Source organism: Gigantopelta aegis, chromosome 8, assembly GCF_016097555.1.
Source record: "Gigantopelta aegis isolate Gae_Host chromosome 8, Gae_host_genome, whole genome shotgun sequence".
In the NCBI taxonomy this organism is placed as follows: Eukaryota; Metazoa; Mollusca; class Gastropoda; order Neomphalida; family Peltospiridae; genus Gigantopelta; species Gigantopelta aegis.
In genome coordinates, this window is record NC_054706.1 from 26120606 (window position 1) to 26192694 (window position 72089).

Genomic DNA, 72089 nt, shown 5'->3' on the forward strand with positions numbered 1-72089 from the left:
GCGCGAGGTTAACACACTCTGCGTTCAGGGAAGCGAGATACGCTAACGTTTGCGAACTATTTGTTTGTTTCCCAGTGTGTTCGTTTGGTTTAGGCTCTGTTGAACCATTTATATAATGCCTATAATGTTCTAAAACAAAAGGTAGCGTATCAAAACACTCAGGCATTCACTTATAAAAAGAGTGGCACCTTAATTGGAAGAAAATTGGGATGTCCAAAACCTTCAAACCATCCCCACTCCCATAAAATAAATAAATAATTTTTTAAAAACCCCACAAACCAAACAAAAACATATAAAAACAACAAACAACTTAAAATAAACAAATAATAAAAGCCAAAAAACAACCTTCGCCACCCCCCACCCCCCCAAAAAAAAAACCTTCGCCAACACCCCCCACCAAAAAAAAAAAAACAACACACAAAAAAACCCACAAAAAAAACCCAACAAACAAAACCAAAAAACAAAAACAAAAACAAAACAAACAAACCCAAAACAAAACTAACAAACAAACAAAGACAAAGAAATAATAATAAAAAGCAGACAAGCGACGTTTTTATGCCCTGTCAGTCTGAACTCAGCCCTGGGTTTCCTGGTGATTTATGGCGCGCACACACACACTGCAACACACTTGACGAAACAAGCATCCCTTTTTTCCCCCAGGCCTTGTCACAACGTCATAGACGTCAACGTCGGGTTATTGTGACAAAGACAAAGGGAAGACGGTAAAAATAGAACAGATTCAAAACATGGGCGGATTGAGGCAACTATGTCCGAAAACAGCTACGTGAGAAATCGTGGTGTCGATCGTATAATATATACTATGTCAATTTGTACTCCCACAAATGGTTTCAGAGTGCAGTATTGTATTTACAAATTCTGTATTTCGCTGTTTGTATATTTGTCTTTATTAATCAGTCTCACACATAATCTTTGCATGAATAACTCAAAACTGTAATGTGCTCCCGTTAAGTAGGACTGATTCCAATCATTTGAAATTCTCACATCATCATAATGTGACAAGTTGACTGTTGGCAGCCAGATAGGACCGTCTGAGACAGATACATTGAACAAACACAGAAAACCTGTCGCTAACATCTTCCTGGCATAACCTTATGGAGTGTTTGCCTCAACAAACGCCACCAAATTACATCGGCCGTCATCTAAATATGTTCCAGTATTAGTTTTTTTCTGCCAAAAAGTTAAATTAGTTGGCTGTAATATGTATGAGCATATTGCTAGTTCATACAGGCTTTCGCCTCCTCCCCCCCCCCCCCTCCCCCCGCCACGCACTCTCCCCCTGTCTCGTACGCTTATGCTAGTTCACATTTCAAAGCAAAAGTTGATAATAAATTTCGGCGGGAAGCCGTCATTGTGCAATTGTGAAACAGCACCTTTAATTATATCTATTTTTATACGCAGGGCCTGTTTAATAATTTCCGATCGTTCTGACAGCTTCTCTTCTTTTGAGTTGTACTGCCGACAGCCTTCTTTGTATTTACCGATGCCTGTATTGCGCAAGGATATGTTTTTCACTCAAGTCCAAATGACTACCGTACACACATCGTGCTAATTATTGTGTAAAAAAAAAAAGTTCCATGAATACAACCGTAATGGAGGCAGCCATCTTTGTTACTTAATTCGGCGGCCGTGTATATAGCCTCTGATAATATGGGCTGGCTATCTACAGAAACGTATAATTAATGTTATGTAAAATATAAATGGTATCATCATTTTTGTTCTCCACAGTATAGTATCGTCTGTTCTTTGTTCCAGGTGATTTCATGGCGCCAGAATATGACGCACGTCAAAGCGCACTGATAGTGTTTACCACCACGTCAATACAATAAATGAATGTGTCAAATATGTATGACTGAGGTAGACGTCATATACAAGACAATCTCGCCCTTCTTGCATTGCCTGTAGGAGAGGGAGGACCGCCACTCTGACAAGAATGACGTAGCAGAAAGTTAAAATCAAAGATAAAGTTTGTTTAACGACACCACTAGAGCACACTGATTTGATTAATCATTAGCTATTGCTTGTCAAACATTTTGTAATTATAACACATCGTCTGAAAGGAAATCCGCTGCATGTTTTTTTTTTCATTAGCAGCAAGGGATATTTTATATGCACTTTCCCACAGACAGAACAGCCTGTACCACGACCTTTGATATAGTCGTCTTGGGCCTCTGTTTGGAACGGGAAAAAACAAGTGCTGCCGCTGACGAGGCTCGACCTTACGACCCAAGCACTTCAGGCGAACGCTCTATTGAACACCCCAAGAAAACCCAACACTCCCCCCCCCCCCCCCAAAAAAAAAAAAAAAAACCCATCCCCACCAAAAAAAAAAGTATAAGAAAATGAAGACTATAAAGTGTCCAGTTAGCTTAGATGGGCTCTGTTTGGCTAGCTGGAGAAAATCTTATATTATTCTTTATTTTTTTTTTCTTCTTCTTCTTGCAGAACCACTCCTTATTGCATGCTAGGTGCGACCCTGACTTGACCCCACTGCTGATGTTCTACCAGCCAATACACTCTCCACCCAGTCAATCTGTCATAGCGTACAAGTTAGGATGGCACACAGTACTAAACGTGTTCAGGACGGCGAGTGCTCGCGGTCTTCACTGCATCATGGGTCGATCACAAGGCTCTGCGAGCGCTCAACTTCCTGAACACACTAGAGGTCATACGTTTGTTCTCTATCTTTGTCAGTACAGATTAATTGACACGTCTTTTGTTAATGCTACGGAAACAAGTTTCCGATTTATCAAAGATAATGTCATTAACAGCTTGGTTTGGGGGTTCTATTTAAGTATAAATATGCTATAAATAAATACATGTACACGGTAAGTTTTTTGATATTGTAACAAATATAGCACTGCGATTACATGGGTACAATGCGGTCTGTTTCTTTGTGTATGGTTACCCCCACCTTCAACTGATTATAGTGAATACACAGAACTCAAATAGCACAAGAAATACTTCAACGATACATTTCATTATTGTACTATCAAACGAGAATCAAAACTACAAAAACAGTACGTTCTAAATCGGATATCCGTATAAAAGAAAAGAAAGGGGTATTTCTTCAAAGACAGATTTTCACATTTTACACTTCGATTATTTGATGACTAAACATGGTTATTTTTACCCTTGGTGTAGACATTAAGAGAGGAAACCACATAGGCTACTCCTTCCGAATAGCAACAAAGGATGTTTTACATACACATCCCCATAGATAGGCCTCTGATGTTTCAGAGACGTAGCCCAGTGGTAAAGCGCTCGCTTGATGTTCGGTCGGTTTGGGATCGATCCCCGTCGGTGGGCCCATTGGGCTATTTCTCGTTACAGTCAGTGCACCACGACTGTTATATCAAATGTCGTGGTATGTGCTATCCTGCCTGTGGGATGGTGCATATAAAATATCCCTTGCTACTAATGGAAAAATGTAGCGGGTTTCCTCTTTAAGACTATATGTAAAAATTGCCATATATTTGATATCCAATAGCCGATTATTAATAAATCAATGTGCTCTAGTGGTGTCGTTAAACAAAACAAATAAACCTTTTCTTACAATGGCACCAAACTCGGGATAGTCCCTTTAAAAAATTGCTTCTTTTTTCTTCATGATGGACCAGTACTATAAAAACGTAAAGGGTCAAGCGATTACTAAGCACGTACTCTAATAAGGAGTCGGACAAAAGAATACCGGCTCCGAGTACACAATTGCACTGCACCCAGGGAAAGCCGGACAAAAGAATACCGGCCTACCCTATCCCACCCCGAAATACTTGCTGGTGGTGGTCTACTTGGTACTTGGTGACACTGAAAAGGAGGACGTCGTTGACTGCAACAACAAGAAGGGGAAAAATCCCGGAACAACAGCGCCTTGCCTACCGGTGTGTACACAAGTGCACGAGCCTCCCCTGGGTTGCCATGCCACGACCAGAAGCGGTTAGGCCCTTTTAAGGGCCATATGGGCAACCTAGGGAGACACCACAGCACCATAGAGGTCTAATTAACGAGCTACTCTCGATTCACTAATGTCAAAACCTATATTAGCTCTGGAACTTTCTTTTTGGCCAACCGTTCAAAATTGCGCCCAATTTCCTCAACCCAAATTGCGCATCTTTTCTCTTTGGCATAATACTTTGCTCCATTCCAACTTCAATAGCACCATCAACACACGCCTCCGCCTGCTACCGACCACGGTCGGGCTGCTGGTGCTCCCTTGCACCTGCCAGTGCAGGCGGTCCCTCCTCTCCCCCTCCCCCACCTTTCCTGCCGGCTCTTGTGCCCAGGACAGGCGTGCGCTACAACAGCTTGCTGTGAATGTGCACGTAAAGCCCTATGACCTGACCTGACCTGACCGATGACTATCGATCCTACACCTACAGCACCATAGCCGACATTTCAATACAGGACATATCCTAATATATACTGATTGAAAGAAACAAGCGACCATACCAACAGTAAGATCACAATACTGACTTCAAGCAAATCCCTCATCTAGAGTATCAGGGATTCAACGGTGTTATTGGCTGTCAGTCCCACATTACTGACATTCAGTCCCACATAATCTTTTTGTATTGTATACAGACGGTACGGTGATAATACTGAATTAAATTTATTATACAATACCACAATACACCAGGGAGAAACTTAGCGGAAGACAGGGGGCAGTTGTCCCCGCAATTTGTTTTACTGAGTGTTGGTTTTTCTAATTTTTTCAAAGTATTATTTTAAAGTCCCTTATTAATTTAAAGGCACCCTTTTTGTCTAACTGGAGAAGACTTTATGTTACCCCCCCCCCCCCCCACCCCCCCCCCCCCCCCCCCCCCCCCCCCCCCCCCCCCCCCCCCCCCCCCCCCCCCCCCCCCCCCCCCCCCCCCCCACCCCCCCCCCCCCCCCCCCCCCCCCCCCCCCCCCCCCACCCCCCCCCCCCACCCCCCCCCCCCCCCCCCCCCCCCCCCCCCCCCCCCCCCCCCCCCCCCCCCCCCCCCCCCCCAATTTTTCAGCTTCTACCCAGTACGCCGATTTTAAGATGAGTGCAGGTATATACGTCCTTTCTAAAGCCACGGAAAGAAAACATACGTTCGCAACCTAAGAATATAACTTACCACATACACCACGCGGATTACACTACGAAATACTCAAAAACGTTGTCGTAGAACCGACTTGAAAAGTCCACCCAAATTACCATCATAGTGCTACATATAAACATGGACCAGTAGACTGACATTATAAGAGAACTGACTCACAGGAATGGAAGTTTTCGGTTCAGCTGATGGGCATAATGTCCACAGACCCAGAGAAGACACGTGTGAAAGAACATAAGGTAGGTTATAATTGATAGCGACATTTTATTCTTTTAAATCATGTGATATGTGTTATCTTTATTACAAAATATTGTAACCTAATGTAACTCTATTGTGTTTGGACACCTTTGCTGCTAAGAATTATATATATCACGATATCACGTGCCACCCCACCCCCCACCAAAAGATAACCCATATATATATATATATATATATATATATATATATATATATATATATATATATATATATATATATACCCCCCTAGCCCAAAAAAAACCCAAACCCCCCCCCCCCCCAACCCTGCCACTTGTATATTGTATATTATTTGTCAATATAAACTCAAAATTAAATTGCTTCTGGTAATGTCAAACATTTTCATTTTGCTTTCCATATTAATCATTTAGCTACTTTAAGAATAAATTAGTGAAATGTTACATAGCAGCTGATCAGCAAAAGAAAATGCCAACAAAGCAACTCTTCCACACACACACAAAAATCCTATGTCCTCAAAAAAAGAAGAAGAAACCCACAGAAAACCACAAAAAAACTCCACAAAACAAAAACCCAAACCCACCGCCAAAACAACAAAACAACACAACCCCCCAAAAAACAGACACAAAGAAAAGAAATGGAAAAAAAGAAAAAGAAAATCAAACAAAAAACCCCAACTAAACAACCAGCAAACCTATTTTCAAAAGTTTAGCCATCATGACAATATAATTTAAAACAAATTGAATCAAGTAAATGGCCATTATAGTTCCTTACCTTTCTTCGCCAGAATACTGTGATTGTAAGGTGGGTTTTAATTAACGGACCGTTTTTGTATGGGACGCGTTTCGCAAATGCTCATGGGAAACAAACATTTTCCGTTCAAGATAATCACTAAGGATTTAACGTTACTGTTTTGGAATACGTAAGCTAGGCTTAATGTTTCGAAATACGTATGTTGATATGAATAGTTTCTTGATGTCACTTGATAAAACAAATGAAATACTTCTCCTTCCCTGTTTCTTAAGTATTTATAAAATGTACAGGTTATTGAAACAGTATCTAATAAACAATTTTAAAAATCCCAGGTATTTATAAAAACATCTAAAATCGATGTGTTAGTATATATATATATATATATATATATATATATATATATATATATATATATACTGATTGGGGTTTTTTCTCATTCAAACCAGTGCACCACAACTGGACAAAGGCCGTGGTATGTGCTTTCCTGTCTGTGGGGAAGTGCATATAAAAGATCCCTAGCTGCATTAGGCAAAATGTAGCGGATTTTCTCTGATGACTACGTGTTAGGGTTACCAAATGTTTGACATCCAATAGCCGATGATTAAATAATCAATGTGCTCAAGTGGTGTCGTTAAACAAAACAAACTCTCTCTCTCTCTCTCTCTCTCTCTCTCTCTCTCTCTCTCTCTCTCTCTCTCTCTCTCTCTCTATATATATATATATATATATATATATATATATATATATATATATATATATATATATATATGTCTGTCTGTCTGTCTATATCAATATATAGGTGTGTATTTATCTGTCTGTTTGGCTGCCTTTTTGTCCATCTGTCTGTTCGTCTGTCTGTCTGTCTGTCTGGAGTCTGGAGTAGCAGATATGGCGGTAGCGAGTTTCTTCTTTAATACTCTAGACTAAATATTACACGAAAGAAAGAAATGTTTTGTTTACGATCATATGACGTCGGATATCCGGTTAAGGATCACATAAATAACGAACAAGAAAACCCGTACATCACTTTTTAATTAGCATCAAGTTATATTTTATATGCACCATCCCATAGACAGGATAATACATACCATGATCTTTATTACACCAGTTGTTGAACACTGACTGGAACGAAAAAGGAAAACCCGCTGCTGATATGCACAACTCTTTTAGCTTAGGATCAAGGCATATTTTATATATCCATTTCAAAGAGGGGATAGTACTTACCATAGCCTTTATTACACCACCTGGGCCCACCGATAGGAACTTATTATTCTCGATCGATCGCGCATCAGGCGAGGGCTGTACCATTGGGCTACGTCCCGCCCCTAATATTACACACATTAACGATTATAATGCCGCTGAAGATGTCCAGTCCACCGTCGTTGTGCTTCACGATTGCGTATGTTGTTAGTCGAATAAGAGAAAACGACAGAGGCCGATTAATCGAAGTGATTTGTGGGTTGGATTGTGATCATGTTTTATAAACACTAATGATCTGCTAATTTTAGCTTCTTTAATTTTATCACTAGTCTCTTGACACCAAGACGGTATTAGTAATCCAGTCAAACGAAGAAATAAGATGTCCCCCTGTGAAAAACGACTTTAATTAAAGGTGCAATGTCGCACTTTTGGCCATTGAGATATATAGCATGGGGAAAACACTCAACTTTTGTTTTCCAAAAGAAATTTTATCAGCACGTTTTCACAAACAGAACATCACATACCACGGCCTTTGATATACTAGTAATCGGGCACTGATTGGGACGGGATTTAAGCTCAATAAGAATAGGTCCACCGAGAGGATTCGATCCTTCTACCAATGAACCCCAGCGAGCACTCTATCGACTGAGCTATATCCCGCTCCTTGTAGCTTTAAAGAAGAATCTCATTCCTCTGGTTAGCAGCAAGAGCTATTTTTTATACCCTTTATACACAGCCTTTGAAATACCAGTCGCAGTGTAGTGTTTGGAATGGTACTGATTCAGAATTAAAGGTAGCACACATGGGACTTAGTATGCCCAATGTAGAGATATTTACGACAAGTGTATAGGATAGATGGGCTAAATATTAAAAAGATATATTGGTTATTACATTGTTTTATTATCCAAATTTGTACGTCTTGTTATGCAGACGGCGATGCCAGTCGATGTTATAATTATACATCTCATGTGTTTTTCACATCTGTATACATTATGTGATGCCATCAGGGGCGGATCCAGGAAATAGTTGGGGGGGGGGGGGGGGGCAAAGGGAAAAGGTGCACATAGACCAACTCCTGAAAAGGGCAACCAATGGAAATATATATAAAAACAGCCTGGAATAAAGGCACTTGATATATTTAGGCGTGGGACGGGTCTTCTGGCCCCATCCCCTTGGAACCGTCTCTGGTCTTCAGTCAGTTACCAAGTCACTGACAGTACTCATGGCTAAACTTGTATTGTTATGTTGATTTTGTATTGCTGCAAGCGTCACATAATGCTTTATGCAGTAAACTTGCAACTTGTATTCAAAGCAACACAGGGGGCGGGACGTAGCCCAGTGGTTAAGCGATCGCCTGCTGCGCGGTCAGTCTGGGATCGATCCTCGTCGGTTGGCCCATTTGACTCTTTCTTGTACCAGCCAGTGCACTACGACTGGTATATCAAATGCCGTGGTATGTGCTATCCTGTCTGTAGGATGGTGCATATAAAAGATGTCTTGCTACTAATGGGACCGGCCTCGGTGGCGTCGTGGTTAGGCCATCGATCTACAGGCTGGTAGGTACAGGGTTCGGATCCCAGTTGAGGCATGATATTTTTAATCCAGATACCGACTCCAAACCCTGAGTGAGTGTTCCGCAAGGCGCAATGGGTAGGTGTAAACCACTTGCACCGACCAGTGATCCATAATTGGTTCAACAAAGGCCATGGTTTGTGCTATCCTGCCTGTGGGAAGCGCAAATAAAAAATCCCTTTACTGCCTGTCGTAAAAGAGTAGCCTATGTGGCGACAGAGGGTTTCCTCTAAAAACAGTGTCAGAATGATCATATGTTTGTTAAATAAAACAAACTTTACTTTACTTTTGCTACTAATGGGAAAATGTGGCGGGTTTTTTCTCTAAGATTGTATGTCAGAATTACCAAATGTTTGACATCCGCAAGCCGATGATTAATAAATGTGCTCTTATGGTGTCATTGAACAAAACAAACTATTCATTGTTGAACCTTTATTGTTTTTTTTTAGTTTTTGTGACACGTAATACTTTATGCAGCTTAAACTTGTAACTTGTATCCGAGATCACGGCATTGTGATTCATGCAGCATAGGCCTACCTTTTTGCAATTATCTTTATTGAACTAAGTTGAAGCGGAAAGTTTTTGCGACTACCAAGTACATTGTTTGACCGATCGCACGCTACCAATTCATTAGTTTTTAATCTGGAATGTTATAAAGGATACAACAGAGATAATGCTATTGAAGTTAGCTTTGTTTTTAACCGATAAAATATTCCTACGTATGAAATACTGATAAGCCTAAGAACGCATCCAGGTATTTTGTTCCTGGTTACGGTCACATATTATTTATATTATCATAACAGGATCTTCGAGTTTATCAGTTTCTTTTGTGCATAGTTTTATCCCTACTTCTCTGTTAAAGTAGCAGACCCTAGTTTGGTTGATATATATAAAAACCTCAGTCATAGGCGTACGGGCTCCCATTTTTGTAGGGAGACAGGCTGGCTTTTGCCCGAATTAAACGAAAATGCCCGAATCTGCATAACATTTATTCATATTAGCATTACTACCACACAGGGTTTCAGATGAATCATTACGCATTTTAAAATGGATTACAGCTAATTTTGAGGGTATAATTATGGGAATATATGGTAAAAAGGTCTCAGGTTAGCATATTTTCGCCCGCATATCTGTATCAGTTTTGCCCGAATTTGAGGTTTTGCTTGAGCACTAGGGGGCAGTTATCCCCCCTCCCCGCCCCTGTCTCTAACGCGTATGAAAACTTGTAACACATCAGGATAAAGTTACAACAGAGTGAAACAATAGAGTGTGACGTGTGAAATACCCTCTAACAATAGAATAGAGCTCGTCTCCATATGGCATAACCGTTACTTCTCAGAGGTACGTGCCTTTATAGAATTTTGAAAAGAGCATTTTATGGCATTTTAAATACCAGGATGACCATATACACTACTGATGTACGGAAATGGTTAATCTAAACAATACAATCTAAGTAGTGTATGATTTCAGTTATCGAAAACGGCTCTGATAGTGAAAAATACGCCGTGGTGTTTAAAAACTTGAGTCTGTCATTTTAAGGTGCGGTTTCACTACAAAATATGTATTGTGCAATTTCATCTGTCTCGTCGTAAAGGAAAAGAATATTACATTTGTTTACCGACACTTCAGCACATTATAAAAAATCTAGGGTCTACCTGGGGCGGATCCAGCTTTCTGGGGGGGGGGGGGGGGGGTCCAAGATAAAAAGGGCACCATAACATTATGAAAAGGCACTATTGAAAAATTACACACGGTTCATATGGATTTTCTTTGGTATAATTAGAGTTTTTTAAAATAATAATAATTTTAAAAAACTAAATAAATTTGTAAAAAACCTAAAAATCCTAAATAAAGGGGGCACTTCTCAAATTTGAGGGGGGGGGGGGGGGGGTCCGGACACCTTGGACCCCCCTCTAGATCCGCCCCAGCTAACTTAATGGCCGTTTGGATATTTTTATCAATAAACTTAATGGCCGTTTGGATATTTTCATCAATAAAGTTAAAACAGAAAATCTTCTTTTATATACACTTTCCCATAGACAGGACAGTACATACCACGGTGATAAATGTACATGTTTTTGGGCAAGTAAATCTATTAATAAAATAAATGAATAAATAAATAAATAAATATATATATATATATATATATATATATACTCTTCAAAAGAAGAAACGCAAAACCACATTGTCGTAACATTTGGAGAATTGATTTAATTATTGAATGGTGAGTCCGATAATTACCAAATGTTGCAGGATTGTTCACAATTCACTCTAGTCCATTGTGAGTAAGTGATAGGACACACCACCAAGGTCAAGGTCATCTGGAGTCAATACCGGGTGTGGCCTCCGCGTGTGTTGACAACTGCCTGGCACCGCCTGCCCATTGAAGCAACCAGAGTACGGATGACGTCCCGGGGGATGGTGGCCCACTCGGCCTGCAAGGCTGCTGCCAGCTCGGGCAGGGTCTGGGGCTGTGGTTGTCGCTGTCGGAGGCGTCGGTCCAACTCGTCCCATAGATGCTCAATTGGGTTCAAATCCGGTGATATCGATGGCCAAGGAAGGACATTAATGTTGTTGTTCTGTAGGAAAGCCGTTGTGAGACGTGCTGTGTGAGGCCTGGCGTTGTCATGTTTGAACACTGCGTTGGCGTTGGCCATAACTGGAACGATGTGTGGCCGGAGGATCTGGTCAATGTAGCCCTGTGCATTCAGGTTGCCCTGCACGTGGACCAGGTCAGTTCTGCCAGTGTGTGAGATGGCTGCCCACACCATGACACTACCCCCGCCGAATCTGTCCACTTCCTGCACGCAGTTTGCCGCATAACGTTCACCACGACGCCTATACACGCGACATCTTCCATCATGACGTCGGAGCAGAAATCGGGACTCGTCACTGAACCACACCTGTCTCCATCGCACTTGAGGCCATTGTCGATGAATCTGGCACCACTGCATTGTGGTGTTAAGATGACACCTCGAACTGGACGTCTGGCACGAATTCCTACCTCACGTAGGCGGTTCCGTACGGTCTGGTCGGATATCCTGCGCAAACCTGGTATTGCTGCGGCTGTGGAGGTGGCAGTAGTCAATCGTTCCCGAAGGTGGCGTACCCGGATGTAGCGGTCCTGCCCGGGGGTAGTGACCCGTGGTCGACCGGATCTAGGGAGGTCACGTGTTGATCCATGTTGCTGGTAACGGTCCCACAGTCTGGAGATGGTGCTTGGGGACACATGGAATGCCCTGGCAACGGCCGTTCTGGATTCGCCTGCGTCTAGTCGGCCGATGGCATTGTTTCTCTGCGGTTCACTGAGACGTGGCATGTCCTGGATTGTCAACTGTCGGCCAGATACAGAGGCCAGGCAAGCGAACACCCTGCACTTTTATACTGTCGGTGTTCATGTTGCACGTGCAGACAACGCACGTGCAGTGGTGACATGGTTTGCACGTGGCTGCGTTTTTGCGAATATTCACATTTTGGAACTTTATTGTACAGTAGCTGCGTTTTATCGAATGTAACCGTGGGAATGTGTTTGGGACATGCAATGACCTTATATTCACAAAGCATGAACCGGTAGGAAACATAAAATCGGAGTTATAACCCATTTGTACCCTTTTGCGTTTCTTTTTTTGAAGAGTATATATATATATATATATATATATATATATATATATATATATATATATATATATACTGAACCGCAAAAGAAACGCGACACATGTGTGGCTGAGAAAATATGTTTCAATTTATTAATATCAAAGATAAATTTTGAAAAATCTGATAAAGTCAATTTATTGGATGCACTTTGACCACAGTCTCTGGGTCGTTTGCCTGTGTTCAGGTAGTGGGGGGATCCAGCACATCGAGATTGTAGGGCGTGACATGTTCAATACCGTGTATGTCCTCCCTGGGTGTTCAAAACGGCCATACACCGTCGGTACATGGAGTGCACGAGGCGGTTCACAAAAGCCATTGGCACCTGTGCCCACACCCTCAGGAAAGCTGCCTCCAGTTTCACACGAGTTGTCGGCCGTGGGACCACCTGGTTAAGCCGTCTCTGGATTTCATCCCACAGGTGTTCAATCGGGTTCAAATCAGGGCTGAGAGCCGGCCACGGCATGGTTCTGATGTTGTGCTGACGCAGGAAGTCCATGGTGATCCTGGCCGTGTGGGGGCGAGCATTATCCTGCTGGAACACGTGGTTATGGTGACGCGTGAAGAAGGGCACTATGTGAGGTGTTAGAATCTGGTCAACGTAGCGCTGCGCTGTGATGCCATTCCCTCTGCCTGCACCAACATTTTGGAACAAATGGGGCCCAATTCTCTGATTCAGGCCTATAGCACCCCAAACCATGATGCTTTGGCCACCCGACGGGTCTCTCTCCAGGACACATGCGTCTCTGTAGCGTTCACCCCTCCTACGCCACACCCTCACTCTGCCATCCGAGTTGGAAACGCAGTACCGGCTCTCGTCAGAGAAGACTATCAACCTCCATTGTTGATGCCGCCAATGTTGGTGCTGTGTAGCCCACTGTAGTCGTGTCTGACGGTGGCGGGCGGTGAGGACAGGTCCTCGAGCGGGACGTCGGCAAAACAGGTTGTTGGCGGCCAGTCGACGTCGTACCGTGTCGTCACTGATGGGTCGCTGTCCAGTGCCAATGGTCGCGCGAGCTGTCATGCTGGCCGTTCTGAAGCGATCATGGAGGTGTTGCCGGTTGATGTAGCGGTCCTGCCTGGGCGTGGTCACCCGGGGGCGCCCGCTGCGGTGACTGTCTGCAGTGCTGTTGGTGTTGATGTACCGCTGCTGTAGACGATGGATGGTGCTGACATGGACATTGTAAGCGTTAGCAACAACCAGGGCACGCTGCCCGGCTTGCAATCGGCCGATAGCTTGTTCTCTCTGCGCTGCTGACAATCGGGTCATACCTGATGCGTGCAAATTACGAATGCCAGGAACGCGGTTCAAGTTGGTTTTTATACCCATAACCTCCACGAGATGCACGTGCATTTCGGTTTTCATGACAATTGTTTGCGACTGCCACCCACGGCCTTCGAGACAGGTGCGTTTTGGCGTGTCGTTTCATGGAAAGTTGAAAGGGTACCTGCAATTTGGGTCTCAGTCATAAACCAGCATGTCTTGTAATATTGACAGTTACATCCCCGAAATAAATTGTTATAATTTACCATATAGAAATGACATTTAAAAATCTCGCGTTTCTTTTGCGGTTCAGTATATATATAAAACAAAAAAAAGTAAAGTTTGTTTTATTTAACGACGCCACTAGAGCACATTGATTTATAAAAAACAAAACAAAACCCAAACAAACAACCCAACAACAACACCATTCCCTGAGACAGTCCTAATCGAACCATCAGGGGATTCTCGTTTGTTAGGTTTTGTTTCGCGGATTAAAGCAATTAATGCTACTCGCTCCTTAAATGACAGGGGCGTGACGTACCCAGTGGTAAATCGTTCACTTGATTCGCGGTCTGTTTAGGATCGACCCCCGTCGGTGCCCCATTGGACTATTTCTCGTTCCAGCCAGTGCACCACGACTGGTGTAACAAAGGCCGTGGTATGTACTATCTTGTCTATGGGATGGTGCATATAAAACAACCCTTGCTGCTACTCGAAAAGAGTAGCCCATAAAGTGGCGACAGTGGGTTTCCTCTCTATAAATATCTGTGTGGTACTTAACCATATGTCTGACGCCATATAACCGTAAATAAAATGTGTTGAGTGCGTCGTTAAATAAAACATTTCTTTCCGTTTTTCCTTAACTGACAAATCGTTAGCAGAAGTTGCATTGCGAGATCGCGTCTCCACGCTCAAGACATGGCATTGCCTTTCATTACTTAGTAAATAGACAGGGTATATTCGGAATGCGTTTATTAATCTTGTACGGTCATGTTATAGTATATCGGCCTCTAGTTAATTCCTTGTAGTCAGGTAGTTGGTTCCTCATAATCAGGTAGTTAGTTCCTCATAGTCAGGTAGTCAGACAGACAGAACAGACCGATGTTCAGTGCAGGGGCGTAGGCTGTGGTGGGGGTGTCAGGGGTTCGAACGACACTCATGTTGCAAAATATCGGCCTTTAGTTAGTTCCTCATAGTCAGGTAGTCGGATATACAAAACAGTGCGTAGTTTAGTGCAGGGGCGTAATCTGGGGTGGGGGTGGGGCATTGTTTTATTTTTACACTTGCAATATTAGGCTATTCATATATAGGTGTCCTGGGAAAATATAGACTAAGGGGCCACCTAGGCAAGCACGGCGGAAGCAAGTAGACATTGGGGGAGGGTGGGGTGGGGTGGGGGTTGACTGAGATCGAGGGTGCAAACCAAAGTCTTTAGGGGGTTGGGGTATGCTCTCCCCTAAACGTTTGAAAACTAGATGTCCTGAAATGCAATTTTCTGCATTCTACAAGTAAAATTCATATCTGTCTTAAGATATACTACGCTAGAACTCCCCCCCCCCCCCCACACACACACACAGCCCCCTCCCTGCTCCGCCATGCCTGCTAGGTTCATATTCGAATCGCTCCAGGTCCAGGCAACGCCATACCCCTGCAGTGGATAGCGTGCTCACTTTATGTTTAATGGTCTACGGGCTTTCTCTGTTCACGGACGGGACGTAGCCTGAACTGAACTTTATTTACACTCTGGCCGTAATTCAACGGCATATGAGGTACATTGTAAAAATATAATTAAATACATAAATGACAAGATGGCACATTCATCATAATAATGTACATCAGATAAAACAAGGGCCTAATTCACTAAACTCTCCGCAACTTTGCGATCTCGCAGTGCAATGCTAAAAGACTGGTAAAGAGGATGCTTTGTTGTCTAGCAGAGCCTAAGAGAGCTTTGTGAATTAGGCCCCGAGTGTATATCTATGGGTTTCATACTTGCATTTGAAGACATACATTGCATATACAAATAAAACGAAATTGTAAAAACATAGATTTCAGCCATGGGACTTAAGAATATGCATAATTTGTTTACAGAAACTCTTCTAGCTTTCTGGGAACACAATTTTTTTTTACTGTCAAATAACATTCTAAATTCTAGACTGGCAAATTTTGGCAGAAGTCTTGTTCTTTCATCTTTAAAAAAACACATATAATGAAATTCATCACCAATTTCGCTATTTGTATACAGAAAGCATGTTCTATTTGTTAAAGTTATTTTTTTCCCAGGTGACTTTTTCAAAGGGAAGATAATGATTTGAGAGTCGAAAATGTAATAATGGTAACCAATATTTTTCTCTAAATTGATTACATATGTCTCGAACACAATATTTGATTTAAACAGTCTGTAACGAGATGCTTTAGATGAGTTGACAATGTCATTGTGCCATGTTTGTAAGAACTGATCCTGTAATCTTAAAACAATTCTTTATTTTAATAGATTTACATCTGGTAGCTGGTTACACTGTGCAGTCCATACATTACTGTATCCAACGTCATCCAAAACAGATTTGATAAACTTTAAACCATTTATGATCACATATTCCATTTTTATAATCATTCAGCAATAATTCACATATCAAGAATGATAACTTTGTGTGTTTTCCAGTTATTAGTTTAAACCAAAAAGTGATCATTCTTAATTTGACATCAAGGGAGACTGGGTAACGCCCCAGTTCTCCATATAACATATTCACAGGAGTTGACTGACAACAGAAACCAGTGGTAAAGCGCTCGCCTGATGCGCAGTTCATCTAGGATCGATCCTCGTTTGTAGGCCCATTGGGCTATTTCTCGTTCCAGCCAGAGCACCACGATTGGTGCATCAAAGGCCGCGGATGGTGAATATAAATGATCCCTTGCTACTAATGGAACAGTTTAGCGGGTTGCCTCTCTAAGACTTATATATCCACATTACCAGTTTTGACATATATTCTTGAGACAGGAAACCCGCTACATTAGTAGCAAAGGATATTTTATATGCACCATGCCGCAGATAGGATAGCACATACCACAGCCTTTGACTTGCCAGTCGTGGTACACTGGCTGGAACAGAAATAGCCTAACGGGGATGGATCCTAAACCGACCGCGCATCAAGCGAGCGCTTTACCACTGGGTACCCGACTGAATATAGAGGCCCTGATGTTCTAAAGAATATTAATATGAAGTGGTAAACAAGACTTATTAGTCTGAAACGTCTCACAATGATAGCAATCTCAGAACAGTCCCAGATAAAACGTTGTTTTGTTTAACGACACCACTAGAGCACATTGATTTATTATCATCGCCTATATAGTCTTAGAGAGGAAACCCGTTAATTTTTTATGCATTAGGTCAGGTTAGGTCTTACCCATAGGGTTTAACTTGCACATTCAGAACAAGCAATTGCAGCGCACACCTGTCATGGGCGCAGGTGTCGGCTTGGGCCGTCTCCTTCGTCCAGGACAGGAAACGGGTTGTGGTGGGTTGGAGGAGTGGACCGCCCGCGCTGGCAAACGGTGTCCTTAGCGGTCGGGTGCCTTCCACTAGTAACAAGAGATCTTTTACATGCACCATCTCAAACAGGATAGCATGTATCACGGCCTTTGAAATACCCCAATGAGCCCACCGACGGGGATCGATCCCAAACAGACCGCGCATCAAGCGAGCGCTTTACCAATGAGCTTCGTCCCGCCCCTTAGCCAGGCACGACCCTATGTTAAGGTCATGGTATGTGACGCATTGGCTGTAAGAATAGGCATAGGGGTATACGGAAGCAGAGGCGTAGCATGGTCTGTTCCTTGGGAGGGGTGTCGAATATGAACCTAGCGGACATCTGTATGAATAGCCCAATATTTCACTGTACAAAATTGTTTTTAGTTCAGAAGGTGGGGTGGGGGTTAAGGGAGGGTCAACGATCCGACCAGTCCTGAAGCTCTCGGGGCGGTTTCGGTGGTACCACCGATCCCAGCCCCCAAGGTCTATTACTAGTATGCTATGTTAATTTTACCATTAATTCTTAAATCACTCTCCACCTGTATTTGTATATTTGTATATATATCGTGATTATATATGTATGTATTTATGCTGATAAGTTTGTTTAACTTAAGGCAAATAAAGAACTTGAGATCCCAGCCCCCAAGGTCAGTGTTGTTATTAGTACAGACTCGCCAATCAGCCAAAAGACGGAAAGTACGCGAGGACACCCAAACATCAGCGTGGCGCCTACAGGTCAACAGGATCAGACCACAGTACGCCAAGCTACTTGTAGGCGACACTTCGGATACCAACCAGCTGATAGGATGCTACAGATGATCCAGCTTCAAACCAATTCCGCAGTCTGTCTGCAAGAGCGACTATAGTATCCACCACACCGCGTCAGATTCTGGGACCAGAGCTGAGTTCATCACTCATCATCGCTTCCAAGGGATCTTCCGACAGGGACCGGGTCGATGGACAACTCGACCGTCCACAGAATCACAAAGACTATCTTTGGAACTGCCTACAGATACGTTAGGCCCATCAGCCTCTAAAGAGACCATCTTCCAAACTACACCCCCGAGAATCTGATTCAGTCTCCCTAGTCGCCAACCTTCCCGCCAACCTTTGCCTCGGGACTTAGAGCTTAGTCGGACTATGAATGTTTGGCCACTGATCAACATTCCTATGTTTATTATATATATATATATATATATATATATATATATATATATATATATATATATATATATATATATATATATATATATATATATAGTAAACAATCCGGCGCACTTTATTTTGGCATCCCGTCGAAATTGTTCAATTCAACTGAAGTCGTTTCGACTGGGAAGTCAAAGCTTATTTTTTGCTCTAATTTTCGTTTCAAATACGAGTAAAATATGTTGAGTACTTCTTTTGGTTTTAAGTTTTCAGTTCCAAATTGGTATTCCAAGCCCACCTCATATTTCACCTCTCCCCTTCTGCCCTGGACTCATTGGCATACCCAGAGGATGGGGCCAGAGTGGACATGACTGAAACTCTAGTTGTATGTGGACACGTTAATAGAGTTCTGCATCTGCGTCTGAAGTGTACGCGACGATTATGTTTCTTGTATGCGTGCGTGTGTATGTGTGTGTGTGACAGCCAGACAGGCAGGCAGACAGTTTATTAAAGTCTCACCTCATTACAACAGAATAAAATACAGCCTATACATACAAGCAATATAAATAATAAAATTGTAATGAGCCACTCCATACTGAGTTACGAGACTTAAAAATGGTAAAAATTAAATGATTTGGCTTTGTTGATCTGGTACGTGTGAGGTCATGTGACACGCACCGGATGTTAATTCATCTTCTTTCATTTTAAGTCAATTTCTACGAGTCGTGGTCCTGATATCGGTAATTTTAAGGAATAAAAGAAAACGACATAGTAAAATTAATGGTTTTAGGGGTTTGTAAAGTTTTATATTTAGATACTTACTTGTCTGAACTTTATTGTTGATTAAAATGTTTTAGAACTGTGAAGAAAAACCTCACAGATTAACACAAGAAAACAAACTGAACGGAGCAGTGGCGTAGCGTGGGTTGCCAGCGCCCGGGGACCCTAACAATTTGTAGAACGTTAGCATTCCTCGAGTCCCTTCCACCAGTCCAGAATTTTGCGCACGGAGCAACCGCCCCGGTGGCCTCGCCCACGCTACGCCACTGCTATTCAACGAAGTTGAAACCATAACGCAGTTAGGGACATTGACGATATTATTTATTGTTAAATTGCACATAGAAATGGAGAGAGAAATATAAAAAAAGTCATTTCAAAAAGAGCGTCTATTTTCTTTGTAGGTCAAGTGAAACTAAAGTTATTGACGAAATAAACTGGTCAGGATGACTGATCTCATTTACAATAACAGTGTGTGGCAGTTACGATAAACGCTGATATACACGAGTAAATAATACTCGTACTAATATTCCAACATTTAGTTTGCATATAGATGTTATTACAACGCTGAATTTAATTTTTGATGATTTATTAGCTGTACTAATTGATTACAGGAGTGATTAAATGTTAGCAATGGACATCGCTTGTCCTGAGCAACAGTTAAAAAAACTAAAAAAAGAATGCTGTATTTATATTTTAGAAAAAGGAAAACGAAATTGTTAACCAAAATAATCTTAGAATAATCATGTGTCAAAACCAAATATCAAAGCAGTCATATGAAATGTTAAATTGAAAAATATCACAACACAGAAACACAATTTTCTTTGGTAATAATAACCAGTAACATTTAAGACACTTGCCGGAAGTGTGTTTTCTTTTACGTCCGACCTCTTCATATATAATTAAATTTTAGCGTATACGTCACGTTTGCTCTACAATGCAAAGCTCAAGGGAGGCACGTTCAGTGTCCAGGTCTAGGTCTAGATCTAGATCTAAGCCGAAGACCAAATGTGAATTTAGAGGAAAACCACCCCGTGTGAAAGGTCGCGCAGATCTAGCCAAGAAACCTCATATCGTGACGAAAATAATTGCTGCTGTCAAAGCTAATCACGACAGAAAAGGAACATCTATTCAGACAATTCGCAAATCTATCGCAGCCACTACAACCACTGGTGTGTCTGCTAAATGTCTGAATACCCAGATCAGAAGGGCTATTGATGAAGCTTTGCAGAAGGGAATTCTCGTTCGCCCGAAGGGTTCACAGAGCACGGGGTGTCGAGGTCGTTTTCTTCTCAGTCAACTTGGACGAAAGCCAACTTCAACGAGACCACGTGCCTCGCCCCAACGACAACGCAAATCATCAAAACGTCAAAGTAAATCACCGAAACGTCGACGCTCGTCACTTAAAGGGCAGGGTTTGTCACGTGGCAGGAGTCGAGGGCGGTCCAGGTCCCCGAGAAGGAAGGCAAAACGGAGACGATCCCCCAAAAAGAAATTAAAGAAGTCGATCATGCGTCACAGGACTCTATCTCGTTCTAGTAAAACGACGAAGAGAAGATTAAGCTCCAGTAGGAGCCCAAAGAAACACAAGAAGAAGAAAAAGAAATAAGTGGCATCATTATCACCGTAAAGGCCCTTTTCAGGGCCAACCAAAATTATTGAATTGAGAGCTTTGCTAGTCCATCTTTGCATCACATTACTATAGTTTGGGCCCGTACGAACGATATCGGGGCGGGTGGGGGGGGGGGGGGGGGGGGAGCACAATCTATAGTGTAGGAGGGCAGCTTTACATTTAAAGTCCTAACCACATTAACAACCGATAAATTACTCTACTACCTTTAATTACTGTTAAGATTCCCCCCACACACACACACACTTTGTTCAGACAAAAATCGTAAAAATAACAACCCAACATTACATTGGCATAGATTCCACATGCTAGCCTATAGTTCGTCCCATCCTATAAAAATGTCTGGTGCGTTTCAGTTTAATTTAACGTAAGGAGAAAAGTGTTTTGGAAAGAACAAAAAAATTACTATATGTGTGTGCCATATAGAAACAATCTGCTAAAAAATAAATAACTTAGTAAATTCCATAGTATAAAAACAAAAAGCGTTCACTATGTGAAGGACTACAGAATTTAAACTATATCGACTTCGCTGAGATCTAACCAAATTGTTAACAACAATGATAAATTGCTTTCCTACTTTTAATTACCGTTAGATTTTCTCCACTTTTTGTCAAAAACATAAATCGTGAAAAAAAACCCACTTTACAGTGACACAAATTCCATATACGAGACTAACGATGTCACCCAATATCGACTTCACTGAGATTGCATGATGCAAAATGCATGCAATTTTTCACTGTCTGTCATTTTTCTTTTTTGTGGAATACTCTTCAAGAGGGGCGGAAGCCTCCTAAGTATGTGATGTAATTAATCTGACGTCATGAGCGCGTTATAGCTTAGCGCATGTCACGACGTTGTTACATTACTTAGTATCGACCCACCCCTCTTGAAGAGTATTCCGTTAACAGTTTGATTCAGACTTTAGGACAAAATACATGTAATTTTTTACCGTCTGCCATTTTGCTTTTTTATGGAATACTCTTCCGAATAATGTGACGTAATTAATATGACGTCATGCTCATTGCCTACACCATAACATGTCACGATGTTGTTAGATTACATCACATCATTCCACTTATTGAATATTCTCTCATCCTCCAGTATATAGGACAGAGCTATCCCATGAAAGAAAGCTATGTAAGAAATGTCTTTATTAGTCACCAGTGTAAGATATTACTCATGTCATAACAATTACTCAATATCTAACTAGTGTAATATTGGCACGCGCAGACTGGCGGGGTAATTTGTTTTATTTGCATGACGTCGGTATGCGAATGACATTACTTTTCATCTCTGCAATAAAATAAACTGGGTGCTTGACGTGTTCTTTTTCCGAACGCTAGAAAACATTGGGTGCAAAATTGCTTTTGAGAATATTTTGTTCAGAGATTATTAACGTATCTAACCGTGTTTGTACAAAATAGTGTAAATTTAAAATATTACGAAATATGGGCATGGATATAAACTGCGATAAGATAAGCCGTTATATTTGGGCCTATTGTGTAATAAGCCAAAATGATGTCGTTGACCCGCTAGGCCTACTCTTTTTCTTTTTACGGCCCTATGTAGGCCTATCAAATGTCAGCGTCACATCTAGTCAATCCCATCCACTCAGTTCAATCTTTGCTGGTCAGATCAACAATTCAATCATTATTGTGAATTTCAAAACCTCATTAATTAACTAACAATTACTGCAAGCTTCGCGCGAAAATTTAAACTGTATATTGATGATGTCCTGTTGCTCACTGTGACCTCGTTTAAGTTCACGTGTGACGTAGATCATTTGCTGACACAATTCGTTGAAAAATAGCCTGGCTGTTGTAGGTCTGGACATCTGCGCCCGTGCTTATAAAACTTAAAGTCTAGACTTTAATAAAGTCCAGACTTTAACGTAATGCTATTTGAATGGCGTTGCCATGACGTTAAAGTCTGGACTTTGTTACAGTTTAGACTTTAAGGTTTATAAGCACGGGGCCAGGTCCAGTGCTTATAAAACTTTTAGAGACTCGAGACTCTAATAGAGTCTGAGACAGTAATGTCATGACAACGCCATACAAATTGTATGCTTGTGACATCATTAGAGATTGAGTCTGGACTCTAAAAGTTTTATAAGCGCGGCCCCTGGCCCCGTGCTTATAAACCTTAAAGTCTGGATTTCAACAAAGTCCAGACTTTAACGTCATGGCAACGCCATTCAGATAGCATTACGTTAAAGTCTAGACTTTAAGTTTTATAAGCACGGTCCCTGCTGACTTCTGCGTTGTGGCTTGTTTGCAGTTGGTTTGTAATAAATAAAATACTAAACTAGCTTGCATGCCATACCATTTTTTTTTTTTTGAAACTCATGAACAGTGTTGGTATCTTACTCGCTTTTGCTCATCATATACCAAAACTGTTAACTCGTTTCTTGAAAATGGTATAACAGGCAAGCTCGTTTAGTACTATATTCTATAAGCCAAATTAAAAAAAAAAAAAGAGTTGATGATCGTCCTTTTGATCACACAAATCAGGGTGGGGTGGGTATTATTATTTTTTTTCTTCTGTGAAAAACGTTATAAAACCCCGCAGACCATTTTGTTTGCGGGAGTAGCAGCTAATAGCGCATGCGGCTGGATGTTGTAGTTCCTTTACTGGCCGCCAGATGGACCTGGTGATGGTTTAACCCGTTACGGTGCTTACGAAAGTTGAATTGCTGCTATCTCGACGCATTTTAAACAGTTTTTAACAAAATAAAAAATTAAATAAATTCAGGGGCCGGCACATTTTTCAGGTATGGACGGGGACGATCACCAACTCTTTTATTAATTTTTATTTGGCCATATTTATGTTCCGGATGCCATTTTGCCTTTTTATGGACTACTCTACACAAGGGGGTCAAAGGATATGACGTAATCTATCAACATCATAATATGCGTTATGGAATAAACCGCAATCGTGATGACGTCATATTAATTACGTCATGTACTTTGAAGATTTCCACCTCTCCTGAGGTGCATTCCATAAATAAAAAATTAAAATGGCAGACAATGAAAAATTGGTGTCATTGTAATGTTGTTGTTTTTACGATTTCTGTACAAAATATGTGTAAAAAGATATCGGTAATTAAAGGTAGGAGAATCATTTATCGTAGTTGGAGTTCGGACTTTATAGTCCGTCCCATTCTTTTATAAAAATGTTTTTTGTTTTTTTATTAAATAATTTGTTTGGTTTGACTTAAAAAAGAAATGTTTTGGAAATAAATAAAAAAAGGGGAAAAAAAAAGGGACAGTTTTTGTGTGCAATTAAAAAAAAAAAAAATCGGTTTATAAATTAATAAAACTAATGCATACCATAGTTAGAAAACTACGCTTACGACGTTATAGTCGCCATTTTGGTTTATGGAATGCTATAGTTTTGCTTTATTGAGATAACTGACTGTTTTCTCCGTAGTGAATTTAAAGAGACATACCCTAGTTTTTAAACACTAAGGCATATTGTTTACTATTAGAGCCGTTTGTGATAACTAAAATCATACTTTACTTATATTTTATTGCTTAGATTATCCATTCCCGTACATTCGAATTGTATTTGGTCATACTGGTATTTTTAATATCACAAATTGCATTTTTAAAAACGCACGCGCGTCTGGGAAGTAACAGTTATAGAGTCGAGTTTTAGTCTATTTTCAGAGGGTATTTCACCATTTCTAAGTCAGAGACTCATGTTTTCCTTAGTTGTAACTTTATCCAAATGTGTTACAGGTATGTAGATTAACTAAACTTATAATGCATTTCCATGGGCTGAAACTAGGGTTTGTCCCTTTAATCAAATAGAGTTATCTCTTATTAAGACTACACCAGTCTATAAACTAAACACATTTTTATCATTTGGTAGAACTGTGTAAATCTGTGGTCTTGGACTTTACTCAAACCGTTACCGGTCTGTTTACTATTGGCCTAAATACACCCATATTCAAATTAAAGTAATAGGCCTATATCCCACTCACCCAACTAAAAAGAAATACTCTTTGATTTCATATGTAAATGGATTTCAAGAAAAACTCTCATTCGTGACAAACTGAGTGGCCCTTAAAAGGGCCTTTTCGTAATAGAGTTGATGATGAATCCTCATTTCTTCGACTTTTTAAACTTTTTGCGATTAGTAGACTTCTTTGTCGCTTGCTTTCGAGAACGGGGTTGACTCTTAGGGTTTCTTGCTCGTGATATGCGATGCTGGTTGGGACATTTATATTTTTTCACAGCTTCAGACTGTCTTTCCTTCCCTCGCCTTTTGGATGTGAATTGGATCGTTTTTCTACCTTGGTATTTATGTGGACAGGTGAATTTGGAGTTGAGGTAGGTTTTAGCAAGAAGAAAACGGCTAGTATAAGTTTTCGGCTGAACGAATAATCCCGAACTTACACCTTCTTGGAGACATGTTTTGATGTCCATATTCAACTCTGCAACGGCTGTAGTTGGGGCTTTAGCGGCGATATATCTGTAGATAGCTCGATCACTTGCTCCATTTTTATCGTCAATAGAAGAAATTGCATCGATTACCTTCATCATCATGGAAGCAATTTTCCTAGATGAGCACTCGATGCGTTTAAGAGTGGCCCTATCTTCCGAATAAGTACTGTAACTATCTGACGACAGATTTAAACGTTTAGGAGACCTGAATCTAGAAGTGGAACTGGAAACAGATTGAGATACTCTCCTACGCGGCATTCTGACGATTAAAAAACATATCACCAAATCACCACACTTCATTTTACAAATGACGTCGCGCGGACGTAAAAGAAGTCACTAAAATTTGTGACGTCTGAAAGGTACACAAAACATCGAGTATTGTGTTTCTGCTGTCACATTTTTAAAACGTTTAAGCAATATTACTGTAATTTTCGTTCAATTTAATGCATCGCGATTTTGATACACATTACTCTGTAGTATTTGTTTTATATTTCCTCAACTTACAATTCAGCGTTTTTTTCTGCTGTAATAAAAACACCATTCAGTAAGCCGTGTTGCACTGTTATTGCGTATTGTTTAAGAATAATTACTTTTATCAGTTTAACGCATTTAATTAATAGCCCTAAAATAACATTCATCTATATTTTGGGTATCATATATTTCTTATCAGACTACAAAATACGCACCGAACATGATCCGAAAGTGCGAAGTGGCAAACGATGACCTCATGTTTAGCCTATATTCCTTTGTGGGACTTATGACGTCATTGCAGGTGGCGTCACAATTTTTCTGTCAATCATTTTAATCGTCCAAAACGTTTTCGTGTAAATACATTTACTATTAGTCTAAAAACTGCCCCTGTAAACTGGATTGAATCCCCGCGCGCGCGCGCGTGTGTTGTCTGGGTCGGGTGTTTGTGTGGGGTGGTGGGTGTGTGTGGGGGATGGTTGTGTGTATGTATGTGTGATTGTGTGTGTGGTGTAGTGCGATGTAGTTTGTGTGTGTGTGTGTGTGTGTGTGTGTGTGTGTGTGTGTGTGTGTGTTTGGTGTAGTGCAGGTGTAGTTTGCGTGCACGTGTGTTTATGTGTGTCGAATGTCTTGTGTGTGTGCGCGCGTGCGTGCGTGTGTCTGATAACTGGTGTAGTGCGATGTGGTTTGTGTGTGTGTGTGTGTGTGTGTTTGGTGTAATGCAGATGTAATTTGTGGGTGTGGGTGGGTGTGGGTGGATGCAATCTGATTAAAATTAGCTCTACGTACTTAACCGGAACATTATTGAAAGGGAGTACTGTCGGGTTTCTTCCTGCAGTGTGTGTATTATTGGTTAATATGTAAAAAAAAATGTGTTATCGGCGAACTCAAAAATTATCAGTGTAATGGTATTTAACGTCAAACATAGAGTTAGTGTTGTGATAGAGCGGGAATCTTTGCCTACCTATTGGTAGGCAGCCATTCCGTGTTTTTGCTGTACGGTTAAATCTCTGACGGCAGAGAGCGATTATAATCGTCAAAATGTCCGTCTAGCTCTCGAATGGCAGAGTACTCGGGATGTATGTATGTCAGCACGCACGTGCGCGCACACTGTAAATAATGTAATGTTAAAAAACCTTTAAAAATTGTTTTGTATAATGATACCACTAGAACACATTAATTAATTAATCATCGGCTATTGAATGTCAAACATTTGGTAATTCTGACACGTAGTCCTCAGAGGAAACCCGCTACATATTTCCTAATGCAGAAAGGGATCTTTTATATGCACTTTCCTACAGACAGGAAAACACATACCACGGCCTTTGATCAGTTGTGGTGCATTGGTTAGAACGACAAAAAACTCCAAATCAGTTGAATAGATCCACCTAGGTGGTTCGATCCTGCGACGCAAGGACCTGAAGCTAGCAGTCATCCGACTTCAGCTAAATTCCGCCCCTAATATAATGTTAGCCTAACCTTAAAAAAACAACATAAAAAAACAACCAAGACTGACTCGGTGGAATGTGACACGTGAAGTTTATTTCAGAAGAAGTACAAGACAAAAGACCGCAAATACTACATGTATATGTACTGCTTCTCCCGAGCAGATCGCACAAGAAGACGGGAGAATTGAAATTCCGTTTGGAATAGCCAGTCCGAACAAGAGTCTTAGAAAGTATCGACCGTCTCCAAAAGGAATCCGTCAATGACGTAGAGAAATCGCTCTGGTCGAGTCCTAACACATTTTTCCATCTGTAAAAAATATAGTAAAGCACAATTAGATCTATACTGACAACATTTAACATTTTGTACTGGTGTAACCACTTCCGGCAACAACAAAACATACACAACAACAACAAAAAAACAGCAATAAGCAACAACAACAATAAAATTCAAAACAAATAAAACAAAAAAGAAAAAATCCCACTTAAGACAAACCATAAAGTAAAGGAAAGCTACTCCCAACCCCCTCAAAAAACCCCAACCCCAAACAACAACTAACAAACAAATAAACAAACAAACAAAAACCCCAAACAAACAACAGCAACAATAACAACAAAACAAAGCCTCCACTAATTATTAATAATTCTGATGATAAATAAACGAATAAATAATCAAAGAAATAACACTGTATTTGGGTTTTAAATTGTTTTTATTTTATTGATTATTTTTCCTTTACGGATAATTAAATAATTTCTGGCCTAACATATTACATCATGCCATTGCTGGGAATCGAACCTATAGCACCGAATCTCCCGCACTTTGCAGGCTTACCACAATATGTTATCGGCTATCGAGACATTCTACAAGCTACATGTCGACCCCGCTTACGTGCGTAAAACCATGGGCAAACCTGGTACTGGTTAGTATGTATTGATGTATGAATATCTATATTGTATGTGCATGTATGTCGGATTTGTCTATTACACTCATAGGTACTAACGCACTGGCTGTCTCTGTGATAATTTCTTAAACATTCTTCATCATATTACTTCCATGAGAGGCTTTTTATTAGTTTTAATGACGATACAAAAAGATTGCAAGGCCGTACCTAACTTAAAACAAGCGGGGTGGCCGTACTGAAAGACAGACTTCGTTCCTAGCCTTCATGAACATTGGGTTGGGTTTTTTTGTTGTTGTTGTTGTTGTTGTTTTTTTGGGGGGGGTTGTGGGGGGGGTTTGTAAATAATTTCAGTTTCATTTGACGTAAGTAAAAACGCTAAAGTGTTTTAGAAAGAAACAAAGAAACAAAGAAAAAAAGAAAGAAAAGCAAAACAAATAATCAGCAAAAAAATCCAACTATAATTTAGAATTAGAATGTGCAATTTAGAAAACAATCGGCTCTGAAATAACTAACTTATAGTACATACCTCAGTAAGAAAACGACATTCCCTGATTGGAGGAATATAGCTTCATATTTGACACACTCATCCCACCCCACAACCACGCCCAACCCCACCCCACCCCACCCCACCCGCCGATCCAGACCACGCTACACTCCTGCTAAGTACGGTGCTAGACAGGAGCCTAATTCACTAAACACCGGCCTCGGTGGCGTGGTGGTTAGGCCATCGGTCTACATGCTGGTAGGTACTAGGTTCGGATCCCAGTCGAGGCATGGGATTTTTAATCCAGATACCGACTCCAAACCCTGAGTGAGTGCTCCGCAAGGCTCAATGGGTAGGTGTAAACCACTTGCACCGACCAGTGATCCATAACTGGTTCAACAAAGGCCATGGTTTGTGCTATCCTGCCTGTGGGAAGCGCAAATAAAAGATCCCATGCTGCCTGTCGTAAAAGAGTAGCCTATATGGCGACAGCGAGTTTCCTCTAAAAAAAAGGAAAAAACCCAGTGTCAGAATGACCATATGTTTGACGTCCAATAGCCGATGATAAGAGAAAAAAATCAATGTGCTCTAGTGGCGTCGTTAAATAAAACAAACTTTACTTTAATTCACTAAACTCTCGCAACTTTGCGATCTCGCAGTGCAATGCTAAAAGACTTGCAAAGAGGATGCCTTGTTGTCTAACAGAGTGTAAAAGAGCTTTGTGAATTAGCCCCTGGTCATCTTGTACTTACCTCTGTTTACGTTTTTGAAGTAGGCCACGTTGTCTGCGATGGTGCACACTTGTAGCCTACAGTGACTCATTCGTTGATAGCCCACGGGGTGGCACCGACCGAATTCATCACGGCATTCTGAAGTAAAATAAATAAATTAAAAATGAACACAAAAAAAAAACCCCACCCCAAAACAATTTACTCCACAAATGATTACATGGGGTAGAGACAGAAGGCATAAACAACATACAGACTGAAATTAAAACTATCCACATTTCCCTAAATCTCTCGACGCAAACCTACTTTGATCCTTTTCGAATTTACTCACATTAAACTTATGCACTTCACACTTAATCTATCCGCAAGAAAATGGGAGGGGGGAGGGGTGGGGATGATGAATTTTTGTTATTAGCAACCCCTCATTTTTGCAAAAATTCACAGTTCCTCTTTTGGGCTGCCCTGCACTAATTTCAACCTCTTGTGTATACTGCATTACGGCTGGATAACAAAACAAAAAAGTGTATGTTATTTATTAGCAATGGCTAAAAGTATTGGCCTCAGATTACAGTTGTCTTCCCATTTAGTTGTCCGGAAATTTGTCTGCGCAAGTAGTCTGCTGTTTGACTGTGATTATTTCATGGCAGACAGCTATGGAGTGGCAACTATTTGACTGAAATGACAGGGGAGAGCATGTACTTTGTAAACGTGTAACTTGTTGAAATTGAAGACTTGTTTGTGGTAATTCTGGCCCATGCAAAAGTAGTGTTTTTTTGTGTAAAATGGGTGTACTCCGGCCAGGTTTAGAGGGTGCGTTTGTTTAAACCAATGTGCTGGGAGAAAGAGCTGGACAACAGGGGTTGTCCTTTTCAGGGTATGTGTCCCCCAGGCAGGCAAAGGTACATACAAACATCCACGGACCTGCTGATATTAATAAAAATGATATAGCCACTAAGGCTATATAGAAATATATAGCGAAATTAATTGTGGTCTCTGGTCTATTTACACAAATCATCAATGTCACATATTACTACCAATCAGTAAATATGTTGCACCTCGAACTTTGACACGGAACTTTCTTCTTTGGTACAATGCAATCTACAGAGGAGACTGGATAGCTATTTCATTTCATTTCAACTTATTTTTGTGCTTATATCCAATTAAGGTTCAAGCTCGCTGTCCTGGGCATACACCTCAGCTATCTTGGCTATCTGTCCCGGACAGTGGATTAGTTGTTACTTGTTAGTGGTTAGTGCGAGAGAAGAGGGTGTAGTGGTCTTACACCTACCCATTGAGTAGTTAAAACTCGCTTTTGGTGGGAGCCAGTACCGGGCTGCGAACCCTGTCGCGAGCTATTAAAGGGACATTCCTGAGTTTGCTGCAATTTTTAAGATATTATCGACTAAGAGAGACTTTTTAACGATTGTAATTACATATCAAATATATTTTTTATGCATAAAATATTAGTGGCTGTATATTAAGCGTGTTTCTGATCGTTCAAATATCTGTACTACTTTAAATTTCATTTTATTTTCTAAAATATATTTTTTTACGTACGTACGAAATTATTTGAAGACAAAATCCAGTTTGGGCTTCTTACAAATATTAAGCCGACCAGAAACACATTTAATATACAGACACTGATATTCTAAATAAGAAAATATGTTTAATATATAAGTTTAATCGTAGAAATATTGTATTAGTCGGAAACATCTTACAATGCAGCAAACTCAGGAATGTCCCTTTAACATTGACCTACTCAGTTATGACCCGCTGACTTGCTTACCTTTCCTTGCTAATACGAAGGAAGCCCAGTCCCCTTGCATCACGCATCGATGCACATCACAGCGGTCGTAAATTTCACTATTTATAGCGTGACAAGCACCTTTACTGTCCTTGCACTCTAAAATATCAGAACAATTTTCATAAAACACATTTTGTAAAGAAGACCGTAACTCTAAAATATAGAACAATTTTCATAAAACACATTTTGTAAAGAACACCTTAACTCTGAAATATAACAACAATTTTCATATTTTAACACATTTTGAAAAGAAAACTGCACTGTAAAATATAACAACAATTTAAAAACAAACACATTTTGTAAACAATTTAAAAACAAACAATTTCATATTTTAACACAAGAAAAATGCATTGTAAAATATAAGAACTATTTTCGTAAAACACATTTTGTATTTAGCAAACCATAATATTGACTGGTATATTGCTGCTGTCATATCGACACATCTTAATACATATCTTGGAACCATGTTTGAACTGCGGTAGTAATTCATTTTAACATATAGTTTAATTACAACTGATAATTAACGTCTTTCGAGATTGTAAAAAATAACTGGTACAGCAATTAGTCGTACACTGCTGCAATTCGCCAAACGCCTCCGCATCTTAAAGGGACATACCCTAGTTTTTAAATACTACAGCATATTGTTCACTATTCGAGCCGTTTATGATCACTGTTTCTGGTCATCCTAGTGTTTGTAATACCAAAAATTGTATTTTTCATATTTTAAAAAATCGCACGTGCGTCTGAGAAGTAGCGGTTTATTGATTCAAGTTCTGGTCTATTTTTAAGGATATTTCCTGTTTTAACGTCACAGACTCTTCTTTCACTCTGTTGTAACTTTATGCAAATGGGTTACAGGTTTGTAAATGAACTAAACTTAGTGTCAATTTATTTTTACGGGTTAAAACTAGGGTCTGCACCTTTAAATGTTATTAAAGAAATGCTTTTCCATATTATGCGAAATATGATCTACAATGTTAAAGACACTTGTCGGAAACCCACGAAACCGATTAAGATGTCCAGGGAGTGTTATGACAAGTCCACCACTGCTGGCCACTTTATATAAACAATACTTAAGCCAGTTCCCTTCTGCAAAGAATATGTAATTTAATATCCTGACACAGAACTTTTGTCTGCTTGTTTCGTGGCAGTCTAAGTGAAATAATGTTCTTGTTAGATGGATAGAAATAAAAAGTTAAAGTTTGTTTTGTTTAACGACACCACTAGAGCACATTAATTTATTAATCATCGGCTATTGGATGTCAAACATTTGTAAAAAATGTTTTACATATAGTCTTAGAGAGGAAACCCGCTACATTTTTCTATTAGTAGAAAGTGATCTTTTATATGTAACATCCCACAGACAGGATAGCATATACCACAGTCTTTGGTATACCAGTCGGGGTGCACTGGATAGAGTAAGAAATAGACCAATGGGTCCACCAACGGAGATCGATCCTAAAGCGACCATGGGGCGGGACGTAGCCCAGTGGTAAAGCGTTCGCTCGATGTGCGGTCGGTCTGGGATCGATCAACGTCGGTGGGCCCATTAGCCTATTTCTCGTTCCAGCCAGAGCATTCATCTGATTTCCTGAGTCTTGATCTACATCTAGATATGAAAATTGTTCCTCAACTTAAAAAAGAATTAATGCTCACCCCAGACTTCTATTTGATAACCTCCTTTGTTACATCTGTAGTGGAGACATGGATTGGCCGACATAGTGAAGAATTCACCGTCCCTGTATATCTTGCCGTTCACTTGGCAATCCGTGAAGCTCCGACCTGATCGTACACAATGATACACATTAGTTGTAACTATATTAATTTAAACTGCAATGCAAAATGTGCTAAATGTCTACAAACTGGGAATATCACATGCAATGCAAAAAAGAAAGGAAAATAATATCTATTTAAAGACACCTCGGCACACTTTTAACTGCTGCTATTGTGGAGTTTAGCATATGGCTATTACGTCATTTGGTCCATAAAAGGTTCCTAGGAACTAGTCATATCGGACCTCCATTTCTTAGGAACCATACTCCTACCCGGACTCCCATACCGGGTTTAGTTCTAAGTAGTTTATTTCCTATGACTTGTATTCCTATCGGACTTAAATTCCTTTTACACCAGCCTCGGTTGTGTGGTGGTTACGCCATCGGACTTGAGGCTGGTAGGTCCTAGATACCGGCTCCCATCCAGAGCGAGTTTATTGGTAGTAATTCTTAAGGCAGAGAGAGCGAGAGAGAGAGAGAGAGAGAGAGAGAGAGAGAGAGAGAGAGAGAGAGAGAGAGAGAGAGAGACAGACAGACAGACAGACAGACAGATAGACAGAGACAATATTGATAGGTACCCTCCCTAAAATATGGAAATAGTATATGTGATTTAGAAAATAGCCAAGGTTGGTCAACCGGTCGCTTTTAAACCTCCGATGTGCATACCCTTTGAAAGTGAGACCCCTAAAACAAAACCCTACCAATTTCTCCTAGAAAATTAATTTAAAATCATCATAAAAACCAATCTAGTGGGCTGTATGTTCTAGTGGAGATCTATTTATACAAAACAGGCACGGCGGAAGCAAGTAGACATGGGGGGGGGGGGGGGGGGAGGCTGACTAAGATTGAGGGAGAATTTCGGGGTGAGGGGTTCGGTGATTTACAACCAAAATAATATTTTTGATTCAGTATAGTTTGGGTGGGGGAGTAGAGCTATTCACCTCCTCCCGCTCCGCCGTGCCTGCACAGTAAACATTGCTAAGATACATAAGGTTCAATTTGCTACTACAACTATACCGTAACACTGGTTGCTGTAAATGACTCGCAATAACGTCTATATCCTCATTAGAGTAATTCCTATGATGACCACCACATTGTGTTCAACTAGTTTCACATACATCACGCAGGTGTTACTAGGAAGTGTCAGTCATATTTCAGGAGACGGAATGGATTAACACTTTAGGATCGATTGATTGATTTTATTGCATATAAGATATATATATATATATATATATATATATATATATATATATATATATATATATTATATATATATGTATGTATGTATGTATGTATGTATGTATGTATGTATGTATGTATGTATGTATATATATATATATATATATATATGTATGTATGTATGTATGTATGTATGTAAGTATGTATGTATAGCTGTTTTGCACTCCCGATAGGTTATTTGCATGCTCGTGGGTGGGGATAGGCGAGGTATTTGATTAAAAAGTTAACATTTACAAAATAACATCATCCCCTAATAGAATGTATATTCGATCTATATCATTTGTACTGTTTGTATTCACAACAATAGTTCTTCAGTCGTAAATTTACGTTTATTTGCAAAACATGACTATTAAATACACGACTGAAAACGGTGAGTCCACATAAATGAATTTCAGTGATCAATATTTCATAATTACGCAATTTGAAATATAGCAAGGAAGGAAGGGAATGTTTTATTTAACGACATTTTATTTACGGTTATATGGCGTCGGACATTTGGTTAAGGACCACACATATATTGAAAGAGGAAACCCGCTGTCGCCACTTCATGGGCTATTCTTTTCGATTAGCAGCAAGGGATAGTTTATATGCACCATCCCAGAGACAGGATAGTGCATACCATAGCCTTTGTTACACCAGTTGTGGAACACTGGCTGGAACGAGAAATAGCCCAATGGGCCCACCGACGGGTTGAAATATAGATGCCAAAGACATGTTTACAAACGTACCACTGCTAACCTTAAACGATGTTTTGTGAGTTTGAGTCTGTAACTAAAAATAAAGTCTACCTAAGATTGCGCTGCGTGAAGTTACGAACATGTAACTGCTAGTTTAATTTAGTTTATTTAAAAAAAAATTTTATTCAGTATCTAGTTGAACTTACTTTTAAATCTGGATGGTGCGGCCGTGCATAGGACGAGCATAGCACAGAAGGCAGCAGAGAACAGCATCATGTTAACCTAAAGAGAAAGACAATACTGTTAATCTAATAATGTTGATCGATGATTCAGATTCGCAGGTTACAGTCATATTTACGTTTAGCGATTATATTTGAAGGGTCCCCGAAAAAACTTGTGATGTGACTTTTTTGTTATTTCCATATAACTGGAAAGTTAATTTCAAAATTGTCTCTGGTCTTAGCTCTGTGCATTCCCACGTCTCGTTGTGGAAGTAGTTGTCAGAGTTTACATTATTTATCAGTGGGTAATAAATATAATACCACACTTGTGTTTTACTAGATATGATTTTTGACGAAACTCATTAACATGGGAAGTTCTTTCGTTTCGTAAAAATTATATCTAGCGAAAACTATTGTAATATTCAATATGCATCACTACTTTCGTACGACGTGACGTAAAATCTGGAAGCGAATCGTACCGCATTCTGTCGTTCACCGGTTCATCTTTATTATATTTATCATCTTTGGAATGAGTTACAGTTATGTATCAATCTTTTTAGACATCTTCAACAACATTAACTAACATTCAAAGCGTTTTCATTTAGTACTTGAAGGCTGGTTATTATTACTACTAAATAGGGCACGAACAATTTAGTGCAAATACGAAAATTAAAGGGACATACCCTAGTTTTTAAACACTAAGGCATATGTTTTACTATTAGAGCCGTTTTTGATAACTGAAATCATACTTTACTTAGATTTTATTGTTTAGATTATCCATTTCCGTACATTCGAAGTGTTTTTGGTCAGCCTGGTGTTTCTAATGTCACAAAATGCATTTCTCATATTTTTAAAAACGCACGTGTGTCAGAAAAGTAACAGTTATGGGGTCGACTTTTAGTCTATTTTTAGAGGGTATTTTACCATTTTATACACACTCATGTTTCACTTAATTGTAACTTTATCCAAATGTGTTACAGGTTTGTAAATTAACTAAACTTAGTGTTAATTTTCACGGGTTGAAACTAGGGCCTGTCCCTTTAAGAGCCCCCCAACTTAAAAACAGTACAGTGAGTTTTTCAGAAATTGAAAACTTACTTCAAATACGGTGAATCCAGCTACAACTCTCTCCGGTTTTGATGACAGTCGACCAGCTACACTTTACGATCCTGCTTTTATTTAAATTTGAAGGTCAGAACAATAATGCCCCATTTGACGGCCAGGTAATGTAACACATAAGGAATAATGCCGACATCAGCTGTCGATACATTGTCGTTATTGATAACAATAATATGTAATTGCAGCATTAGATTATAATTTACGTACAATAATATTTTGTCATGTCAACACCTGCTACCCTTCCATATAGTTCGGCTCTCAGAGCCAATTATTACATACGTACGTGTATATATATAACAGTAGACTTGTAAGCAATTAACCCACCTCGACGAGTAAAGGTTACCTATATAATAAAATTATTAACTGTTAGCTATACGGTTTGATTCTGTTGTGCTGTTTACTTTGTGTTCGCAATAAGGAGTAAAAAGTGTAAAGAATATTCCCACTGTAGCTTTCACCATGTTCACGTAAGCGCCGATAACTTTGTTAGAAAATACCTACGCAAACATTCCAAACTGTATTGGAAAACAACGATGGCGTCGATATTTAACGTCATTCTTAATAATTTTCAGTACGAATGTTCAGCATATAGCTGTAAGCAGGGTAAATCACTCGAAATACTTGACTTTTCCAAGAAGTTAACATAAAGTAATTTTTATTCTTAGCCAGGGTTTATTTTTAAAAATGTATTTTTTTTTTTTTTTTCAAATTAATTTGGCCTAGCGTTTATTGGAAATGAAAAAATTCGTCAAATTCTGATATTTAACTGTAACTTGGCAAACATTCGTTTGTCTGGTTTTAACTTATTATAAAGAAGAAGAAAATGTTTTATTTAACGACGCACTCAACACATTTTATTTACGGTTATATGGCGCCAGACATATGGTTAAGGACCACACAGAGTTTGAGAGGAAACCCGCTGTCGCCACTACATGGGCTACTCTTTCCGATTAGCAGCAAGGGATCTTTTATTTGCGCTTCCCACAGGCAGGATAGTACAAACCATGGTCTTCAATGTTGAACCAGTTTTTTCGTTCCAGCCAGTGCACCACGACTGGTACATCAAAGGCCGTGGTATGTGCTATCCTGTCTATGGGATGGTGTATATAAAAGATCCCTTGCTTCTTATGGAAAAATGTAGCGGGTTTCCTCTCTAACGACCACAACACTGAATTGATCTAAACAGAGCATTTAAGTAAGATGCTGAACGTAGTGTTCAATTTAATAGTTCAGTGGCGTAGGAAGGTGCCAAAACGTGTGTGTGTGGGGGGGGGGGGGGGGACACACTTTTATATTTACAAGGGATCTTTTATATCCACCATCCCACAGACAGGATAGCACATACCACGGCCTTTGATGACGTTATTCGAGTTTGACGTCATTTCCATTCAAAAAGACACCGCGCCACATATTCTTACGTCATTTGAATATCTAGTAACGGCGGACAGGAATTAAAGTTGCGTGTACAGTTTACAAAAAAGACGTTGAGATTATATGATAAAAAGATTATTACCCTCGTGTGATTCGGTATCGTCAATATCATATATTAGGAATACAAATATATAATATTGACGATATCGAAAAACACTGGTAATAATCTCTGTATATTATAATAAGTAGCATATACATAGAGAATAATATATGAGTGGCCGTTAGATACCATTTATCTCACAACGAGTTGTTTTAAAATTGTATTTAACGAGCGAAAGCGAGTTTGATACGTTTTTAAACCACCAGTTGGTTAGTCGTTAATTGTTAAGTGATTAGTGAGAGAGAAGAGGGTGTAGTAGCCTTACACCTACCCATTGAGTCGTTAAAACTCGCTCTGGGTGGGAGCCGGTATCGGGCTGCGAACCCAGTACCTACCAGCTTTATGCCCAATTGGGATCAACCACGACACCACCGAGGCCAGTCTATGGATTACAAATAGTCCTGTGATTTTGGCAGGTTGTCTAAGGGACATAACTCCGTTCACACAAAGATTGTCAGATCTCAGGGGCCCCAATTCACAATGCTCTCTTAAAGAGACTCTACCCTGAGTTTTGTAGCCATTAAAAAACAAATTGTCAAATAGAAGATTTTACATGATAAAAATTACAACAAATAGAAGATTTTACATGATAAAAATTACAACTTACTTAATTTTCTTGCTTAGATTATAAAATATGAATATCTCTTTAACCAGTATGGATTTTTGTCTAAAATAATTTCGTAATTACAAGTTTATTATTTCTTCAAACGGACAAACTAAATTTGAAATGATTTGGCCAAAGACCATTCCAAATGTATTTATCCGTATAATATTTCATAGTTAAAACATGTATGTTAAAATAAGATAGTGTTTTTAAAAAACAGGAAAAGACAGGATGGGTGTATATTTTGTTTGGGAAAATTCAGAATAGTCCCTTTAATCTACCTTAAGCAACATCGACTCGTCTTTCCAAAAATATTCCTACCAGGGCTTCTGCAAGAGGGTAAAACGGGTATGGCGTCATACCCATTCTTTATTTTGCTGATTTTTAAATTTTATTTTAACTTTTTCACAAAATGAATTACTCTTATTATTACTGTTTCTTTCAGGCAGAAACACTGCCCATATATAAATCCGTTAAAGGCGCAGACCTTAGTTTCAGCCTTAAAAATGGACACTTAAGTTTAGTTAATGTACAAACCTGCAACACACATAATGTTATAACAAAGAAAAGCTAAAATCTGTGATGTTTCCACAGGGAAATACCGTCTAAAAATAACAAAAGCTTGTCTTGATAACAATTACTTCTCAAACGAACGTGCATTTTTAGAATTATGAAAAAATGCATTTTGGGCTATTGCAGAAACCTAGATAACCAGAACGACTTCAGGTGTACGAAAATTAATATTCTAAATAATAAAATGTAAGTACTTCTAATTTTAATTATTAAAAAACTGACTGTTGAAACAATGCTAATCTACAGTATTACACGCAAAAAAGCCATGGAATCAATGTAATTTTTTAAACCTCCATATCAACCAAAACTCTATAGACTCAACATTGCACACTTTGCTTAATATCCATGTGACAGGGGTACCCAAACACCGGAACACATCCTTCAGTCCTGCCCATCATACAACACTCGGGAGACAATAAATATGGCGGTATCATGTGGACCTTAAAGAGAAACTTTGGGGACCGGCGACGTCCCTTCGACGTATAGCAAACTTCCTGGTGAGAACAGGATTGGAAGTCTGAGCTTGGCTTTGGGATCGAAGAAGAAGAAGAAACGGAAGAAGAACCAAGACTAAGAGAATATTAATATAAGACTTTTTAAACTTGAAAACTGAATCCAGCATGTCAAAAAAATACTGTATCATTGGCATCGACTAAGGACATACATTTCTATTAGAAACATCATTTTTGGTTGGTCTTTAGCGGCCATCTTGAATTTTTAAAGGGCCGATCAGTCAGGTAATTTGTTACGTATGTCAATGGGAATTATTATGCTAACTTTGGTGCTTGTATCACAATGTGCACGATTTTACTGGCAAATTGCTGTTATCTGCTCCACTACGTATTGAACTGACTCTGCTGAGGTTTCGGGGCACATGCTTATAGAGCTTTAGTGTGTAAACTCAAATCTTTAAAGACATGCATGCAGTTTGTACGGCGTTGTCATGACGTTAAAGTCTCAGTTTCTATTAGAGTTTTACAAGCTCCAGACCAGACTGTGAATCAAGCGATGGGTCAGTAAGCAGCTACTGCTTAAGTCTGCTTATTGCAACATCAGATACATCGGTTTCTTTCAAGAGGGTCTGCAAATGGTATACTCTAAATATTACACCTAACATGGGGTGCCAGGGTTCGAATTATGTATTTATTTATTTGTTTTATCATTTAATTTGTTCTTCTTTTTGTGTGGGATGAGCTAACAAATGTTGCCTGTCGTTTAATAATAAAAATTAGGGCATAACGGCAAGCTGGAAGGGCACCAAGGATCCTTCAGAGAACACACCTTTCAGCAAGTACATTTTATCCACCAGGAGTGCCGTTGATGTACCCAAGACTAAGATTCATTCGTTTCTTTCAGTAAGGTCCGCAAGTGGTTCATTCGAAATGCTACATCTAACATGGGGTGCAGACGCTTGATTCTGTGGTAAATGTATTCTGATGAAGTCCGTCTTTCAGCAAGTTGATTTTGTACACCTGTACCCAAGACTCTTAAGAGTAATCCAGATAGTAGACATCATCGATGTCACTTAAATGTTGTTTCTTCAGCCATTCACCTGTGATAATATGTTCAAGTTGATGTTCGATGCTTTTGTTCTGATAAAGTTTCATCTATGATAAACTGAGTTCATTTGGTGCTATGTGTAGTTACAATAATGTTACTCACCACATGCATATACTGTTTAAATGGTTTGTTTGTTGTTGTTTTTTGTTTTGGGTTTTTTAAAGTTATATCTTTGTTTTTTTGTCGTTCTGTATCATTATTTCTTTTATTGAGCGACATCACAGAATCATAGAATTATATATTGGTCTTTATGGGCAAGTTTCTTATATTTACCTCTGTTTGATACGTTGGGTAGTCGACAAATGATCATTCATTTAATAATATATGGACCAACCCCTCCAAAAAAAAAGAAAAAAAAGAAAAGAAAAAAGGACTAAATAAACTAAGAAAGAAACAACAACAACGGCGACAAAGTAAAAAAACAAATCCCTAAATAAAATACCGACAAAAATAATGCATTTTTAGTAACCCAAAGAACAAGACTGAGTCCTTGAAATGTGACACACCACGTTTATTGCCAATATCCACTACTGAAGAATGAATAGTTTATTTGCCAGGCTATGCAATTAGTCAACACATAACACTGTAACATGCGCCCCCCTATCCACACAACTGCACGATCTGTGGTAACGTCCATCTTGAAAGCGATAGGGGAAAATATCCGGCCCTGGCGAATGACATCCTCCATTGACATCTTGACACATTTTTGCACCTGCAGATAGGAGAATAAAGCGCTTAAAAATACAGTCTCAAAGTTGCATAATGACCAAAAATATTTATTCTTTTTTTTTTTGGTGAAATATAATGATAATGCCTTGAATTACATATTTATAAAAGTTACAACTGACAATTATTTCAATTATGTCTGTCAACGTTACAACAACAACAACAACAAAAAACGTCTTTAGTTGCCAAACAAGAGAGTAAGTTTAATGGGAATCTTTCGAAAGTGCTCATTTGCCATTTTTTCCATAATTCAAGAGTCCAGTTTCTAAAACCATATTATTATTATTATACGCGACCAAATACTTATAAATTTAAAGAACTAATGAATGATAAACGAACTAGTACCTTAAAGAAATTAGCACGTTTCATAAATATATTCAAACGCCCTTGACTACAAACACCATTACCATTATGTACTGCACCATATATACGTTTAATAATCTATTCGTTTATACCCCTGCGCGCGCTGTAACCTCACCGTGGTGCAGGGGTGTAACATTCTCTTTGAGAATGGCCAATACAGCACAATTGAAATTTTAAGTAAAAGTCAGTATCTATCTGTGATATTTGTATTTTTGCAGTTCTTTACACTGTTTTTTATTTAAATTTTGAATTTTTATATTGATGTTGATCATCACTTTATTTGTTTGCATTACCATATTTTGACACCCAATAGCCGATGTATTTTTTGTGCTGGGGTGTCGTTAAACATTCATTCATTCATTCATTCATTCATTCTATTCGTTTATAAGTACTTGGATACCCGTATATCTGTAGCAAATATCTGTATTATTACATAATGTATTGATATATGTGATTGTATGTGTATGTGTGTATGTATTGCAATTAATGTATCTACAGTCAACCATCTTGTCACGTGTATATGACAAAATGTTTATGTATATATTCCCTATGCCGTTGTACAACGGCCCAAGTGTAAATAAAGTATTGTTTTGACAGTTTTTAAAAACGTGTGACATCACAGATATCGCATACCGTATATTTTCCCCACCCATAGATCTTTAATGAAAACGGACTGACTACTGGTTTGATAGATAAATGAATGAATGAATGTTTAACGACACCCCAGCACAAAAATACACATCGGCTATTGGGTGTCACAGATGGTAAGTATATGAAAATATTAAAGTGAAGTAGTAGTTAAAATAGAAAAAAAGTAAAAAAGTAAAGTTTGTTTTGTTTAACGTCACCACTAGAGCACATTGATTTATTAATCATCGCCTACTAAATGTCAAACATTTGGTATTTCTGACAAATTGTCTTAGAAAAAGAAGAAGTTTGTTTTGTTTAACGAAACCATTAGAGCACACTGATTTATTAATCATCGGCTATTGGATGTCAAATATTTGGGTTTGTTTTTTTACATATAATCTAGATTTTTCTATTAGTAGCAAGAGATCTTTTATATGCACTTTCCCACAGTGCAGATACCACGACCTTCGATATACAAGTCGTGGTGCATTGGTTAAGACGGTCAGGCGGGTAAGGCGTTCACTTGATGCGCAATCGGTTTAGGATCGATCCCCGTCGGTGGCCCCTTTAGGCTATTTCTCGTTATAGCCAGTGCTCCACAACTGGTGAAACAAAGCCCGTGGTATGTACTATCCTGTCTGTGGGATGGTGCATATAAAAGATCCCTTGCTGCTAATCGAAAAGAGTGTCCCATGAAGTGGCGACAGCGGGTTTCCTATATATCTGTGTGGTCCTTAACCATATGTCTGACGCCATATAACCGTAAATAAAATATGTTGTGTGCGTTGTTAAAACATTTCCTTTCTTTCTTTGGTTAAGACGAGGGTTGGGGGGATCCAATTAAAAATGAGCCTCACGACACAAACATTTCAGGCAAGCGCTGGATCTCGTCCAAAGGCAAAAATAGAAATTAAATAAAAACTAAAACAAAATCCCGGAAACAACGACTAAAAACCCCAACATCCCCAACACAGCCCCCCCCCCCCCCCCCCCCCCCCCCCCCACACACACACACACACACACACAAAGAACCCATTAAAAACGGAAGAAAACGAAACTAGACCAGAAATGTAACCCCTTTGTTTGGGATACCCATATTTAAAAAAAACGATATTTAAAACAATCTTATTCGTATTTTTTTTTACAGTTATTTTATATTTGCTGTTACCTTGGTTTACAGTGTAGAAATCTATCTTATTTCCACGACGTTCGCATTTTTGTATAGAACATCCAATCTGTCTTAATGAATTTATCGCATGGCACCGACCGCTTTTGTCCCGACACTCTGTGAAATAAAAAAACACAATAGTATTTTAACTACAACATACATCTACAACTAGCACTACTACCACAACCACTACAACAGCAATAAAAACAACAACATATTACTACTACTACCACCACCACCACCACCACTACTACTACTATTATTACTACTACCATTACTACTACTATCACCACTACTACTACAACTACTACTACTACTATCACTACTACTACTACTACTATTATCACTACTACTACTACCATTACTACTACTACTACAACTACTACTACTACTATCACTACTACTACTACTACTACTACTACTATCACTACTACTACTACTACAACTACTACTACTACTACCACCACCACCACCACCACCACCACCACTACTACTACTACTACTACTACTAACATTACTACTACTACTACTACCATTACTACTACTATCACTACTACTACTGCTACTACTACTACCACTGCTGTTGCTACTACCACTACTACTACCACCACCACCACCACTACTACTACTATTATTACTACTACTACCATTACTACTACTATCACTATTACTACTACAACTACTACTATTATCACTACTACTACTACCATTACTACTACTCCTACTACTACTACCATTACTACTACTATCACTACTACTACTGTTGCTACTACTACTACTACTACCACTATACTTCTGCCACCACCACCACCACCACTACTACTACTACTACTACTATCACTACTACTACTACTACTACTACTACTACTACTACTACTACTACTACAACTACTAATACTACTACTACTACTACTACTAATAATAATAATATCACTATTACTGCTACTACTGCTGCTGCTACTACTACTACTACTACTACTACTACTACTACTACTACTACTACTACTACCAGTTTACAAACTTCTGTGTATCCACTAATATGCAGCAAATTTAGTGAAGGACAATTGAAAAAACCGATATGAACACAACACTTTAAAAATGTCATTAGTTAGTATTTTTACAGTTATTTTATATTTGCTAGTACCTTGTTTTACAGTGTAGAAGTCGATCTTATTTCCACGGCGTTCGCATTTTTGTATAGAACATCCAACTTGTCTTTGTGAATTAATCGGGTGGCACCGACCACTTTCATCCCGACACTCTGTGAAATTAAAATAAATTACCAGTAGATATTTAACTACAACAACAATAAAACAACAACAACATACTACTACTACTACTACTACTACTACTACTACTACTACTACTACTACTACTACTACTACTGCAGCAGCAACTGCTACTGCTACTACAAATACTACTACTACAACAACAACAACAACAACAACAACAACAACAACTACTACTACTACTACTACTACTACTACTACTACTACTACTACTACTACTACTACTACTACTACTACTACTACTGCTGCTGCTGCTACTACTACTAACACTACTACTGCTACTACTAGTTTAGAAACCCTTGTGTATCCACTAATATGCAGCAAATTTAGTGAACGACAATTGAAAAAACCGATATGAACACAACAGTTTAAAAATGTCATTAGTTAGTATTTTTACAGTTATTTTATATTTGCTAGTACCTTGTTTTACAGTGTAGAAGTCGATCTTATTTCCACGACGTTCGCATTTTTGTATAGAACATCCAACTTGTCTTTGTGAAAATATCGGATGGCACCGACCGCTTTCATCCCGACACTCTGTGAAATTTAAAAAACAACAACAATAGTATTTTTAACTACTACAGCAACAACAACATACAACTACTACTAGTACTACTACTACTACTACTATCACCACCACTACTACGACCACTGCTACTACTACTACTACTACTACTACTACTACTACTACTACTACTACTACTACTACTACTACTACACTACTACTACCACCACCACCACCACCACTACTACTACGACCACTACTACGGTATACGACAACGGCGACTACTACTACCTACTTCTACCACAACTACTACTATTACTACTACACCTACTACTACTACCACTACTACTACTACTATCGCTACTACTACTACCACCACCATCACTACTAGTAGTAGTATTACAACTACTATCACTCCTAGTATTACGACAACAACAACAACTACTACTACTGCTACTACTACCTATCTACTTACTACTATCACTACTACTAGTATTACTACTATCACTACTACTACTACTACTACTACTACTACCAATGCCGCTACCGCTACTACTATTACTACTACTATGACTACTACTACGACTATTACTATTACCACTACTACTACTACTACTACCACTACCACCACTACGACGACTACTACTACTATCACTACTACTATGACTACTCCTACTATTACTACTTCTCCTACTACTACAATCACTACTACTACTACTATGACTACTCCTACTACTACTATCACTACTACTACTACTACTACTACTACTACTACTACTACTACTACTACTACTACTACTACTGCTGCTGCTGCTGCTACTACTACTACTAACACTACTACTGCTACTACTAGTTTAGAAACCCTTGTGTATCCACTAATATGCAGCAAATTTAGTGAACGACAATTGAAAAAACCGATATGAACACAACAGTTTAAAAATGTCATTAGTTAGTATTTTTACAGTTATTTTATATTTGCTAGTACCTTGTTTTACAGTGTAGAAGTCGATCTTATTTCCACGACGTTCGCATTTTTGTATAGAACATCCAACTTGTCTTTGTGAAAATATCGGATGGCACCGACCGCTTTCATCCCGACACTCTGTGAAATTTAAAAAACAACAACAATAGTATTTTTAACTACTACAGCAACAACAACATACAACTACTACTAGTACTACTACTACTACTATCACCACCACTACTACGACCACTGCTACTACTACTACTACTACTACCACCACCACCACCACCACCACCACCACTATTACTACGACCACTACTACGGTATACGACAACGGCGACTACTACTACCTACTTCTACCACAACTACTACTATTACTACTACACCTACTACTACTACTACTATCGCTACTACTACTACCACCACCATCACTACTAGTAGTAGTATTACAACTACTATCACTCCTAGTATTACGACAACAACAACTACTACTACTACTGCTACTACTACCTATCTACTTACTACTATCACTACTACTAGTATTACTACTATCACTACTACTACTACTACTACTACTACTACTACTACTACTACTACCAATGCCGCTACCGCTACTACTATTACTACTACTATGACTACTACTACGACTATTACTATTACCACTGCTACTACTACTACTACCACTACCACCACTACGACTACTACTACTACTATCACTACTACTATCACTACTCCTACTATTACTACTTCTCCTACTACTACAATCACTACTACTACTACTGTGACTACTCCTACTACTACTATCACTACTACTACTACTACTACTACAACTATCACTACTACTACTACTACTATCACTACTACTACTACTATCACTACTACTACTACTACTACTATCACTACTACTACTACTACTACTACTACTATTACTACTACTACTACTACTACTATCACTACTACTACTACTACTATCACTACTACTACTACTACTACTACTATCACCACTACTACTACTACTACTACTACTACTACTACTATCACTACTACTACTACTTTCACTACTACTACTACTACTACTACTTTCACTACTACTACTACTACTATAACTACTATCACTACTACTACTACTACTATCACTACTACTACTACTACTACTACTACTATCATTACTACTACTACTACTACTACTACTACTACTACTACTACTACTACTACTACCACCACCACCACCACCACCACCACTACTAGGGTCTCCGCGAGTACTCTGGCACGGGCCAAGCCCAGGAAGTTCATTCTCTGGACTCGATTATCTGTGCAAGAAAAAGAAATCTCATTGAATTATATTTGTTTACGTCATTTTACCATATGCTTGCCACCTGTTACATTATAGGGCTATGTGACATGGATTGGAAAAAAAAGTCGAATGTGTGTAATGCAATACATGTTCAGCGCTGGAATTTAATACTATTTCACTTATTCCTTAGTCTGATTATCATCTAGTGTAAGTGTCGGGTACTCGGGTCCGGGTCAAGTTTGACCCTCAAGTTCTCGAGTCCAATATTTTGGACTCCTGGAGGCCCTAACAACTACTACTAATAATAATAACAATACGTAACTACTATGACTACTACTATTACTACTACTACTACTACTACTACTACTACTACTACTATCACTACTATTACTATTACTACTACCACTATCATCACCACCACCACCACCACCACCAGTACTACTACTTCTACTTGTACTATTAGAACAACAGCTATTACTACTACTACTACTACTACTACTACTATTACTACTACAACTACTACTACCACTACCACTACTACCACTAACACTGCTATCACTACTACTACTACAACTACTACTACTACTACTATCACTATTACTACTATTACTAAGACTACTAAGATTACTACTAAATTTAGTAAAGGGCAATTGAAAATACGATATTGACCAACTATTTTTAAAATCTCATTAGTTAGTATTTTCAGTTATTTTATATTTGTTGGTACCTTGGTTTACAGTGTAGAAGTCTATCTTATTTCCACGGCGTTCGCATTTTTGTATAGAACATCCAATCTGTCTTTGTGAAAATATCGGATGGCACCGACCAATTTCATCCCGACACTCTGTGAAATTAAAATACATAACTAGTAGATGTTTAACTACAACAACAACAATAACAACATACTACTACTACTACTACTACTACTACTACTGCTGCTGCTACTACTGCTACTGCTGCTGTTGCTGCTGCTGCTTCTGCTGCTACTGCTGCTACTACTACTACTGCTGCTTCTACAACTATAACTACTACCACTACTAATAGATTTCACACGGTTTATTTAATTAGGTGTTCCGAAGGGCTTATACGAAGCTAACATAATTTATAGTGTGTTGACCCTCACTTCAATTTTTCTTTTTGTATTTTTAAAATATATATTTTCCGGGGAGCATGACTCGACTACAGTCTAGATGCTCCCTGCACAAGCGCCTAAATGTGGATTTTAAAGGTACATTGACAAAGTTACAGGTGTCACATTTCGCTATATTTGCATGTATGTGTTTTAAAGCGACATACCCTAGTTTTTTAAAAACGCACGTTTGTTTAAGAAGTAATGGTTAATGAGACAAGCTCTAGTTATTTTGGACGTTATTTCCCTGTTTAAACATCACAGACTTTAGCTTTTCTCTGTTATAACCATATTTAAATGTGCGTTGCAGGTTTGTAGATTAATTAAACTTGGTGTCCTGGGCGTAGGTATGATTTTGTGTTGGTTTTTTTGTTGTTGTTGTTTGTTTGTTTGTTTGTTTTTGGGGGGAGGGGGGCAACAGAGTAGTTAATAGTCTAAAACTCCTTAAGCGGTTAAGAAGAAAATTTTCTTTACGTTCCTATATATTTTTTCCGGATTTTTTTCCGGGGGGGGGGGGGGGGTGATGCAGCTAACCCTCTCCCCCCCCCCCCCAGCTACGGCCCTGGTGTCCATGTTACGGGCTGAAACTAGGATCTGCGCCTTTAACTACAAATTAATCGATCCAACACATAATCGTTGTATAAAAAAGCTCAATGTCAAAACCGTAGTGTCCTTGACCACTGTGTAAACTGAGTTGCGACCAAAGTCTTGTCTTACAACGATGTAACAAAGCTTAAGTAGAAGACCACAGTTATTTAGGAAGCTTCAGCTTAGATTTAATACATGCCAGCCCTGATATTTCAAACACCCACCTATGGTTTAAAAATAAAGATACAGGTATTTTCAGTCTCAAGGAAATTACAAAAAGGGTCATAATTATAAAGATTACTCATTTGAAATATTTTTAGTTAAATTCGTTTGTTACTTTCATCATAATATGCCCAAACTGCATGGTTCTGGGTGCATTTTTGACAATGTTCACACCCATACAAACCAGACCTAAACGGGAGTTGGCGGATATCACGCATATTTATGGAAAGTTTGCTCATCAAACCTTACAAACACAAAGGTTTAGCTATTCGACTTTTCACAAAATCAGCTTGTTTGAAAATTACCCAAATTGATCGATGCATGAATACAAAGCCCCATTACAACTAGTGGTGTAACAATACATCGAACTATCGATATGTTGTGATAGTCAGTGCCTCATTAGCAATAACTATCGCAATTGTTTGCTCAACTATTGATAATTTCGATAGTATGCATCAGTGAAATATGGTCTACGACAAACGTATGATTTCACTACCTAGTGACATTATTACAAATAACTAAGTACAAACACAGACATACATAAAAAACAAACATACGTACGTACGCATGCACACTCAAACAGTCAAACAGACACACACACACACACACACACACATGTAAACACACACACACACACACGTACACACACACGTACACACACACACGTACACACACACACATACACACACACACACATACGTACACACACACACACGTACACACACACACACACACACACACACACGTACACACACACACACACGTACACACACCTCTACCGTAGATGCCCAGGGACAGGAGATTTACTTACGGTATCTTGCTGGCACGAATTCAACTCGGTTGGCTACCCTCTGACATCGATGTACGGTGCAGCCTATAATAATTTCCGAATGCATGGCGTGACAGAAACCTTGATGTGAACACCCTAAAATATAATAGCAATTTTTATAAAACTATTTTTATAACAGGCATGTTATGAAGAAGCAGGTTCATGCCTAAATTAAAATAATCAATAGGCAGTGACCAGAAAAAAAGGAAATAGCCTTAAGTTCAGCCAGCAAACGTTTCGCTAACGTTCGCTAACTATTTGATTGGTCTCCGAAGTGGCCATTTTGGTTTAACGTGAGGCGCCTAAACCAGTCTAGCGGTTTAACGCAGCCCAGGTATCAGTAATGTATTACGGTAGCATCTGTTCCAGATATAAAAAGGGGAGGAATTGCTCCTTGACTAGGGTATTATGAGATTGGGGGGGGGGGGGGGGGGGGGGGGGTACTGTCTATCACAATACGTACCATTATATAGTATTTGCAGCAGTGCCAGCAATATTTTGAGGAAGATTTCTAGCAATGTAAAATAATTTCCAAACTCGTTACATAAATTTCGTATATCAGTCTCATTCATGCAATATATATATTGATTGATTGATTGATTGATTGATTGATTGATTGATTGATTATTATATATTTGTTTTTACTGTATTTTTAGTTACAGTGAAAATATAGAAGCGATATTTGAAATATTGTATTACCGAAACTTACAGGTGGAACAGGTTCATGCTAAATTATTAAAGTCTAATTATTCAGGTCAATATTGCACTATTGTTTTTTAGTTTGATTATTACCAAAATATCTAATCATATTTTCAAAAAAAAAAGTAGTTTAAAAAATTGCACCCATGAAAAGCAATGACGGTAAAATATCTGAACTTAATTGCATATATACAATAACCTGTACTGTAACTCGATTCATGTTTTGTTTTGTTTTGTTTTGTTTTGTTTGTTATTTATTTGGACGATCGCTTTCACAAAAGTGTAATGAAATTATTATCAGTTTAATTGTCGTTATATAATCGGTCATTTTTATTGAAATTTCTTTCAAAAAGACCACTGTTCTGCCAGAATGCCCCTCGTCCTACCGAAACATAATTTATGACGGCGTCACGTGTTTTCGATCGACTACGAGAGAGATATAAATAAAATATAAAAAAAATGAAGAAAGAAATGTTTTATTTAACGACGCACTCAACACATTTTATTTACGGTTATATGGCGTCAGACATCTGGTTAAGGACCACACAGATTTTGAGAGGAAACCCGCTGTCGCCACTACATGGGCTACTCTTCCGATTAGCAGCAAGGGGTCTTTTATTTGCGCTTCCACAGGCAGGATAGCACAAACCATGGCCTTTGTTGAACCAGTTATGGATCACTGGTCGGTGTAAGTGGTTTACACCTACCCATTGAGCCTTGCGGAGCACTCACTCAGGGTTTGGAGTCGGTATCTGGATTAAAAATCCCATGCCTCGACTGGGATCCGAACCCAGTGCCTACCAGCCTGTAGACCGATGGCCTGCCACGACGCCACCAAGGCCGGTAAAAATATAAATGGCATTTCTATAAAATACAATAAAGTGTTAATCTGAAGGTGACAAAAACGATATATTTCTATCAACAGCTAGTTATTCCAAAATACACCTGGTATTGATTGAAACCACCGGCCTCGGTGGCGTCGTCGTTAAATAAAACATTTCTTTCTTTGATTGAAACCAACTAAAACCAAGCCATCACCGTCTGTCTGAGAAAAATGAATCGACATGTTACCTGCTCATGAATCTTTGGCGCTTTCCCTGTTTTGTTAGTATTTAAAAGCGGTAATTTAAATTTTTAACGGCAGATAAATTTCCAAAATTAAATTTTATTTTCACACAGATTGACGAATTGTATTAATACACTCATAGTTATTTATTAATAAAAAAAAATCATTATTATTAAGAATCACATGGAATATAACAAACCTTATATACAATTTCAATTATTATTCAATCATTTTTTAAAAGTAAAACCGCAATTTGTTTTGTTGTGCATTCTTTATTTCTGGCGAGATGATCAGTGGTGCTTTGGCTCTTGTCAGTCTTTAATGGCTTGTTGTTTTATTTTTCTAGTAACTAATTTAGTGGGATTTTTGGAGTCAAAAATTAAGAAAAATGTATATAATAAATAGACCACTTCATGGTTTTCACGCATTGCTTCGCACATCACTCGTTGACATAAAAAATCGTACACACACACACACATAGCCAAACACACACACACACGCACACACACGCACGCACGCACACACACACACGCACACACAAAGGCACACACACGCACACGCACTTTCTCTGCGTGTGTGTGTGTGTCTATCTCTCTCTCTCTCTCTCTCTCTCTCTCTCTCTCTCTCTCTCTCTCTCTCTCTCTCTCTCTCTCTCTCTCTCTCTTTGTGTCGTTATTAAACAAAAGCTACTTCAGCTATTTCAATCTCTCATCAGTCTATGTTGACATAATAAACACGCGAAGTGTGAACTAATACTCACGCCAGATTTCCACTTGATAACGTCCCCTGATGCACCTATAGCCCATACATGGGGTCTGGGTCATGGTAAAATAATCTCCGTTCCTGTACGTGACGCCGTTCACGACGCAGTTCGTCCAAGTCTGACCTTTTTGTTAAGGACAATGATACTTAGTTACATTTAGCTAGCATTCCCAGACAATAATATACGTTTTCACCTGATCTATCTATCTATCCATCTATCCATCTATCCATCCATCCATCCATCTATCTATCTTGTTATATATCTACATATATATGTGTGCATAGATGTATGGATATATTGATATGTATAAATCTATTGTTTTAACTGAACATTATCATCAAAAACATTTATATTTTGTTTTCTAGATGCTTGCAAAACGCAAGTAGAATGGCATGGAGCGGAGTAGAGTGGCGTGTCTTGAGTGGCGTGACGTAGAGTGGAGTGGAGTGGAGTAGAGTATACCCATGGAAACTGGTTCTTATGCATGTACTGCACAACGTATTATGTTTAACTGTAATGAAGAAAAACGTAAATCGTTTTCAATAAATTATTTTTGGTCATTCGTAAACATGAGACGATTTGCACAATTATGTTGATGTGATAATTTTTTTGGCGGTCAAATTTTAACCATTTACAAACTTTGCAGTTTGTTTGAGACCATTCTTTATGATGCACAGGACCTGCTCCCGACGAGTATATAGTATACATAAATAGACACCCACCTTCACAACTCATCGCTTTCTTTTTGATGCACAGGACCTGTTCCCGACGAGTATATAGTATACATAAATAGACACCCACGTTCACAACTCATCGCATTCTTTTTGGTGCACAGGACCTTTTCCCGACGAGTATATAGTATACATAAATAGACACCCACGTTCACAACTCATCGCATTCTTTTTTGTGCACAGGACCTTTTCCCGACGAGTATATAGTATACATAAATAGACACCCACGTTCACAACTCATCGCATTCTTTTTGGCGCACAGGACCTTTTCCCGACGAGTATAGAGTATACATAAATAGACACCCACGTTCACAACTCATCGCATCTCAAGCGAACGCCCTATCAACGAGACACTTTTCGGTTGCTTCATTAACACACTTATACATTTTAAAACAAAACGTATTGCATTTCGAAGTTATTTCTTTATCTTTACAACATAGCAATATGCTTTTCTGTAGCCATGGTGCAATCTTTTTTTATTTATTTAGTAACGAATGCAACTTACGTCGCGTTCTTGGGTGTCCAACCGACTCGGATGGTGCGGCGGTACATAGGACCAACAGAGAGTAGAGGGCAACAGAAAACAGCATCATTGTAACCTAAACAGAAAGCAAATATTTTTAACATGAGGTTAATTTCTACAAACAGACAATATAACCCTAATTTTGTTTATAAGTTATGCTTTGTTAACAAAAGAGTTAAAAGATACATTTATCAAAGAATGGGCTTCATGGGTTGATTGAAAACATATTTTATTACAAAAACAACAAAAGGATTAGGCACAAGTTTGCCAACTTACTAGGCCGTTTCATATATGCATACAATATAACACTAATGGCGACATTATATAATTATAATATAACAGTAATGTATACATATATGTATATATATAATTTATATTCAAATTTATCGCCATAACAATCAAACTGAGGAACACAACAGGATTTTGCAAGAAACTAGAGATACACAAACAGAAGCAAATCATTAATATGTGCAGCAGTGGTTGGGGATGCTCTCATCCGTGACATTGCTATGTTTGTGATCTGGGACAATATCACAAATAACAAGAAGAAGAAAGAAAAAAGAAAGAAAGAAAGAAATATAGAAAAAAAGAAAGAAAGAATTAAGAAAAAAGATGGAAAATATCTGAAATAACTAGTTTATTTCAATTTTTACAATGAATACCAAAGCTTTAATTTAATAATAATTATATATAACCATAATCTTTAATCTTCAAATGTTTTGATTTAAATGGAGAATCAAACGACAACTAGTTCGAGTATTAAGGAAACGAACTCAACACCAAAACGTTTATGAATCTGAAAATGTTTCTAAAGAGTTCTCTACTGTGAGAGTAACACCATCTACCATTACCACCACTACTAAGGCCACTACTACAATTATTATGTTTGTCATCTTAAAAAAACCCAGTTCAGTAGGTATAGGATAAACAACACTGAAACCTTACGTCAGATACAATGAATCCAGCTGCAACTCTCTTAAGTTTTGATGTCAGTCGTGCAGCTAGACTTTTTGATCCTGTTTGTATTCAAATTTGAAGATCAGAACAGTTATGTCCTCATTGACGGCTAGGTAACGTAACAAACAGGAAACAATGTCGACGCAAGTTATTGATAAATGGTAGTTGTATAATAATTTACGATTTTACGTACAATTGTATTCTGCCATATAACCACCTGTTACCCTACGTCATACTCCGACTCTCTCGTCAGTTTCTTTGATAACTGCAGTAGCAAACGATTTATACTCTGCGCATGGGTGTATCTAGTGCAATGGTTGAACAACAAAAGTTAAAGTTTGTTTTGTTTGACTACACCACTAGAGCACATTGATTTATTAATCATCGGCTATTGTACGTCAAACATTTGGTATTTTTTTACATATAGTCTTAGAGAGGAAACCAGCTAAGTTTTTCCATTAGTAGCACCGGCCTCGGTGGCGTCGTGGTAGGCCATCGGTCTACAGGCTGGTAGGTACTGGGTTCGGATCCCAGTCGAGGCATGGGATTTTTAATCCAGATACCGACTCCAAACCCTGAGTGAGTGCTCCGCAAGGCTCAATGGGTAGGTGTAAATCACTTGCACCGACCAGTGATCCATAACTGGTTCAACAAAGGCCATGGTTTGTGCTATCCTGCCTGTGGGAAGCGCAAATAAAAGATCCCTTGCTGCTAATCGGAAAGAGTAGCACATGTAGTGGCGACAGCGGGTTTCCTCTCAAAATCTGTGTGGTCCTTAACCATATGTCTGACGCCATATAACCGTAAATAAAATGTGTTGAGTGAGTCGTTAAATGAAACATTTCTTTCTTTCTTTCTTTCCATTAGTAGCAAGGGGTCTTTTATATGCACCATCCCACAGACAAGATAGCACATACCACGACCTTTGATATACCAGTCGTGGTCCACTGGCTGAAACGAGATATAGCCCAATGGGCCCACCAACAAGGATCGATCCTAGACCGACCGCGCATCAAGCTAACACTTTACCATTGGGCTACATCCCTCCGTGGTTGAACAAGGGAAGGTAACAATGTTTCCCCTGTTATGCGTGTACAAATTGTAGTTAAATATAAACAAGAGAAGTCCTTTCTTCTTAGCTATACTAGCACTAAATACTTAATACTTTGTTTTACAATATGTAACACAGATAACATCGTGGCATAGTTTATTTCATACAAAATTGTAAACAAATAAATACACTTCGGTTTTAAATCGTTAATTCAAACAATCTAATTAAAATTAGCTCCACTATTACATGTGGATCTAACAGCAGCCCGTTGGAGCTCATGTCCAGTTGACCTTTCATTCGACCAATCAAAACCTTACTTGCAAAATCATGCCAGTGATTTGAAAAGAATTTGAAAACATTCGGGATTATGCCGAGGGTATACGAAATAATTCGGGTGAATTACGAAGTATGCCGGAAACTAATTGCAATATAACATTTTATATAAAATTCGTTTCAAGACGAAAAAAAAAAAAAAAACCGTGATGGTGTAGCCATAAAACCTGTTTATAGTGTAACCATGTAGGTTTTATTGTTTTAATGATTTTATTATGCACAACGCACATGCACCTAAACCTTTGGCTAGGAACTGTAGGCACATGCATTTACCTGTCTTTATATCTGACCTCTGACCAGGGACAGTGACGATCAACCAATAGACTGGCCAGCTGTGTTTGACCCAGTTGGTGGCTATTCTTTGTCACTCACCTGACATTCCTTTACCTGTCACGAGCTGCACAGGCCACGCATTCATCTGCTTTAATCGTACACAGGAATAATTGACGTTTTGACGGTGTTGGTGTTACCGCCCTAAAGCCCACAGCTAAAGGGTTTATTCGACGATATACTTATATTCTCCGGAATAAAGAACCCTATAAAACCACTTCACCGAGTCCAGTTGTCTGTTCGGGGGATTTAACAATAGTAGTATACAATCCAAAGTTTATTGCTGAACTTTTCCCCCTGGTTTTTTTTTAATGTTGAAATAGACCAACAAGTTCGCCTATTGCATAAATAGTCCGATATTTTTAGACTTTGTATGCTCCCGAATAACGCAATAAAAGGCGAAGTGTAATTGGTCGATATTTAAGTTGTTATTTATAGATGAAATGTCACATGGACATGGGAGTCCACGCAATGCTGTTAGATCTACTGGCTAGACCCAGTAGAGCTAATTTTAATCAGATTGTAATTCAAAATTACATAAAGCGTCACTGATAGTCCCGAAGGAAGGAAGGAAACGTTTTTTTATTTCACGATGCACTCACCACATTTTATTTACGGTTAGTATGGCGTCGGAAGAAGGTGTCCAAATGCATGATTCGAACTAGCCGATGGGTCGAACAAATTAACGGCCTCCAACGGTGTTCGACCCAATGGGCTTAAATTGTGTGTGTGCGTGTGTGCGTGCGTGTATACATTAATCACAATTATGTAATACCTATAGCAGTTCTGTATAATACAATCTGATTGACAAAACCAAAAAATGTGATCAGGGCCGTATCTCTAAATAGTGCAGTCGAATGACAAAACAGTGGTTGATACCATTAAAGGGATATTCCTGAGTTTGCTGCAATTTTTAAGACGTTATTGACTAAAAGAGACTTTTTAACGATTGTAATTACATATCAAATATACTGTCCAGCATAAAATATTAGTGGCTGTATATTAAACGTGTTTCTGATCGTTCTAATATTTGTACTAGGTTAAATTACATTCTATTTCCTAAAATAAGCTTTTTTCGTACGTACGAAATTATTTGAAGACAAAATCCAGTTTGGGCTTCTTACAAATATTAAGACGACCACAAATACATTGAATATACAAACACTGATATTATAAACAAGAAAATATATTTAATATGTAAGTTTAATTGTAGAAATATTTTATTAGTCGGAAGCATCTTACAATGCAGCAAACTCAGGAATGTCCCTTTAAGTAAATACAATACCAAATGCAGTAGGTAAGCTGGAGGGTTCAGCTGTTGTTTATTTGTATTATTATTACAGATGGCGAGTCATGCTTGAATCTTAGACATATGGCAACGATATCAATAAAACAACCAGGTCAGGGACCGTCCCAGTAGCGGCCGACCACCCGTGACAACCCCTCGCTGCAGGAAATCTGGCTGATCCTTCCTCAGATCTGGAATGACATTCCCAGGAACTTTCTCCAGCGTTTAGTGGCCTCAATGAGACGACGGTGCCATGCCTGTATCAATGCTCAAAGTGGACACACTCGCTACTGACTGTGTGAACTTCGCTCTGGACCCCCTCTAGTGATGTAGCTCATTTGCATATGGCAGGTGCGCCCTTTTCATGGATTATTGCTCGTTTCCATACCTTCGGACATTTCTCTTTCCATGTTATAACGTTTCATACACGGCAGTAAAAACTTATTATCAATTATCTTTGTCTTTTGTATGTCACAATAACGTTTACCTTTTAGTATACAATCTTTCCAAAACATACTGTTTACTTTGGCCATTAAAAACGTTGGATAAGAATTCCCGAATCCAGGAATATTATTAAAATTTGGGTAGACTGCAAGAATGAGACTCTTCTATTTGTCATTTTGTGTAACATCAAAAATACTTTCTGATCCGTATGATTTTAAGAACTTTTCCATTTGCATATATATCAAACATATCCAGTCGACCTTCACTAACAGAACGATAACTATCGTTCTCTTGATTCTATCAGGGTTTTTTTTTTCAGAAACAAACAACAAACAAAGTAAACAGAAACAAACAACAACAAACACTTAGATAAAATACTGATAAAAATAAAATATTTTATAGTAATCCAAAAGCCAAAGATTGATTCCTTGAAAGGTAACACATGGTTTATTGTATCGTTAAAAGGTAGCACATGGTTTATTGTATCGTTGAAAGGTAACACATGGTTTATTGTATCGTTGAAAGGTAACACATGGTTTATTGTATCGTTGAAAGGTAACACAGGTTTATTGTATCGTTGAAAGGTAACACAGATTTATTGTATCGTTGAAAGGTAACACATGGTTTATTGTATCGTTGAAAGGTAACACATGGTTTATTGTATCGTTGAAAGGTAACACAGGTTTATTGTATCGTTGAAAGGTAACACATGGTTTATTGTATCGTTGAAAGGTAACACAGGTTTATTGTATCGTTGAAAGGTAACACATGGTTTATTGTTACAAGATTACTCAATAATAGATCTTTTATTTGCCAGGCCACGTGTCAACACAGCGCACGGAAAGATACGACCCCATATCCACACAAGTACATGGATTGTGGTAACGTCCATCGTCAAAACGATAGGGGAAAGTAGCTGGCCCTGGCGAATGACATACTCCATTGGCATCTTGACACATTCTGAAACCTGTAAAAAGCAGAATAAAGCACATTTAAGGAGAATTTTGTTTTAATTCTTCTTATGAAATATAACGATAATACCTTGTGTGTGTGAACTGACGTATGCATTAATAGACATCAAACAAAAACATTTCAATAGCAGCTTTACATTGAATGTTGTCTAGCGTTCTAAAAACATAATAATAATAACAATAATAACAATAATACAAATAAACAACAGCTGAACCCTCCAGCATACGCTACTGTATTTAGTATTGTAGTTATTTAAAGGGACATTTCTGAGTTTGTTGCATTGTAAGATGTTTCCGACTAATAAAATATTTCTACGATTAAACGTACATATTAAATATATTTTCTTGTTTAGAATATCAGTGTCTGTATATTCAATGTGTTTCTGGTCGTCTTAATATTTGTAAGAAGCCCAAACTGGATTCTGTCTTCAAATAATTTCGTACGTACGAAAAAATAATATTTTAGGAAATAAAATGAAATTTAACCTAGTAAAACTATTAGAACGTTCAGAAACACGTTTAATATACAGCCACTAATATTTTATGTAGAAAAATATATTTGATATGTAACTACAATCGTTAAAAAGGCTCTGTTAGTCGACAACATATTAAAAGTTGCAGCAAACCCAGGAGTGTCGCTTTAAAATATGTTTATAGTAGCGTTTCTCTAACTTTTTGACTAACGGCACATTAATATGCATTCGGTATCACCCCAACCCCAAACACAGAATCCCAAAAACATCCAATAAAAATACATCTCCTCCATCCCACCCACACACGCTGAAAAACAAAACAAAAAACAAACACGTTTAGAAACCTTGTGTGCACCCATTCTGATGGGCAGCAGATTTAGAGAAAGACAATTAGACAACAGACATGAATCCATTATTTTTAAAATCTCATTATTAAGTAGTTATATTTATATCAGCTGGTACCTTGGTTTACATTGTAGAAACCTATCATATTTCCGCGTTGCTCGCATCGTTGTACGGAACATTTAACCCGTCTTTGTGAATTTATAGGATGGCACTGACCTCTTTCGTCCCGGCACTCTGTGGAATTAAAAATAGCCAATAGTATTTTTAACAACAATATTTTACAGCTACTAATTTCCTAGAACCAATATTCCAACCCCACGATTGTTACATACATAGACTAAGCCGTTGTTTGTATTGTTCTGTCTCCCTCGCTCCCCCCCCCCCCCTCTCTCTCTCTCTCTCTCTCTCTCTCTCTCTCTCCTCTCTCTCTCTATTCTCTCTCTCTCCTCTCCTCTTCTCTCTCACTCTCTCTGTCTCTCTCTCTCTCTCTCTCTCTCTCTCTCTCTCTCTCTCTCTCTCTCTCTCTCTCTCTCTCTCTCTCTCTCTCTCTCTCTCTCCTCTTCTGTCTATTCTCTCTCTCTCTCATTCTCTCTCACTCTCTCTGTCTCTCACTCATTCTCTCTCTCTCTCTCTCTCTCTCTCTCTCTCTCTCTCATTCTCTCTTTGTCTCTCACTCATTCTCTGTCTACTCTCTCTCTGTCTCTCTCTCTCTCTCTCTCTCTCTCTCTCTCTCTCTCTCTCTCTCTCTCTCTCTCTCTCTCTCTCTCTCTCCTTTTTATCCTTTGTCTACAAAATGAGAAACCCAGTGTCCCACATAAGCTACCGATTAGCAGCAATCGATTTTATATGCACTACTCCCATTTATAGCAGTACATTCCCCGTTCTTTCATATACCATTAGCTGGGACATGAAAAACCGAATTACATAGATTCGAACCTGCTATTTCAGGACCTTAATTGGATATAAGCAAAAAAGTAAGTTGAAATGCCCACATGCACTGGTGCATTCCATCTCATGCTTTTGGCAGGTACACGTTTGAGTAGTGCACCCTCCCGAACAGTCGCAGTGAATCATCTGAATAAGTGCCTCTGGAGCAGGCCTTTTGTCTGCCATCACCAGAATGAGTTTTTCATCTTCTAACCTCCATCCCCACTCAGACGGATCCATTTTATTACTACAGCACATCCACTCCATAATCTGACAGTAAGTCCGCAGGGAATGAAATTTACAGGCCGAGGTGGTTGGTAGGCCTCAGATTACAGTTATCTTCCCATTTGGTTGTCCAAAATCCGGAAATTTGTCGCGCATGTAGTCTGCTGTTTGACTGTGATTATTTCATGGCAGACAGCTATGAAGTGGCAACTATTTGACTGAAGTTGACAGGGGAGAGCATGTAGTTTGTAAACATGTGTAACTTGTTGACATTGAAGACTTGTTTGTGGTAATTCTGGCCCATGCAAAAGTAGTGGTTGTGTTTGTTTAAACCAATATCCTGGGAGAAAGAGTTGGACAACAGGAGTCGTCCTTTTCAGGGTATGCGTCCCCCAGACAGGCAAAGGTACATACAAAATCCATGGACCTGCTGATATTAATAAAAATGTTATAGCCACTAAGGCTATATAGAAACATATAGCGTAATTAATTGTGGTATGTGGCCTGGTGGTAATCTTTCAGGCGTGATGAAAGACTTAGCTTTTGCAACCTTTTTGCACAGCATATCGTCGCTGAACTAAGAAAACCTTGTATGTGCAGTTTTGGCATTATTAACTTTTTTATTCTTTCAGAAGCAGACCTCTATTATCTTTCTGGTGTCAACACCTCGTACATGTCCAGAAAGTATGAAAAATGTCAAATAAGTAAAACACGTATTTGAAAACCACTGTTTATCTGTTTTGAAAACCTCGTATCTACCAATTGATTATTTTTATCCCTATCATATTTCGACCTTTTCTATCAGGTAACGGTAAATTGTTAGTGACCAAAGTGTCTATATTGTATATATGTACATATTATGTATTCAACTGGTGGTCAAGGAAAAGCTATCATACCAGAAAAGAAGTGTAGGCCCACCAGGAATTTCCGTTTTTAAGGTCCAAGCATAAATTAAAAAAACACCATCTTGGAGAAGATAAAGGTTTATCTAAAATTAAGCCTGGGACTTACATTAAGAAGCTGAAAAAACTGTATGCTATACATGGACATATAATAAAGGGAAAAAGTCCAAGTTAGGGTAGCAGCAGACAACATACATGTAATACCATTCAATGACAATGCAGCACATGTTTCAATACCATTATGTAGGACAGGAGGAACAGTTATTAATTTTAACTGATCAGGGCTTCTAGAATTTTTATAAAATCCACTAGCCATGGGATCAGTAATTTTAAAAATGTACTAGCCACGATCACACATTCACTAGCCCTACATTACTTTAAGTTAATAAAATTTTACTAAATAATAGTAATAATCAGATATGTCAGAGGGACTATACTAAAGAGGCTTAAAAACACTGACATTAGGGGTTGGAGTGGGGTCAGTATATTCATATTTACAAAATAGACTTAACTGCAACATTTGACAAATTTTTTTTGTCACTAGCCGTCGGGCATGGCAATTGTAGTTATTTACTAGCCCAACATTGAATATCACTAGCCACGGGAGTGGGGCTACCATAATCTAGAAGCCCCGCTGATGAAGAGCAGCGCTTATATATATTCTAGACACCTAGCTGTTTCATAGTTGAGGAAAGTGGAGGAGGTACACCCGACGCGTATAGATATAACTGTCTGCTTTGGATTATTATAATGGATACCCGATGTTTACTTCATGTAAAATTTAAGTTTTTAGGTAGTCGATTCTTTGGGAAGCCACTGCACATGTTTCATATTATCGAGTTATTAATTACGCAAAAATTATGTATGGTATCGATTAATATGTAGGTTTATTTGTTTATTTTATTTTATTTTATTCTTGTTATTTATGTAATGAAAGCAAACATGATGATGCATCTTTACTTAAATTTATTAAAAATCTCTAGTTATAAAATTTCCTCCAGTTACACAGTATATCAGATGTCATTTGTTAGCCCAAGGAATACTTCTATTAAGATATTATCCGCATTCATGCCAATAATTTTAAATGTGGCGAATGTTCCTGTTTTTAAACCTATGGGCTTCATTTCACGTGAATCCCAATAATCTTGGGATGAAGTAAATGTTGCTGAACCTATGAATCATGTCTAAGATTTTAAACATTTTAGTTTATTCCTAAAAACGTGAGACAAGTATGTTCAGCTAAAACGAAATGTATTACTTTGAATATATTTGTGGATAATCTCTTAAAAGACACATTTTCTAAACCATTGATGAATATTTTTGTCAGTTATCCTAAATGGACAATGAACAATTCATGTACACATTATATTGTGATACACCATAAAAAGTGACAGACAGCCACCCCATGGGAAACCTACCATGTAACTTTTAAGGTCTAATATACAAGGTTTATTAAAACGTTGATACACCTAATCTATTGGTGATCCGGGGCCAAATTTCACAAAGGCATTTATTGTAATCATGTTAAGCATTCGCTTGTGAAAATGTTTCCTTTGGTAATATTTTGTAAATTCATCATTGCGTCATATTCTTAAATGTAGCAAACAATACTAATGAACATTACAAATGTTCAGAAAATACAGTCTTAAAATTTGGCCCTTACATGTTGCAGCCTGGTCAAGAATGTAACTTTTAAGGTCTAATATACAAGGTTTATTAAAACGTTGATACACCTAATCTATTGGTGATCCGGGGCCAATTTCACAAAGACATTTACTGTAATCATGGTAAGCATTCGCTTGTGAAAATGTTTTCTTTGGTAATATTTTGTAAATTCATCATTGCGTCATATTCTTAAATGTAGCAAACAATACTAATGAACATTACAAATGTCTAGAAAATACAGTCTTAAAATTTGGCCCTTACATGTTGCAGCCTGGTCAAGAATGTTTGTGGGTGGGGGTGGAGAGGAGGGTTCATTAAACTGCCCCTGATTTAAGCGATTTAAAAACAAAATACTGTTCTCTAAACATCGCTTAGCACAGTCTAGGCTCTAGCCCCCCCCCCCCCCCCACCCCGCCCCTGTACAATGACCTGCATATGTACCTGCAGGTCAATTTCAATTTTTTTTTTTTTACCAACAGCAGATTAACAGTCAGTTAAACTAAACAACCTTTATGACATTGGCACCTGACTGATTGGGCAAGACATGTTTTTAAAAATTAATTTTAATGACGAATTCCTGGTCCAGCAAAGGACACCTGGTCATATGCGTGGCTTAACTGTTGAAAATGAGGTCAAGTGCACATGGCAAGTACGGTAACTGATTCAGGGCCTCGTTCCATGAAGTGATCTTAGCGTTAAGATCACCTTAAGTACATAATACATAATGTTACATTTAAAACCTCAAGGTAACGCGTTGGAAACAGCAAAATATAGCAAAATAAGGCACTGGCGGCTATTTTGTTTAACATAAGATTTTTTTGCTTTCCCGTGCTCCATTTCTGTCCAACTTTTAATATGTTGTTCAGTATGTCTGAAGGTACAATAAACGACAATAAAACGTTTTGTTGCAATATTTTTGATGTATTGGTATTTTGGCGCTATATTGACCCGCCTACTAGCTGTACAAACGTGTAGGATTGTCTTTCAGTTGTAATCTTTAATAGTGTAACAGTGGAAAGTGTTCATCCCACCTCGTTCATCCCCCTTAAAGGCTGTGAATCCTGTCTCTCTTAATCGGGGGCGGGTCAAATCTCACCACAACCGCCCAACACCCATTTATAATTTCCCCAGTGCTTGGTAAACTTGCTAACCAGTCCAACAACACATACTATCATAGTCTTGGCATAAATAACTCGGATATGTCGAAATTGTAATGTCCTTGCACGCAGTGTAAATAAACCCCTGTCATAGCAAATCTTAGGAAATCGGCGCATCTACTAAATATGTCAAACTTAACTGTCGGCAGAGACAGATGAGTTGCACAAAGACGGCAAACGTGTCGGCAACATCCGTCTGGGATATAGATACGGAGTGTTCACCTTAATTCAGCTGTCGTTCTCCAAAGATTATCCAATAATTTTTGTTATTCCACTAATAAGTAGAGGCTATTTCACTGATGGTTTTTTTATTCGATTTTTATGTCAACGATTGATATGTAAAAACAAAAACCATATCGTGAATATTGTTTTCACACATCACGAGATATCGCACACCAATCATTACCAGGGGCGTGATCAGCAGGATAAAATTGTTTTTAAAGGCGAGGTTTTTTTTTTTTTTTTTTTTTTTTTTTTGGGGGGGGGGTGAGTTGTTTTGTTTTGTTTTTGTTGTTTTTTGGGTGGGTTGTTTTGTTTTGTTTTTGTTGTTTTTTGGGTGGGTTGTTTTGTTTTGTTTTTGTGTGGTTTTTTGCGCCTAGAACGTTAAAAGAATGTGATATAATAAAACACAATGGTACCAGTCCATTCTCCCCATCCCCCATAGAACATAAAGTTTTTTTGTTTATCGACACCACTAGAGCACATTCATTTATTAATCATCGGCTATTGGATGTCAAACATTTGGTAATTTTGACGTTTAGTCTTAGAGAGGAAACCCGCTAATCGTGGAACGAGAAATAGCCCAATGGGCCCACTTACGGGAATCGATCTTAGAGCGACCGCTCACTAGGCGATCGCTTTACCACTGGACTACGTCCCACCCCTTTAAAAATGCGATGCACTAAAACACGATCGTACCATTGTTAACGAGGGTTTTCCCCATTCCTCATATAACATGTTAAGCAGATTTACTTACCCTGCCTCACCATCCCCCACAGAACATGGTTCAGAAAATCTACTTACCCCACCCCCCACCCCCACCCATCCACCACAAAACATGGTTCACAGAATCTACTTACCCTGCCCCCCCCCCCCCCTTCCCCAGAAAACATGGTTCAACGGGTTTACTTACCCTGCCTCCCCATCCCCCATACAACATGTTCAGTAGATTTACTTACCCTGCCTAGCGGCCACGAATCCAATCCAGTTTCCTCTTTTCTCACATCGATGCACAGCGCAGCCCATGCGAACTTCTGAATTTATGTCGTGACAGGTGCCCTTATATTGGCAATCTGAAATATAATAGCAAATTTAGTAAAACTCATTTTATAACAGGTAAGGCATCTATAGCGCTTTCCACAGGAGCGCCTTTATTGATACATGGAATTTATTACAAGTTATTTATTTCTGATGCGATTCTTTTCTAAATTGCACACAAAACTAATTTTTAAAAATTGTTATTTCAAAAATACTTTTACGTTTCTTTTTACGTCAAACCAAACAAAAATTATTTAAAAAAAAAAAACATTTTGTAGGACTATAGTATATATATTTTTTTCTGCTGGGGTGTTTCTAAACATTCATTCATTCATTCATTCATTCATTCTTTCTTTCTTTCTTTCTTTCTTTCTTTCTTTTATACTTCAGAAGAACCAAGCCAACCAAGATATTGCATGTCCTCCACCAATAACAACATATGTATTCGTGGTGTTCGTTTTGGATACATACGCATGCACCATTGCACGGACGCACGCACTCGCGAGGTGATCATTGCGATGGAGTAGAAATCAATACCCACGCCACTGGCCCCAGACTGTCGTGGTTGAGCCACACGGCTGGTAGGTACAGGGTTCGCAGCCCGGTACCGGCTCCCACCCAAAGTGAGTTTTAACGACTCAATGGTTAGGTGTAAGACCAGTATACTCACTTCTCTCTCATTAACCACTAACGACTAACAACTAACCACTAACCCACTGTCCTGGACAGACAGCCCAGATAGCTTACATGTGTGCCCATGACAGCGTGCTTGAACCTTAATTGGATATAAGCACGAAAATAAGTTGAAATAAATAAATACTCACGCCAAACCTCCATTTGATAACCACCATTGCTGCACTTATACCAGAGACATGGCGAGTTGTTCAATGTGAAATACTCTCCGTGTCTGTAGGCGACACCTTTCACAATGCAGTCCGTCCAACTCTGACCTTTTGTAAGGAAAATGATAGAGATTAGTTACATTGTAATGCCAAATGTATGTAGATAGGACAAACTGTACATTCCCAGACCCCTAGGACGCGGGGAGGGGCTTGTGTATTGGTGGGACACAATGCACGTTTTCGCCGTATCCATCTATCTATCTATCTATCTATCTATCTCTATCTATCTATCTAGCTAGCTAGCTATCTATCTATCTATCTATCTAGCTATCTATCTATCTCTTTTTGTCTGTTTGTCTGCCTGTCTGTCTGTCTGTCTGTCTGTCTATCTATCTATCTACCTTTTCCCACTCACTCATGAAGTGGCGACAGCGGGTTTCCTCTCTCAAGACCGGCCTCGGTGGCGTCGTGGCAGGCCATCGGTCTACAGGCTGTTAGGTACTGGGTTCGGATCCCAGTCGAGGCATTGGATTTTTAATCCAGATACCGACTCCAAACCCTGAGTGAGTGCTCCGCAAGGCTCAATGAGTAGGTGTAAACCACTTGCACCGACCAGTGATCCATAACTGGTTGAACAAAGGCCATGGTTTGTGCTATCCTGCCTGTGGGAAGTGCAAATAAAAGATCCCTTGCTGCCTGTCAAAAAAAGAGTAGCCTATGTGGCGACAGCGGGTTTCCTCTTCAAAACAGTGTCAAAATGACCATATGTTTGACGTCCAATAGCCGATGATAAGATAAAAAATCAATGTGCTCTAGTGGCGTCGTTAAATAAAACAAACTTTACTTTACTTCCTCTCTCAATATCTGTGTGGTCCTTAACCATATGTCTGACGCCATATAAACGTAAATAAAATATGTTGAGTGCGTCGTTAAATAAAACATTTCTTTATATATATATATATATATATATATATATATATATATATATATATATATATATATATATATATATTCAAATGCGTTTTATTTTGAGAATTTGTTTTTTATTATTATCTTTCGAAGAATCGGGTTTTGTCCCTCTCTTTAGTAACAAATTCAACTTGCGTCGAGTTCTAGAGTGTCCAAGCGACTTGAATGGTGTGGCGGTACATAGGACCAACAGAGAGCAGAGAGCAACAGTACACAGCATCATTTTAACCTAAACAGAAAGAAAGAAAATAATTATTATATTTTACATTTTAACAAGCGAGTGTGCAGATGGGAGGAGGTGGGGTGGGTTCGAATCCCCACACACAAAGCGAGTTTTTAAAAGAACAGTTGTTCGAGATAAACATACAGTCAATGGGAAAACGAGAGAGCAGAGATTGAAATAACGACGTTCGCCTGTTACTCTAAGTCCACCGAGATGTGATCTTCATTCTTCACTAGTTAAAGTAAAAATGATGTCACTCGGACTATCATCTTGATAACTGGTCAAGGGCGTAGGACGGTGCCAAAACGTGGGGGGGGGGGGGGGGGGGGGGTCACACACACGCACACGCACACGCACACGCACACACACACACACATATATATATATATATATATATATATATATATATATATATATATATATATACTGACACACAATGAAAACGCAAAAACAAATTTTCATTGCAAATAACGACAAACTATTAATGAATTGGTGGATAATGTAATATGACATTAATGACTGGTATTCATGAGATACATTCACATGGAAACATGGCCAGTTATCATCAGTAATCGAGTTGCATTCGTAATCGAAAAGTTCAACCCCCCCCCCCCCCCCCCCCCATATCAAGGTCAGTATCTGGTGTGTCCACCATTGGCCCGTGAGCATGCGTGAAGACGACGGGGAAAGGATTGGCACAAACATCTCAAATAAGCCACAGGAATGTTCCTCCACTCCTCCTGCTACGCCTGTGTAAACTCAGCGACGTTACGCGGTGGTGGCTGGCGGTGACGTACACGACGTCCTAACTCATCTCACATGTGTTCAATTGGGTTCAAATCCGGTGAAACGGCGGGCCAGTTCATAACGGTGATACCGGCTTGTTGCAGGAATGCTTGGGTAATTCTTGCAGTATGTGGACGGGCATTATCTTGTTGAAACAGAAGGGGACCTCCTGGTCTTCGGTGACGGCGCAAACGTGGCTGGAGAACTGGTCTTAGAATAACGTCAACATAACGCCGGGCTGTAAGGGCATCGTGAACAATGATGAGATCACTCCTGAAATCACAGTTGATTGCCCCTCCCCCTCCCCCCCCCCTCCCCCCCCCCCCTCCATACCATCAGATAACCGCCGCCAAACCGATCACGTTCCCTCACACATCCGTCAGCGTACCGTTCATGGAGTCTCATGTACACACGTGCTCTTCCATTGGCAAAGGAGACAGAGAAACGGGACTCATCTGAGAAAACAATGCTGCGGTAAAAGGTTGGTGGATGATTACCATTCTGGAGAGCAAACTGTAGTCTCGCAGTACGATGTCGCGGTGTCATGATGTTACCGTTGTACGGGCGTCTTCATCTGAGTCCAGCCGTTCTGAGTCGACGGATTACCATCATCGGATGGATATGCCTTCCATGACGTCATATCGTGTTGCTTGCTGTCATCGTCGCAGTTCTGAACCGGTCACGGAGGTTGTGTCGTCGAATCTGCCGATCTTGGCGTGGGGTCGTAACGGGACGTTGACCAGATCGAGGTCGATCACGAACACTCCCGGTCTGTTGATGACGTTCAACAAGTCGTCCAATAGTTTATGGATGGACTCTGAAGGTCCTAGCAACTTGGCTTTGCGAAGTCCCCCCTTGAACCATGCCTAACGCTCGCTCCTTTGTTCTTCTCCGAGTCGTGGCATTCTTAATGTGATGAGGAATATGACACCGTTACGTGACTTTTATGTGTCCACATACTGGCATTTCACGTGCATTACATGCAGCATGTATGAGCATGTATTGAACGCATTTCACACCATTTTGTGTGTTTCTGCTATTGTATGTGTAACGAGAACAAAACCAGGATTAAAACCTAAACAAAAGTACCAATCAATGCCTTCCTCTCATTGTTATTTTAAGTCCAATAAATATATTTTTCATTAATCACAACAAAATATTGAAAAAGATCTGTTTTGCGTTTTCATTGTGTGTATATATATATATATATATATATATACACACACACACACACACACACACACAATCGCTGCTGCTACGCTTCCTACGCCAGTGCTGGTAACGTGTGTATTCTCCACTATATATTAAGTATGTTTCATTATTAGGATGATATATGTATATTTTAAAAATACTAAACCTGAACAAATATTATTGGAATTAGTGTTATGGTCATTAAGTACTTCTAAAACTACAACTATCATAACGGCCACTCTTCCCACTAATATTGCTAATAATATAGTCAACAAAATTAATGACGTACGTCATATTATTTTTAGCAAGTTTATATCACAGAAGAACATGCCATAACGTCGACACATTACAACGGAAGAAGCTATTTTAAAATATTTAAAAGGAAAAAGCGTGAAAATATTTACTGACCCTTAATTAATTTTGTTCAGTATATTTATTTTTATTTTTTATCAAATGAAATATATTTTAGTAATTATATATTAATCTCCCCCCCCCCCCCCCCCCCCCCCCCCCCAGCTGAAGCTAGACTGAAAACTTACTTCAGCTACGATAAATCCAGCTGCGATTCTTTCAGATTTCACACCAGTCGAGCAGCCAATCTCACGATCCTGCTTTTATTCAAACGTGAAGTTCAGATCAATTATACCCCACTTGGTGTCATGTAATTTAACTTAAAGAGCTAATTGCGATTTATGCTTTCAGTAAAATGATAGTACATGTAATTGATAATATAATGATCCGATGTTTTACCAATATGTTATAATTTATGTGTAATCATTTTTGCCATAGAGTCAGTGACCAGTGCACATACAGAGGTTCATGGAGAGCGTTTTCCTGGGGTATCATGGATCGTAAATTGAGTCCCTACGGTGAACCTGGATTTTATTTCAATGCCATTGTGAAGCCATTGTAGTGGGGCGGCTTGGCTCAAAAAAAAAAGAAGAAAGAAAAAAAGAGGGTTCATTGTGCACTTCCCTTAAAAGCATGAACGTTGGCACATGGTGGGAGTAACCCAATATAAGGATTTTTAGTCATGGGGCCACCGGAAATTGCACCCAGTATGGCTGCCATCTTGAAATCCAAGATGGCCACCATTATACCATTATGGACCTGTTTTGTTTAATATCTCCCTAACTCATACAGATATCGAGACAGTTGAAACGACTATACTTACATTTTGGGGGTCTAGGAATCTAATGCTGACAGATCATGTTTGACATTTGTGGCTGCCATCTTATAATCCAAGATGGCCGCCATCCACAAGCTATTTTGCTCAATATCTAATTTAGTAGTAACGATATCAATACAGTTTTAACGTCTAGACCACATTTTATGGGTCTAGGAATCCAGTGATTACACTGAATATGTGGCTGCCATCTTGAAATCCAAGATGGCCACCATCCACAAGTTATTTTGCTCAATATCTCATTAAGTAGCTGGGCCGAGAAATATGGAGAGGACCAATTTGTTATTCTGTTTGGAGGGTTTGCACTGAAGACAGCAGGTGACTGGTTAGCAAGAAGAGGCTGAGTAGAAGCAATGTTGTAAGCTGAAATTATTTTAGCCAGATCAGTATTTTACTTTCTGCGAGCTGCACATGTTACACGTACATGTCACGCACACCAAGTTACAGCTGCAGCTTTGAACACACTGCAGCATCACGCATACGATGAATATGCAAGAGCAGCTTGCAAGGATCAACAGTTATCATTCAAGGAATGGTGTCAAAGAAGAACCAAATAATGGCCACAATTCCAGTACTGGAGTCTTGTATTGGCATTAGAGGTTTGCATCTTGACCTTTGTGCGCTCCTTGAGGGAAGCTGACTTTGATATGTACTTAGATGCTGTCTGGG

The 72089-nt window shown here is 38.9% G+C and overlaps 3 protein-coding genes across 4 annotated transcripts; 1 reads left to right on the forward strand and 2 right to left on the reverse strand.

Moving 5' to 3' along the window:
- Positions 1–20141: 20141 nt before the first annotated feature.
- Positions 20142–20813, forward strand: LOC121379580 (sperm-specific protein PHI-2B-like). Its single transcript, XM_041508227.1, has one exon. It carries the CDS (start codon positions 20142–20144, stop codon positions 20811–20813), a length of 672 nt encoding a protein of 223 aa, XP_041364161.1.
- Positions 20814–27277: 6464 nt separating this feature from the next.
- On the reverse strand, positions 27278–36602 carry LOC121379581. The gene is made up of 6 exons (XM_041508228.1): positions 36543–36602; positions 35008–35083; positions 32770–32895; positions 31096–31212; positions 29334–29450; positions 27278–27505 (listed from the first exon to the last, which is right to left on the reverse strand). The coding sequence occupies exons 1-6, from the start codon at positions 36600–36602 to the stop codon at positions 27489–27491; spliced, it is 513 nt and encodes a 170-aa protein (XP_041364162.1). The 3' UTR covers positions 27278–27488.
- Positions 36603–40905: 4303 nt separating this feature from the next.
- LOC121380230 lies at positions 40906–54979 on the reverse strand. 2 transcript variants are annotated; one of them, XM_041509055.1, is made up of 10 exons: positions 54844–54979; positions 53881–53974; positions 52642–52767; positions 50099–50212; positions 48076–48192; positions 46076–46192; positions 45006–45122; positions 44441–44557; positions 43297–43413; positions 40906–41121 (listed from the first exon to the last, which is right to left on the reverse strand). In XM_041509055.1, exons 2-10 carry the CDS (start codon positions 53966–53968, stop codon positions 40976–40978), a joined length of 1059 nt encoding a protein of 352 aa, XP_041364989.1. In that variant the 5' UTR covers positions 53969–53974; positions 54844–54979; the 3' UTR covers positions 40906–40975. The 2 variants fall into 2 exon arrangements, with proteins under 2 accessions (XP_041364989.1, XP_041364990.1); XM_041509056.1 differs by lacking the exon at positions 45006–45122.
- Between the last annotated feature and the right edge of the window lie 17110 nt (positions 54980–72089).

Coding starts and splice junctions, on each gene's coding strand:
- LOC121379580 (XM_041508227.1), top strand. CDS start 20,142: ATGCAAAGCTCAAGGGAGGCACGTTCAGTGTCCAGGTCTAGGTCTAGA.
- LOC121379581 (XM_041508228.1), bottom strand. CDS start 36,602: ATGGTGAAAGCTACAGTGGGAATATTCTTTACACTTTTTACTCCTTAT. Junction 32,896..35,007: donor CGCACCATCCAGATTTAAAA/GTAAGTTCAACT, acceptor GTGTACGATCAG/GTCGGAGCTTCACGGATTGC. Junction 29,451..31,095: donor CTTCGTATTAGCAAGGAAAG/GTAAGCAAGTCA, acceptor ATTTTACTTCAG/AATGCCGTGATGAATTCGGT.
- LOC121380230 (XM_041509055.1), bottom strand. CDS start 53,968: ATGATGCTGTTTTCTGTTGCCCTCTACTCTCTGTTGGTCCTATGTACC. Junction 52,768..53,880: donor TGGACACCCAAGAACGCGAC/GTAAGTTGCATT, acceptor CTTAACAAAAAG/GTCAGACTTGGACGAACTGC. Junction 48,193..50,098: donor ATTCGTGCCAGCAAGATACC/GTAAGTAAATCT, acceptor TTAATTTCACAG/AGTGTCGGGATGAAATTGGT.